The sequence below is a fragment of the Camellia sinensis genome, chromosome 4, assembly GCF_055761805.1.
Source record: "Camellia sinensis isolate YWXY chromosome 4, ASM5576180v1, whole genome shotgun sequence".
Classification (NCBI taxonomy): Eukaryota; Viridiplantae; Streptophyta; class Magnoliopsida; order Ericales; family Theaceae; genus Camellia; species Camellia sinensis.
This window is the reverse complement of record NC_138964.1, coordinates 10448382-10505014: the sequence shown is the minus strand read 5'-3', so window position 1 is coordinate 10505014 and position 56633 is coordinate 10448382. Positions and strand designations below refer to the sequence as shown.

The 56633-nt window shown below is 34.7% G+C and overlaps 1 protein-coding gene across 3 annotated transcripts; it reads right to left on the bottom strand.

Annotated features, from left to right (window-relative positions):
* Positions 1-26804: 26804 nt before the first annotated feature.
* On the bottom strand, positions 26805-49284 carry FIP1 (FRIGIDA interacting protein 1). 3 transcript variants are annotated; one of them, XR_014366015.1, is made up of 15 exons: positions 48668-49022; positions 47557-47648; positions 47323-47427; positions 45641-45690; positions 37602-37668; positions 36071-36143; positions 32838-32893; positions 31990-32086; positions 30879-30963; positions 30705-30767; positions 28919-28978; positions 28453-28545; positions 27508-27694; positions 27331-27393; positions 26805-27152 (listed from the first exon to the last, which is right to left on the bottom strand). XR_014366015.1 is itself a non-coding variant. In XM_082924228.1 (15 exons), exons 1-14 carry the CDS (start codon positions 48724-48726, stop codon positions 27369-27371), a joined length of 1116 nt encoding a protein of 371 aa, XP_082780354.1. In that variant the 5' UTR covers positions 48727-49022; the 3' UTR covers positions 26805-27152; positions 27331-27368. The 3 variants fall into 3 exon arrangements, 2 of the variants coding, with proteins under 2 accessions (XP_082780354.1, XP_082780355.1); XM_082924228.1 differs by having other exon boundaries at positions 27508-27698; XM_082924229.1 differs by lacking the exon at positions 27508-27694 and having other exon boundaries at positions 48668-49284.
* Positions 49285-56633: the final 7349 nt, after the last annotated feature.

The window sequence follows — 56633 nt, the reverse complement described above, 5'->3', positions numbered from 1 at the left end:
TTTCTCTAATCTACTCATTATACTGGTGGTCCAATTTAACTCATTATGGTCTTGTTTTGGATCCACTTTGGGTTGGTTTGGGATATGGGTGGACTTTTTAATTTTTTGATTATTTTAATATAGGGTTAAAAAGTCTCGTTTGGAATAGATTTTTTAACTTTTTTTTTTTATTTTTGTGAGAGAAAAAATGAAATGATTATGGTTTAAATGTGATATTTTATCTTATTAAGCTAAAAAACCTATTTTATCTTTTTGTGACTATTTTATCTAAAACGTTACATTTTAACTTATGCCAAATGAAGGCTTTATGGACCTGAACCGTTTAGAATTTAGTGCATCATCAATAGAGAATTAGGTTAATCCAATATAGATAGCCACATATTAGATCACATTTTAAAAATAGACTATTTATTTATTTTTATTTTTTAAATATGACCTAATTATGTGGGTACGGATATTCGGTCAACTTAATTTTTTTATATGGATGATCTACTTGAAAGATACTAAAAATTGAACAATTTGAATTTTTGGAAAGAACATTTGGACTAAAATAGTCATATAAGACAAAACAGCCTATTTTAGTCAAATAGGACAAAATGTTGCATCCAATCCATAATCATTTCATTTTTTTCGCTCACAAAAGTAAAAAAACTAAAAAGTCTATCCCAAATAAAACTTTTTAACCCCAAATTAAAATAATTAAAATATTAAAAGATTAACTCACATCCCAAACAAGCTCAAAATGAGCTTGAGGTGAACCTTGTGGGCTAAACTAGATCCTTCAATCCAAATAGTGGATGGGAGGAAAACTAAATCCATATTTGTGAGTCTTTTTAACAATTGCATTAAGAGTTTTAATTAATAAAATTTAAAAGAATTGTACATCCTTTACAAAAACATATGTTTATAAAAATATATATATACACAATTATTTTACTTAAATAAGTGTACTTTTTGTCTTTTTGAAATGACGAAAAGACAAAAAAGTGTGCAAAAAATAGGGGTGAGCATGGTCCGGATTGGATCGGATTGGGATAAACCAGGACCAATCCATTATTTACGGTTCCTGAAAAATTGGAACCAATCCAATCCGTTTAAATCATTGAACCAATCCGAACCAATCCATTTAAATACGGATTGGATCGGTTTAGGACCACGGATTCACATAATTAAATAACAAAAATATATATATATAACACTTGAATTTCATAAAAATATAAACATAACGCTATATTAGTTCCATAATAGCAATATGTTTTTCTATAATAACGACATACTGTTCTATAATTTAAACAACCGTAAGAAAACTGGTTTCACCATAAGTATTTAGACCATTGCAAATTAAAACTTAAAACTAACAAACAAAAGTAATAAAAGAATATATTATACGGTTTTAGGTTTGAGTTTAGATTTTATATAGAATAAGAGAAGATATTATGGGGGAGGTTGTATAATAAAAATATAGATTATTTGTATACGGTCCGGATCGGTTCCAATCCGGAACCGTGGGATTCAATCCAGAACCAATCCGTGAACTACGGATTTTTAATTCTTCAATTCGGAACCGAACCGCGGATTCAAAAAACCAATCCAAACCTATCGAATTGGACTGGACTGGATCGGATTACGAATTTCACGGATTCCTTACTCAGCCCTAGCAAAAAAGATATGCAAAAAAGAATGACAAAAGGACAATTATTTAAGTACACTTATAAGTATACTTAAATAAGTATATTCTACTTAAATAAGTGTACTTTTTTAATAACAAATGCTCTTATTGTCAAGGCTCCCTAAAAATTGGCTGAACAAAAAGCAGTTACATGGAAATAACAATTTCTCTAATTTGATAAAAAAATAATTAAATGTACATGCGCTCATTTATATTTTTTTAAATTGATTCATTAAATGTATTCTTGAGAATCCAAATTTTCAAGAAGACAATTAAATGTACACACTTAAGTTGTTTAGTATCATTAAAAAAATCCTAATTGACTATATTAATTTATATTTACTATATTAATTTAATTAAAGTTTCTTTAAGATAAATATTAAATTTATTCATATTCAAATCGGTGGTACTACATGCATCAATTGATATACTAACTAATATACCAACATATTTTATGTCATTTTTACTGACCCCACCTATTATACAAATTACATGCGGCATTATTCAATTATAAATATCCAAAACCTCTAAAATTATGTCACATCATCTGTTAGTACACCAATTAGTATACCAATTGGTGCATATAGCATTATTCCACTCAAATAGAGTTGATTAATCATTCTAATGTATGATTATGTTCTTGGTCAATAATTTAATTCGAGTTATTCTAGGGATCCCAAATGAATTATCAAATATTCTACCAAACCTCTCACATGGAAGTGAGACCCACACAAATCACATGTGTGTGGGTCCCACACCCATGTAAGAGGTTTGGTAAGATATTTAATAATTCATTTGGGGTCTATAGCATTTTCCATTTAATTCTATCAAGAAATATTATCATTATTATTGAGCATTGTTTCATTTATCATTAAAGATTATTTACACTCAACCATTAATGGTAAATTGTGACAATACATAGTGGGAAGATAACAATTAATATACATAAGACAATATACTTTAAAAAAATGTTGGAGTCATAAATAAATTATCAAATATTTTACGCAATAATCAAATGGGTGTGAGTCTTATGTAATGTGAATCTCATGCCTATGTGAGTATTGTATAAAATATTTAATAATTTATTTAGAATTCTTAACATTGCTCATATACTTTTCTAAAAAAAAAAATACAAAAAAAATAGAGATAATACTTAGTAATAATAATAAAACTTGGCAATATAACAGAATAACGGATGCCATGTCTTAACAAAGTATTAAATGGTTGTAAATTCGCCCCCTTATCATAATTTTATTAGAAATCTACAACCATTGTAAGAATACTTGCAAATAATGGTAAAATACTCATTTAATTGAATGTGAATGCATTTAATGTTCGTCTTATTGAAAAATGTAATACTATATGGATCAATTAATTAGTATATTAAGCTTCCGTTTGGGAAGTGGGTTGACTTTTTGACTTTTTTAACTATTTTAGCCTGGGCTTAAAAGCTTGGTTTGGGAAGGACTTTTTAGCTTTTTTGAGTTTTTTTGTGAGAGAAGAATGTAATGATTATGGATTGGATGTAATGTTTTATTTGTTATGACTAAAATAGCCTATTTTGTTTTTTGTGGCTAAAATAGCCAAAAAAGCCCAAACCATGGCTTCTCAAACGAAGCCTAACTAGTTTATTAATTAATGATGTGACACAATTTAAAATGTTTTTAGTATTTATAATTTATATAATGAGTGGCGTCAACAATAAATTCATAACCAATGTTAATACATTAATTAGTACATTAATTAATATATATAGTATCACTCTATTAAAAATTTTGTAAAATACTCATTTAATTGAATGTGAACGCATTTAATGTTCGTCGTATTGAAAATTTGAATTGTCCAAGGGGAGAAAAAAACATAAAGTCAGAAAGAATATGTTCACAAAGACAATGTCACGAGTCCGGATCCTCTCCAACCAAAGACCCCCTCCTGTCCTCCGGTCAAGGGCCACGATTTGGCCACGTGGCCCTTTGAAGATCTACGGCTCAGATAAAAAAAAAAAAAAAATTGAATTTCTTTCCTTCTTTCATTCAACACAGCAGTAGCAGCAGCAGCTCCCATGAAGATCAAAAAAAAAAATTGAATTTCTTTCCCTCTTTCATTTAACACAGCAGCAGCAGCTTAGATAAAAATTTGAATTTCGCTCAAATGAAGATCTACGGCTCAGATGCAAAATATATATATATATATATATTTGAATGTTTTCCATTTCAGATTCAACACAACAGCAGCTTCCATTGATTTAGCACCATTGAATGTTTTCTTTCATTCTTTCATTCTCAGATTTCCTTCTTCTTCAGATTCAACAAACCCACCACCAGGAATGGAGAAACCAGCCTGATCTTCCCTTTTTCAATTAGTTTTTACAAAACCCTTAACAATCAATCTCTGTTTACAAAACCCATGTCTTCTTCTTCAAATTCAACAAACCCACCACCAGGAATGGAGAAACCAGCCACCGTAACGCCACCACCACCACCATCAAAACCCATCTGGGTCCTTCCCTACAAGACCCAAAGTCTCCAAAATCTGTACACAATCGGGAAAAAGCTAGGGCAAGGACAGTTCGGAACCACCCATCTTTGCACAGAGAAGTCTACTGGGATTAACTACGCTTGCAAATCGATTCCAAAGAAGAAGCTCATCTGCAAGGAGGACTAAAAATTTGAATTTTGTGCTGGGTTGAATAAACGAAATTCAATTTTTTTTTTTTTTTTTTTTCCTGAGCCGTAGATCTTCAAAGGGCCACGTGACCAAATCGTGGCCCTTGACCGGAGGACAGGAGGGGGTCTTTGGCTGGAGAGGATCCGGACTCCAATGTCACATAATGGTTTGTGAATTAACCTTTTTACTTGGTTTGTTACTGATGTTGTAGGATTTTTGCCCTATGTATAAAAAGGTGTACAACTGAGATAACATTACAACTAAGCTCTTATTGTGAGTTGCCAATCAATGAATTGAAAAAGCTTTGCAGACAAAAAAAAATGGTGGTGACACCAGCATCAATTAGTGTATTAATGAGTGTACCAATACTAGTTATAATATTATTATTGACTACACTCATTAATCACATCATAAATATCAAAAACTTCTTAAATTATGACACATCATTAATTGATATATTAATTATTATACTAATTAATACATGTAACATTATTCGACAAAAAATTATCAAGACAATTAATGTCATGTTTCCTCCCAAGAGAATGGAATAAAATAATATTTTCTCAAAAATAATGAATGTTTTAGACAAATAATAGATATATTAAAAAAAAAATTGACAATCAAGACACACGTACACATAAAGTAACTCACTTTCCAAATAAAAGACAATGTTTGGTTCCATTTTTTTAAAAATAATTTTTAGAAAATTTTACTTTTTTATTTTTCGTTTTTTTTTTTATTTTTACTGAATTTTTTTAATATTTTATACAAATTTTTTACTTTTTAGACACATCTAACATAAATACACCTAAAAAGTAAAAAAATTGTAAAAAAAATCTTTTAAAAATTCACTAAATACCATAAATACAAAAAAAATACAAGAATTCAATATATTTTTTGTATTTTTATGTATTTCTTAATTTTTTAAAATATTTTTTCACATTTTTTTTATTTTTTAAATACATCTAAGTAAGATACATCTAAAAAAATAAAATAAAATGTTTAAAATTTTAAAAACATTCACTAAAAATAAAAAAACACGAAAACCAAAAAACTTAATTTTTAAAAAACTTAATCCACAAAACTCAAACCAAACACACTACACACAGAGCTAATCTCTAGTTGGATAAGTCTTGAAGTCAAAGAAAAATCTTATGTCCCTAACAATTCGTTTGAGATGGCTTACTCGCTTAGAGTTCATCTTCATGATAAAAATGGCATAACTTACCTTCGGAATGGAACTAAACTCTAAGGTCATGTTTGTTTGGGTGGACATGAGCTTGAGATTGGACTAATAGTCCAATAAAATTATTAATCCGATGTTTGGTTAAACAATCGAAGTACGGACTAATTATTTTAAAATTGACTATTAGTTAAGATAGGATACATAATCCAACGGATTCGTAGTCCTAAGACTATTAGTCATGTGAATGCTAATCCAGTCCACCCAAACAAACATGGCCTAATTGTCCAGTAAGTTACCAAACAAAACAAAGGCAAAAGTATCTCTCAAACTTTTGTTTGATGACTCGTTGTACAATCAGAGTTCAATTTTAGTTTTGCCACTTTCATGTAGAGAGAATTTAATTTCATCAGTGATTCAGTATAGAAATCAAAGGAAAAAGAGTTAATCTCAAAAGTACAGAATTCACCTCTGTTTTGCCTCGATAAGTTTATACTGGATTGCTTGGGTATTTATAGCTTTTCAAACTGAATCTCAACCATTGAATTAAAGTATGAATTCCTTATCATATCCATACAAATAACAACATTACGCTAATTGATACTATTTAATGCAATAATCTTATTCAGCAAATATCATCCACAAGAATCTTAAAGAAAAATGTCTCGTAACTCAAATTTTGTAGCTCAAAAGTGGCTCAAATGGCCAAAGCGACGTCGTTTTGGCCATTTTTATGTTGTTCTGTACTCAAAACGACGTCGTTTTAGCCATTTGAGCCACTTTTGAGCCACAAAATTTGAGCTACGTAGCATTGTCGAATCTTAAATTGCTTACTATATTTATTTAATCTAATAAATCTATGTTTACTTTATTAATAAATCTATATGTACAGAGACAAAATACGTAATGAGAGATAGATATCTTATAAGGAATTGGGTTCACATGATGTGGGACTCATGCCTAGAGGTAGACATCAGCCCGTTGGCCGGCCAAGCCCATCTGCCCCCACCCTATTTTTCTAGGGCTTGAAAAAATTGTTTTAGCCCATAAGATTAAGCTGGGCCAATATTTTTAACCTAAAATATTAATGGATTGATTTGAGATTCATATTTTTAACCCAATCCGGCCCGGCATGGACTGCTAATTATTTATTTATTTATTTGTTTATAATACATTAATATATATATATTTTTGGGATCTAGACTTTATCTTTATTGATTTTATTGAAACTTATATTTGTAGTGATATGCGATAAAATTTATATAAGAAATCTTTCAATTTATGCACAAAATCTTTCAATTTATAATGATGTCAATATATTTATTTAAGAAATATAATGTATGATTGAACTTAATTATGAAATGTTTTAATTTTTTTTTTTAATTTATAACCTGATGGGTGAATTTGGGATTTATAATTATTTTTTGAACCAGATTTGAACAGATATAGAGGCTTGATATTAAAACCGAACCGGATTTAGACATATACAAAATCTCTCATTATATAGTGTCGATCCAACCTGACCCAACATTTGTCCGCCGTTACTCATGCCATTTACACTTTAAAAAAAATCTTTTATCCAATCAATTTTTAAAGAAACTTTAATTAAATTAATAAAATAACAACAATACTAAGAATACTGAAATTATTCTTTAACATGCTTTCTAATTTTTAAAACTTTTAAAGCATCATACTAATGACATTGATGACGACGTGCTTCAAATTAAGACACAGCAATCTTTAGAGTACACCCTTATCACAAATTTTTGTCCTCTGAAATTTTCAGTCAGAGTTGCTAGATGCATAGAACTGATACACATAATTATTTTAAGAAAAATTATTCAGTAATTCAAATTTATTGAATCATTTTAAATGTAAACATTACAATACATGAGTTAAATTTAAATTATACAATTTTTTTTTGAGTATTTTTTTTTGCACCGGTTCTATGCACACATATATATATATATATATATATATATATATATATATATATTTATTGATTTTCAATAAGACAAATATTAAATGCATTCACATTCAATTAAATTAAAAGAGTATTTACTATTAATAATAATTTTCATTACCAAAAGTGAGATAGGTAGAGATATACAATCATTCACTAGCAAAATTTTGGCAAGTTCTATTAATGTTACTGAATATTGTTGTGTTTATCATTATTGTATTACTATAATTGTTATCCTATATTATTGTAATGGTGGTGCTACATATACCAATTAACATACACACTAGTGTATCAACTAGTGTTGTGTCATTATTACTGACTCCACCTATTATACAAATTATAAATACCTAAAACTTTTAAAATTATGCCGCATTATCTATTAGTATACTAATTAATATATTAATTGATACATATAACATTATTTTTATTGCAATTGTTATCCTCAGTAACTGTTGTCCCATTTTATCATTAATGCTTGAATGTATATTCATTAATGATAAAGAAACAATATCAATAATAGCGAAAATAGTTATAATAGATTTAGAATAATGCTATATGTATTAATTAGTGTACTAATTAGTGTACTACCAGATGATGTGATATAATTTTAGAAGTTTTAAATATTTGTAATATGTATAATAGGTGGGACCAGTAATAATAGTATAATACCAATTGATATATTAGTTGATACACTAATAAGTGCATGTAGCACCACTGATAGATTTAAGCTATTGAGCAAGAAAGTAATCTTACATTAGATAATGATAAACAACTTGAGTGTGAACACATTTAATTTTTTTTTCTTCTTGAAAATTTGGATTCTCAAGAATACATTTAATGAGTATGTATAAATTTAGATTGCGTTTAAAGCACGAATTTGGGTAAGAATTTGAAAAAAAAGAAAGAAATAAAAATAAATAAAATGTGATTGAAATATAATTAGATTTTGAGAAATGTTAGGGATCATGAAAAGTCTTTCATGAAAATGATCATGAAAGATTTGTGACCCTTAAATTACCTTGATTAGTGCGTGGTGCTTTATTTTAAGTGTAATCCAAAGGTCACAAATCTTTCATGATCATTTTCATGAAAGACTTTTCATGATACCTAACATTGCTGTTATATTTTACTTACATTGTACTTACTTTCTTTCTTTTCTCTTCAAATTCCTCACAAAATTCGTGCTCCAGCATTAATGATTTTTTCTCAAATTAGGAAAATTGTTATTTCCATGTAATAAAAAAAATTTGTCCAGCCAATTTTTTAATCAATTGGAGTTCGTAGGCACAGTACCATGGTCGGTCCCGTTTGATGTAGCTGTTAAAATAAATTATAAATTATACTTTAACAGATTATAGATTATAACTTTAATAAAAAAACTATTAATATGTTTAGTGTAACTGTTGGATTATATATTTAAATTGCTAAAAAGTGTTTGTTAAATACGCTATAAAATAGTTTTTACTTTGTAATGTCCTTTTTGCCCTTATAAGATATAAAAAAAATTATTTTTTATTTTCTTCAATTTAAATTTAAAAAAAAAAAAATTATTTCATTAATACAAGTTAATATAATTAGTATCAATTAATATAAAAATTGATACATTTCATTACAACAATTGCTATTTCATTTTTTTTTTATTTCGTTTAATAAAAGTTATTTCATTTTTTTTCATTAATATCAATAATTGTGAAATAAAAATTGTGATTTTTTTCATTAAAATACAAATTAATAATATAAAAATTGCTAAGTTTTTTTAATTTATTAATTCATTACAATAATACCAAACCCTATCCATTGCCGGAGCCCTAGCCACCATCGGCCGCCCTCTGCAAAACTGGAGACAACACAGAGAGAGCTATGGTTGATCGTGAAGAGAGAGAGAGAGAGAGGCATGTCGTTGAGAGAGAAAGACAGACAAAGAAAGAGAGGCCTGTCGTTGAGAAAGAGAGAGACCCGATGGTCGCTTGAGAGAACACGGAAGATTGATCGCATCGCGATGGTTAGGGTTTCGCATTGCGATGGCTTCAGATCGCCAGGGTTTCGGATCGCATCGTGATGGTTCACAACGTCAAAGAGAGAGAGAGAGAGATCTGGTTCACAAAGTCAAAAATCGCTGATCGTCATGCCAGAAATCACCTCTCTCATGCTAGAAATCGCCACTCTCTCTTTCTCTCTTTTAGAGTGAACAGTGACCTTTTGTGGTTTATATAATGGCAATTTGGTAATACTTCAAATTGGCGAAAGGCATTTAAGTAATTTTGCCCCTCAAAATTGGCCCTCCTCTTAATCTGAGAATCAGAAGCACCCCTGGGGCTACTTCTCAAATTCTGATTATTTGCCTTCAAAAAAAAGCTGTTAGAAGTTGAAGTTGGTATGATAAAGTTGAAACAAACAGCTAATTTTAACTTTTTTTAAGCTAAAAGTTATAAGTTGGGTGAAAAAAACTGGACCAAACGGCTCCCATGCTGTGAGACTCCATGAGGGCGTGTTTTAAGTCTTTTTTAATGATTTAAATCGTATATATTATAAGGTTTATCAAGTATATTATTCATAACAAAATTCAGTACTAAATATTTTTAAGAAAATTATCAAAATTATACCAACTATGATTTTGTTTTTAAAACAAATGTTGTTTTGTTATATGGTCACAGATGTCCAATTGATTAGATTTTTTTAATGTATGATCTAATGAATTTTATAATATAAACAATTCAGACTATGAAATAAATTTGAAACACGCCTTGACGAGCCTCACAACAAGGGTGTTGGCACAACACCTACTCCAAGTTCATTTTTTAAGGAGCGTTCACAATAAGAGCATTTGTTAATAAATAAAATAATTGTATATTTTTTTTATGAAAATGTGTAACATAAGGAATGTACGACTGTTCTAAATTTTATTAATCAAAACTCTTTAAAGCACTGTTAATGAGACTCATAAATATGGATTTAGTTTTCCTCTAATCCATTATTTGGATTGCAGGATCTAGTTTAGCCCATTATGGGCCACCACAAGTTCACTTTGTTGATTCGAACATTTCAATTATTAATGCATTTTGAGTAGATTATCACACAAAAATTAGATCGATTGGATATCAGTAGTCACATGTTTAGGTCACATTTGTCTTTAGAAAAAAGAAAAAAAAAAGAAGAGAGAGTCTATTTTTGAAATGTAATCCAAACATGTGACTATCTATATTTGTTCAACTTGATTTTGTTTCATTAATAATCTATTCGGGAGGCACTAAATAAAATTAAAAAAGAAAAAAAATCACTTCTATTGTACCCAAAAAAGAAAAAGAAAAAAGGGAGACACCTTAAACGATTAAGTCAACAAATATAATGAGTTAAATTAAACCGGCCAGTCTAAAGACTGGATTAGACATAAACCATATCTCATAAATATGGATAAGTATATGACTCCCACATTTAGATTACAAGAATCTAGACAACTTAAAACTTATACACACAGATGTATTGTTAAATTAACATTATTGCTTTAAATAGTATTAAATATATTGCTGCTATTATCTAAATGGACATGGTTACATGTTTATAATACAATCCAAAGGTTGAGATTCAACATGAAATGCCATAAATACCTATACATTCATTGTAGTGTTTAAGAAAGAGATAAAATTAGAAGCTAATTCAAAATTGTTTAGTGATTTACCAAACAATGATATGTGAAATAACTTTTTTACTTGGTTTAGTTGGTTTTGTAGGAGCAATTTGTCCTTTAAAAATGTGTATAATTGCGATAAAATTAGAATTAAACTCTTATGTGATATTAATGAACATAACGCAGCATTATATATATAATAGTAAAAAAAGTAATTACCAGAATCAGTAGTGGCACAAGGGGTTAGTAGCTTAGGTGCTCGCCTAGGGTCTCGAGTTGATGAGTCCCATATATTATATCTTCACTATATATTGTATATATACAGATAAATGTAACTATTTATCAAAATAGTTATTGGAAAATAAAAAAAGTAATCAAAAAAAATCTCCTTAGGTGAATACAAAATGGTTAAATCTCAAATTATCAAAACGAATAATGGTAATAATAATAATACCTTGTCAATTATTTTTTACTGAATATAAAAAAGATTTCATCATTACATTTACATTTCTTTCATTTTCTCGGTGTAAGAGGAGCTAATTTAAGCCCACTAAATTATTTAGGCCCAATAGTCCAAGATTAGTGGGCCCGAATTTATCGCAAGTCCAAGATTGGTGGGCTTGGATTTATCGCCGTCAAACGGGCTGAATGGCTCTAAGCCTCGAAAGGGTTCAGATCCACGAACCTAGAGACTTACTCGGGCCCAGACTCGAAAGGGTATTAAGCAAGCCTAGAGATCCGAGGCACTCGGACTCGAAAGGATTCGGATCCACGAATCTAGAGATCTGAAGTACTTGGCTTCGAACGGATTTAGACGCAATCTAGAAGTCGCTCCGTTAATGAGTCCCAGAACACTTGCGGGCTCGGAGCTTTCCAGGATCTACGCACCAGAACCATGGGCGTAATGGAGTTCGAACAAAGGACTCGATCCCGAGGACGGTGAGTGGAGATAAATTCACTCTTCGGTTAAACTAGCCTATACCCGGGTCGAGGTGGCACGACCCCGGGGGGTCCATGAGACTCGGCAATATTTTGCGGCAGGACGTCCTCTGGGACTACCCCTGACCCTTTGGGATGATTGGGGATCATTGGTTAGGTGTGGCTAAGAAGAAGGGTTCGCCGAGGGAGTGAGCTCCTCTTCGGGGTTTTCTCATCCTCGGAGAAGTCACCTCCTCGGAGAAGTCACCTCCTCGGAGAGGTCACCTCCTCGGACAAGGTGGTTAGAGAGAATATCCCCCATGTGCCTTGCACATGGGCTCCATCCTACATCATGAGGTGCCTATAAATAGCACCCACCCATAGCTTTACAAGGGATGGATTTTGGAGATTTTTAACTTTTGGGAAAGAACTAATTTCCCTTCTCCATTATCAACCTTGAGAGTGAAAGTGGGAGATCCATGGGAGAGCCTTGCCATTATTCTATTCTCTAGCCATTTTGCCTTCTTCTTCACCCAATCTCTTATCTCCATCATCTCCTTTGTTGCCGTGTTCCTAAGTTGAGATTATTGAAGAATCTAAGCCTCTCATCATATTCTAGAGAATTCGAAATTGTTCTTCAAGGATCTTCGAAGATCTTCGAATTTTCCAACTCCTTTCTTGAACCCTCTCCTACACTCGGTAAAAAAAATAAAATAAAATAAATCTCTTTATCAAAATTGTAGTACCCATCAAAATAATCAAAATTGTATGGGGAAATTACAAATCAGGGGCAGTTTGAAAAAATAATTACCAAGTCATAAAAAAATTTATAATTTTAATTATTAATATTTATATGATTTATCACTGATTGGTATTAATTTTTTGCAAATATCACTGATGTGATATTTTGACAAACTGTATTATACTTTTTTTTCCCAGTGTTTATACGGGTTTTTCTCATGTTGCTTCGAGTTAACTAGAAGTCTAATGGAGAATCAAATTGAGTTGGTCGGTTTTGGAAATCTTGGACCCAAAACTGAATTGAGCCCATGCAAAACCCAAACCAAATCAGCCCAACCCATAAGGGTTGGATTTTGTTTTAATATGCAAGTGTATCAATTCTTTTGTGCAAACCTTAGTTTTTTTTTTTTTTTTTTTTTTTTTTTTTTTTTTTTTTTGTCATATGGAAATTCATATTAGGGTAAAAGAATATGTGTTACTCACGACTCGTTTGGAAATAGCTTTCATAGTGTTTTTTTTTTTGGATTGTTGGGCTTCACACCAGTGTTGATTTGGATTTGAGAGGCCTTGTCAAAGACCGGTGGAACTCGTCATAAATCTTATTTTAATTATTTAAATTGTTCATTTTTAAGGCCTTTTATGCATATCATCCAAAAATAAATAAATTGATTCAATAATTTATAAAATATTTTTATTTTATCATATTTGTTTTAAAAAATTAAAAATAATTATTTTAAAAAATAAATCACACATAAGTATGAGAATGAAAAATGATGCAGACCACTAATTAGTGGTTGCTCCTACCCCTGCCACATGTATTTTGTGCCTTAGTTTTGTTTTTTTTTTTTTTTTTGCTGTCCACATCATTAGTGATGGTGTTAATGGTAGGAATTTAGTGATATGTAACATTGTTGGTATGAGAATTTACTAACCTTTCCGTATCATCATTATAGATGTAATCCAAAGTACAGCCACACCTAGTTCCAACCCTTGGCGAAGATTTTTGAATAAATTATCAATAGATCTTAATAGTTGGACTTAATTTCTATCAAGTCTTATTGAAAATAAACCTTGATAAAATTATCGCTAAAAATAATTTTTTATATATGTCGCTAAAAATTGACAATTAATGATTTTTTTTATCATAATTTTTATAAATTATCGCTAAAACCTATAATTAATAACTTTTTTTATGACAAATTTTTTATATAAGACTTGTTAGACAATAAGTCCACTAATTAATTCCTACACGTAAATACCCCAGATTTCTTTACGTTGTGTTAAAAAGTGAGATAAAAGTGAATAAAATATAAATTAAATTTTCCCTCAATTTTCATTTTCTCTATCCAAATCCATGATTTAAAGACAATTATAGCAAGTTAGATTTGAATCATAGAATTTGATATAGATTTAAAAAGAGTAGAAAAGTAAGAGAAATGAATGAAAATTTTAACTTTCATTTTTTTTCACTTTTTGTAAATTTATTATCCAAGCACAACCTTAAAAACCCTACAATAAGAATACAAATCAATCAATCATCTCCAAACAAAACAATTAAAATATGAAAAATGATTGAGACACCTAATTTATCACTTTTAAAATCACTTCTAATGATGTGCCTAACAAATGTCAAATTTTGATTAATCAAATATTTCATCATTTGAGATATAACCTCCATACTACATCATTAAGGGTGGTCTAGGGATGGTAAATTAAGGGAGGTAGCATTGTTGTTAAAAGAGATTGAACTGTCTCCGGTCTATAATTAGACTTGACCATCCAACCTAGCCCAATAGATTCCCTTTTAAGTTTTGTTTCGATAATCCAAATCGTTCACATTTTAGAATTCGTTGAATACATCATCTTTACAAAAATATGAACAGTTTAAATTATCAAAACTGAATATAAAGATGGGTCTACAAAATCTAACAACACCTCATCAATATGATGGAGGACAAGAGAAGCCCACCTTATTAAAATATAGAAAAAGATCGCCATAATAGTTTTGAATACCGAGTTAAGAAAGGAAATAATATAATTTTGATCATCAATCCCAACAATAAAGTTGTTGAGTTCTCAAATCTAATATATTTATTTCTTTTTGTATAGGTCAATATTCTTGAAATATTACGTGCCTGTACTTCTTGATCAATTATTAGTCAATAGGTCCTCTTATGTTTCTTAATCATCTAACACAATACCTCACTTACCTACCTTCTCCAACAATCATACTACTATAGAATATTATGTGTTCATATTTCAAAATTACTGAATAATTACCCGTATAGATTTATATATAAAATGTGTGAGAGTGAATATAATCTATGCTAACATGAAGTAGGGAAAAAAAATATAGAAGAATGAGATTTAGTACAAAAATTAACAAATCAGTTAGACGGAGACGGAATCTACCCTTAAAATTAGGGGTGGGCGCGGGTCGGTTGCGGCCACGGAACCTCCAATTCGCCATCCGTCCGCCAAATTGGTGGATTAAAGAAAATCAATCCGCATCCGTCCGCCAATCCAGCGGATGCGGATTGAGCGGTTTGGCGGTTTGGCGGATTGGTGCAAATCGGTTTGGCAATTTGAAATTTTATAAATTTTCAACATAGTTCAACTCGTGCACTTCCTAAAAAAAAAAAAAAGAGTATTACAGTCAGTGACTTAAAAAAGTATTACAATTACTACACGCCTCATCCAAAGAAAGAAAGTTTGAAACTTTAGAATATCACAATCACTGCATGCCTCATTCACATATTATAAAGTATTACCATATGTTACTCTTAAAATATAAAAACAATTCAAACCACCAAAACCATGAACAGAGCAATAGTAGAGATTGTATGTCTCTATATTTACATTTATGTATGTTTTTGAAAACAAAAACTAACCACCATATATCATATTTTCTATTTATTACTTTTAGAGTTATATTTAAAAATAAAAAAATATAAATAAATAATACATTTATTTTTTTCAATTCAAAAAATATATTCAAGTTAAAAAAAATTTTTCAATAGAATATTTGAACTTTTTTTCAATTGAAAACACAAACAAAATATTTAAACAAGTTGAAAATACAAAGTCTTATAAATTACTAAGGATGCTCGCGGTTTGGCGGTTCGGTTGCGGCCAAAAAAATCTCAAATCCGCCATCAGTCCATCAAATTTGCGGATTGGAAAAAATCAATCCGTAACCATCCGCTCATCATCACGCATCCGTCCAAAATGTGACGCGGTTCGATCGGTTTTGACGGATCGGTATATCCGCTGCTCGTCTCTACTTAAAATTACGAAAATATCCATCACTTTTCTTCCTCGCTCTTTCTTCTGCGATCTCAGTGTCACTAACCACCCCTCACCCTTTCTAGCTCCTTCTCCACACCTCGCTCACTTCAGTTGCCCACACTCTCAACCTTTTTCCCACCCCAATTGACCATCCTAACCCCTCTAAATGACCACTGCGGACGTATGCGAAACATAAAGAAAGATTGAGAAAGAAAGAGAGAGATTGCCAGTGAAAGAGGAAGAAAGATCTAATATTTATAGGGAAATTTGCACGGGTAGTTGTGGTTAGTAAATGAAAAAAAAAATATATATATATATATTATAAAAATTGACGCATTTAAATAATTTACATAGAAGGTACGGCAAATCACGTATATACTTCATTTGGTCACGCTGTCCACAGATTACGTTATATTTTCTACTTTTGAATGAATTGTTTGGTGCAATTTTTTTTATAAGTATAAAATTAATAAATAGAAACTAAAAGTTAAAAGTATCATTTCTTTTATTTGTTTTTGAGAAAAAAAAAAATTCAATATTTTTTTTGAAAAAATGGAAACCAATTTTATAAAAATAAGGATAAATTACAAATATACCCTCTGAGATTTGCTTAAAGTACAGATTGTTTCCTGTAATTTAAAAAATTACAAATACTCATTTTTAAAAAAAATTATTTAACAGAATTAACTAAAAAAAGAAATTCATAATTGTTCTCCGATATAATAATAAAATTACCTATATTATTAATTGAAACATATTTATAATATTATTAAAAATTGTTAATTGACTTAATGATTTATTAATAAAATGAACAATTTGTTATAAAATTAGAAATCTCAGGGGATGGAATGTAATTTCTAAAATCAAAGGGGGTGATTTGTATTTTAATCAAAACTCAGGAGATGTATTTGTAATTTACCTTAAAAATAAATATCAAAAAATACTATTAAATTTTAAAAAATTATTTATGACCTCCCAAAAAATAAAATTATGTAAAAATAATAAATATTTTTTCCATTTTTTAATTTCTTTCACCAAATTAAAATTTAATTTTTTAAGAAAATTTTTTAAAATAAATTTCTGAAAATCAAACCAAACCCAACATAGTTTTATAGGAGATTTGCGGAGAGTAGTTGTGGTTAAACATTATAAAAATTGACACATTTAAGTAATTTACAAATATTATGGAAGGTACAGCAAAGCAAGTATATCTTTCACTTGGTCATACTGTCAACTAGGGTAGATAAAGGCGGTTGGCTCGCCCAGTCCACCTGATCCAGTCCTATTTTTTTAGAACTTGGACAGGTTGTTTTAGAGTCGAGATGGACTAATATTTTTAATTCGAAATATTAATAGGTTAGATTTGAGATTTATATTGTCAACCTAGCCTACTCAGTTCAGTCTGTTATTAAATTAATTAATTAATTATTTTATTTCTAATATATTAAAATATATATATTTTTGGATCTAGACTTTATTTTTGGTGATTTTATTGAAATTCACATTTATGGTGACATGTGATTGAATTTATTTAAAAAATCTTTCAATTTATAATAATGTCAATATATTTATTTAAGAAATATAATATATTATTGAATTTAATTATGGAATGATTTAATTTTCTTTTAACATATAGCCATTAGGTGAGTTTATAATTTATAATTATTTTTTGGACGGGACTTGGGTAAACATAGAGGCCTGATTTAGAGCCGGGCCGAGTTTGGACAGATACAAAATCCTTTATTATGTAGTGTTAGTCCGACCCAAACCCAGTCCGGCTCGATGATTGTCCACCCATTGTCAATAGATTACATTATATTTTCTACTTTTGAAAAGAGTTGTTTGGTATAATTTTTTTTATGAGTAAAAAATTAATAAATACAAAGTAAAAGTTAAAAGTACCATTTTTTTTAATTTTTCAATTATCAATTTCTTAGCATATTTAAATTACTTTTATTTAATAAATTATAAACAGAAATTGTACTAAACACACTAATACAAAATTTTATTGAGCTTTTCTTATGTTAAGATCTCAATAGGAGAACACTTGAGGGACTTATAAGGTTCACCACAAGTCCTGTTTTGATGATCTGAATCCTTCATTTTGTAGGCCCTCAAAATGTGTAATATCTATAATAAAAAATTAGCTCAATCTAATAACCATAACTTTTATTGCATTTATCTCTGAAAAAATGGACAAGAAACATTTTTTTTAAATAGATCATTCAGCTTTTTAGAAACAAATGTTATAAAATAAAAGATTCCTATTATCGAAACGGAACTCATAATAAGCCATGTAAATCCCCCAAATTCTCTCATATTGAGAGAAGCCCAACCCCATTTTATAATTAAAAAAAAGTTACTTAACCCTAAAAAATTGCACCAACTAACCAATCCTTACTAAAGTTTAGCGCTTTCTCATTGGATTAGAGCAAGTTGGCCAATACAAACTACATTCACCTCCTATAAAATTTTAAGAAAGTGGAAAATTTTACTATACACACTTTATATGTATTCTTAAGTTATATTATTTTTTTCTTTACTTATGACTAATTTTTTTATTTAATTATGATCTTATTTTAATTATGACTTGTAAAATCTTTGGTTATACCTCATATGTTATTTAGTTATAACTTTTTTATTTTTAGTTATAACTTTGAAAGTATAAAATTATGACTTTTTTTAGTTATAAGGTACATATAACAAACCCTTTGAGTGGTGTGCACCATAGTCTTTAGCTTAAAAATATAGTATAATAATTTTAACATAATTGTATTAGTTTTATTTATAATTTTAATTCACACTATGCTTAATTCATTTTGCATTAGTAATTGTCAGTCGTATTACACTATGGGCATGTTTGATTGGATGGATTAGAGCATCGGATTGAGATTATTAATCCGTGGGCCCAATTATCCTATGTTTGTTTTAACATTTGGGTTTAGGATTAATCTAATGGATAATTAATCCAACAAATTTGTAGGATTATTAGTAATAGGGTAGGGGTGAGATTATTAATCTAATTGGATAGTGAATACCACACTAATTTGATAGGATTATTAATACCTCACTATTAGCCTTGTGAATCAAACATGGCCTATATGTATTACTATTAATCTCTTTAAGCTTATTAAAAAGAAAATCAATGTAATTATACAAGACTATGAGATTTATTTATATTTCTACAATTTTTTTGCAAGTCCACCAGAGTTGGTTATGTTTTTCTACCCGTCAACCTACAATTCGTAAGTTTAAGACTAGGAAACTACATATCAACTTATTTGAACCAAAAATAATTACCAACACATAGGGGGTGATTTTTTTTTTTAATTAAAAAAAAAACAAAAAATGTAGTTCAAAAAAATTCAAAAATGATAGAGACATCAAATTTTTTACCACAATTTCTACTGAACACTCCCATGTGAATCCCACATGTGTGTGTCTTACATTTGTGAGTATTTGATAAAAAAAATTTAGGATAAATTATAAACACAACTCCTGAGATTTACTTAAATTACAAATTACCCCCTATAGTTTTAGAAATTACCTTATGTCCCCTAAGGTTTCTAATTTCATAACAAATAGGTTCTTTTATTAATAAATCATCAAGTTTATTAAATTTTTTTAGTAATGTTAAAATTTTATTTCAATTAATAATTCAGATAATTTTATTATTGTGTAGGTGAAAAGTTAGAAATTTCACTTTTTTAATTAATTCTGTTAAATAAAAAATTTTGATAATAAGGTATTTGTAATTTTTCAAACCATATGGGATAATTCATGTTTTAAGCAAACCTCAAGAGGTGTATTTGTAATTTACCCAAAAATTTATATCATTAACATTGCTCCAAAAAAAAAAAAAAAATTCACTCTATTAAATATTTGCTCCACGTCTCACTAATTGGTAATTTCCCCTTGCACTTTCCAAGGTAGGTTAGGGAGGATAAGGTTTAGGGCAAGTTGGCCATTTGCAATTTTCATTTAAGCTTTGAACTTGCTCAAAATCATATTTCAACTTGTTTAATGGCCATATCCATAATTGTGTTGGATACAATACAACTCAATAATAAATTTAAAATTCAACTCTATTTCTCACTAATTAAACCGTTTAAAACTTTAATATAAATTATTAAACCATCAAAAATTTTAATATAAATTATAAACACATCACATTTACACTTATTATTTATGTGTGTGCCTATGATTATATGTCAACATTCATATATACAGAATAATATTTGCTAAATTCACTTTTTCAAGAAGAGGGTGAAGTAAGAGCGTCAAACCATTTTTCGTGTAGAGAATAAACAATGGTTAGTAATGACAAGAACTTCTCTTGCATTTTTGCAGTAAGAAGCTATACACTTGCAATGAGGATTTGTAAATCTTGTAACATTGAGATTCATAGAATCATGTCAAAACCATGGTTAGCCAAACAAACTATGGTTACTCTGCCTTAGCCTTCGATTCGAACTAGATTGTCTTATTAATTTTTTTAGCTTATTTTATCTTTTTACCACTAAAATAGCCAAAAAAACCTATACCAAAGTCTTTAGTTTGACCAACATCCTAATGTTATTCAGCCAAGGCCGAATAAAACTAATTTCCTTGACCAACTAAGGTCAAATATTTGTCCTGTCTCATTTGCCTGACAAATCAATTATGTTTGGGCTTGATTGACGAAACAAAACTCAAACCTAGACCCCAAAAAGAGTAATAAAATAACCAATTGGGTTGAAATAAACAAGCTTTTTCGTAACTAAAATCCTCTCATTACTCAAATAAACGTAAATAACATTTTGATTACTGTGTGAGTATTTTTCTGATCACACTGCCCGTTTAATAATCAGCTAGAAAGTACTGGCAGAATAGATGGTCTCTGTAACCTGTAACAGAAAGAAAAGGCTCTGGCGGTGGCTCTTCCACCCGGGGGCACTCCGACGATCAAGTCAGTATATCTCTCAAAGATAATCAACTGCTAAACTCACTACTTAAAGCATAAATTGCATAACTTAGACCCACGGGGGTGCCTCTCTTTTATAGTTCACTTAATCCTAGTCCCAATAGAAGCTTGACTTCTATGAATTCCAACTCAATACTTACTTTGGACTCTTTAAGAGATAAAGATAAACTCCCTAAGAGTTTTATCCTCATCTTGACTAAGTCTCTTCTTCATTCTAGGACTCTTGTCCTTTATCCGTTTATCTCGGACTCCGATATCTTCAGAGATAACCTTGGCCTTGCCGAGATCACATCGGCGTAATGACCAGGACACGTGGCACCTCGGCTGACACATCGGCGTCACCTTGTCACGTGTTGGTACTCAGAAATATATCCCCACAACTGCCCCCTAGGTTCTATTATCTTGGCATTCTGAGGTGATGGAACCTATATCGGTACTTCCTCCTGTATATCGGCTTAAGAACTGCTCAGCCGAGATCATTCATTTCAGGCCGACATGTTCTTTTTAGAGAACAAGAATTCCAGTGAACTCTTTCACGTGTATAAGTTGTCACGCATCATTTACTTAACCGTTTCATTCACGCGTCTTTACCTCATTGGACCGTGTTCATGACGCGCTTGCAAGCCGTCTCTCCCTCACGTGCGTCGTCTGACGCATACGTTCTTCTAGGCGTATTGATTACTTTTTGCCGCCGTTTTCATTTTTGACAAAAACTTTTCCCCCTTTCTTCATTTTTCACCTTTGCATTCGACTTCTCTTCGCTTTTTCTCTCTCTAGCTCCTGGATACGCCATTGTTCCAGTATTTAAGCTCTGCAACTGTCTTCCGTTCTCCCTTCCTGTGAAACTTTCGTCATCCTCGTTACATCTGTAACTGTCATCTGACTTCGGCAATCTTCATACCGGCTTTATATTTTCTGGTAAGCAACTGTTTTCTTCTTATTCCAGTTCTTGATCTTTTCTGGAATTTCTTGTTTACTACTGTCGTGCTCAAATAATCAACTTGTGAATCATACATCTAAATATGTTGATTTCGCTTTTTGCCTGTGCCTTGAATACATGCATTGTTCATAGTTCTTCTTGCACGCCTTGCCACTGTTCTTGGCCTTCAACCCTTTGTATTCTGCCTCATTGTTCGAGGCCTTGAACCCTAATCGAATAAATTGTTCTAATATCTCTCCATCAGGAGATATTAACACTACTCCTGCCCCTGCTCCTTGGCGGTTTGAGCTCCCATCGACAAACAGGCGAAAGGAATCGCCGATGTAAATGCTGCAGGGTCTGAGTTTTTCCTTTCCTTGTTCTTTTGCCTTTGGCTAGGGTTCTCCTTGTTTGCTTGGACATCGTTCATCTTGGCTCAACGGAGCCCAATGTTTGATGGATTCTGGCGTGAATTCAGCCACGAAGTCGGCCAAAACTTGGCCCTTAATTGCTGTTCTCGACCTGAACTCCAGGTCGTACTGGCCTAAGGCCACTGCCCATCTTGCTATCTTTCCTGTTAAGTCTCCTTGTTGTAACAAGGATTTCAGTGGGTGCTCTGTTAGCACTATAATCTTATGCGCTTGAAAGTAATGGTTCAGCTTTTTTGAAACCATTACTAAGGACAGCATTAATTTCTCTAGTGGTAGGCACCTTGTTTCTGCATCGGCCAAGGTTTTACTTACATAACAAACAGCCTTTTGCTTCCTTTTTTCCTCTCGGATTAGTACTGCACTAACTGCGTGTTCTGAAACTGCTAAATACAAAAACAGTTCTTCCTCAGGTTCAAGTGTTGAGAGGACTAGAGCCGTGGTCAGATATTTCTTCAGGTTGGACAAAGCGGCCTCACATTCCTCAGTCCATAGAAAGTCCGTGGCCTTCTTCACCAGGTTGAAGAAGGGTTTATATTTGTTTGAGCTTCTGCTAATGAACCTGTTTAGGGCTGTGGCCCTTCCAGTTAACATCTGCACCTGTTTTGCCGATGTCGGGCTCTTCAACTCTAGGATGGCCTTGATTTGATCTGGGCTGGCCTCAATGCCCTTTCTTGTTACCAGGTACCCCAGAAACTTACCTGATCCAACTCCAAACGCGCACTTCGATGCGTTGAGTCGAAACCAGTATGTTTTGAGTATATCAAAGACCTCTTTAGGTCGGCAAGATGACCCTTAGGTTCCTTGGTCTTCACGACCATGTCATCGATGTAGACTTCTACCGTTCGGCCAATCAGGTGTTTGAACATTTTTGTTACCAACTTTTGATAAGTTGCTCCTGCGTTTTTCAACCCGAAAGGCATTACCCTATAACAGTACAGGCCTTTTGGGGTGATGAATGCGATTTTTTCTTCGTCTAGGGGATACATGGCGATCTGGTGGTATCCCCTATAGGCGTCTAGAAAACTCATTCTTCCATGCCCTGAAGTGGCATCTACTAGCTGGTCAATTTTGGGCAGAGGAAAGCTATCTTTGGGACAGGCTTTGTTGAGGCAGGTAAAGTCTACACAGACCCTCCATTTACCGTTCTTCTTTACCACCACTGTATTGGATAACCATGTTGGGTAGTGTACTTCTCTAATGGCCCTGGCCTCCAGAAGTTTGTCTACTTCTTCTACTGCTTCGACGTGTATCAACGTCGGTCTTCTGGCTCGCTGAATTATAAGTTTGGCCGACCTGTCAACATTCAGTTTGTGGTAAGTGACCTCGAGGTCAATGCCAGGCATTTCGTAAGGTGTTCAAGCGAACACCTCAATATTTGCTCTTAAAAAAGTTTCTAACTCTTTTTCCTCTTCTTCGGCTAAGCCCGAGCCGAGAAGAAAAAAGCGTTCTTCATCCCCATCCTGGACGAGGATTTTCTTTAGCACCTCTTCGCTCTTCTCGGCTGGTTCTTTGCCGACATCTTCTAGGACTTCCAAGTCCTCATCTTCAATTTCTGCCTTCTCTGGCTCTTGCACGCTGCAGGTAGATTTCATTGCTGCCATGGAGCAACTCTTTTCCTGTAGCTGATCGCCTCTAACTTCCTCTATCCCATGCTCTGTTGGGAATCGCAGTAGTTGATGTAATGCTGAGGGAACTACCCCCATTGCATGCAACCATGGCCTTCCCGAGATGATGTTGTATGGCAAAGGCGTGTCAATCACCATGAATTCTGTCCTGACCTTCTTAGTGCCGGCTTGTACTTCCAAGCTTGTTGCGCCCAGTGGCCACGTCGGCGTTCCATTGAAACCGACCATCGGGCCATTGGATTGCTCCAAGTCATCAGGATGAAGGCCCAGCTCCTTGTAACATCTAACATACATGATGTCGCAAAAGCTGCCTTGATCTATCAGGATACGTTTCACTTAGCACTCCCCAACCTGGAGAGATACTACCAAGGCATCATTATGTGGATGCTGGACCATCTCTAGGTCGGCTTCAGTAAAGGCTATCATTGGTCCTTGGCATTCTTCAAGCCGAAGTCTTTTATGTCCGACCTGGTTTACGTGCTGTAGGTGTTTTACCTTCTGGGTCTCCCCTCGTATGTCGTTTTCGTTCACTTTTGAGTGAATTACATTAACCACCCGTGGTCCTCCTGCTTGTGGTTGCTGTGCTGGGGGAGGCGGAGCTGCTGGTGCTTGAGGCAATCTTGCCTGTTCTTCTCTTGTCCTGGCCTCATCGACAAGGTCCCTCAGATGGCCTTGCCTCACCAAGTCTTCTAGGTGTGCTTTTAGGGCTCTACAACCCTGAGTTGGGTGCCCTTCTTCATTGTGGTAAGCACAACCCCTTCCGACGTTTCTTCCCATAAATTCCCCTGGTGTTCTTGTCGGTCCTCTGAAATAAGGTTGGTTTCGTATTTGATCTAGGACTTTGTGGACTGAGATTCGGAACACAGTCGTCACTGCCTGTTTAGCCCTCAATTCCATTTCTTGTTTAGTTGATCCATTGTTACCTCGGCCTCGCTTCGGCGAGCCGTTTCCTTTGTCCTGCTTTGTCTCTTTGTTTCCCGACGTATCCTCTTCGGCTCTAGCGTACTTCTCGATTCTCGCCATGAGTTCTTCCATGTTTTTTGACAATGTCTTTGCCACAGACTTCTGAAGTGGGCAGTCATCTTTCAGGCCGTTCTTGAAAGACACGACTGCCACCTCTTGGTTGCATTCGGGTATTCGATTGAACACCTCGTAGTACCTTTTTGCGTAGGTCCTAAGGCCTTCATCCTTGGTGATTTTTAAAGCCATCAGTGCGTCGACCCTCAAGGGCTGTAGTTTATTTGTCACAAACCTGGCTGCAAACATCTTGGTCAGGCCTTCCCAAGTCTTTACGCTTCCCTTCGGTGGTTTATGAAACCAATCTGATGCAATTTCCCCAAAGGATGAGGGGAATACTTTGCAGAGCAACGGCTCGTTCCCACTATATAATGCCATTGAATTCAGGTATAGTCCAACGTGAAAGTTGGGATCTGACTTACCATCATATATTTGGAACCTCGGCATACTGAATCTCTTTGGTGCTTCAAATTTGTCCAGTTCCACCGAGAATGGTGTCATCGGCTTATCCGGGGAAGTTACCTCGGCTTCAGCATTCTGTTGCTTCCTCTTGAGGTAATCTCTCAAGTCTTTTTTACTCCTCCCTGGAGCTCGGCTATCTTTGGACTTCAATCTTTTCAGCACACTACTTTCGACCTCGTGGTGAGCCCGTTTTGATCTTTCTCCATGGGTTGTGTCAAAGCAGAGTGTCTGCCCTTGAACATGTCGATGTTCTTTGGGCTCTGGGTCCTTTGTGTGATACGTCCTTCGGGACTCCTCTCGTCTGACTTCCCTAGAATGTCGGTGAGAGTGCCTTCCGCTCCTAGTGTGCTGAGGAGTTTCGGGGATTGTTTTCCTTCCTCCCTTCTGGGTGTTAGTTGCTGGAATCGGCGTGTCGTGTAGCGGATACGATGGCTACATGACATTGCTTTGCATCATGAAGTTAACGACCGACTGCAGGTCTGCCAACTTGTTTGCCAATTCTTTTACTTCTTCATCCCTCCGCAGGCACCTGTCCCTCCATACCTGGAGGTTATCTTCGTTATAGTACTTGCTTTGGTTTGTCTTCTTTGAAGTGTCGCCCTCCTGGCCGACGTCGTTCTCTCCGTGGCCCTAGTCACAGGTTTCTGCATTGTGGTTGTCTCCTTCAATATCAAGGTCGATTGGTCTGTCACTTGTGCGTTACTGGCCATCTATTCTTCCTTCTTCCCACAGACGGCGCCAAATTGTGTGAGTATTTTTCTGATCACACTGCCCGTTTAGTAATCAGCTAGAGAGTACTGGCAGAATAGATGGCTTCTGTAACCTGTAACAGAAAGAAAAGGCTCCGGCGGTGGCTCTTCCACCCGGAGGCACTCTGACGATCAAGTCAGTATATCTCCCAAAAATAATCAACTGCTAAACTCACTACTTAAAGCATAAATTGCATACCTTAGACCCACGGAAATGCCTCTCTTTTATAGTTCACTTAATCCTAGTCCCAATAGAAGCCTGACTTCTATGGATTCCAACTCAATACTTACTTTAGACTCTTCAAGAGATAAAGATAAACTCCCTAAGAGCTTTATCCTCATCTTGACTAAGTCTCCTCTTCATTCTAGGACTCTTGTCCCTTATCCGTTTATCTCAGACTCCGATATCTTCGGAGATAACCTCGGCCTTGCCGAGATCACATCGGCGTAATGACCAGGACACGTGGCACCTCAGCTGACACATCAGCGTCACCTTGCCACGTGTTGGTACTCAGAAATATATCCCCACAATTACTATAGTTTAACATTGAATGATCACGCAAACATGAAAACTAGCAACACAAAAGGAATCACAGTTGTAATTTAACTCCAACATATGAACAGAGAAGTGCATGGTCTGATTTGATTTGTACACTGGACCATATGCTCATGTCATAGTGTTACTATGACATCTTTAGGATCTTTCAACCATAAGTGAAAAAAAAAAAAAAAAAATTAAAAAGAACAAAAAAATAAAAAGACAATGATACATTGGGTGGCTGGAGACATTTGTTTACAGAAGTGATCGACTCTGCTCACTAAGTTGGTTCAGCTGATTCTGATGATTCCTGTGTCGGTTGATTTCTCACTATCAATACCTTCTTTTGTAATTCCAAGTTTGACATCCGCTCATCCTCCAATGCTCGCTCAAGCTTTTAACCAACCGACCAAAGGTATTAGCGTAGTGTTATTCAAAGATAGATGACCAAAATTAGAAGTGTTTCTAATAAATCTATATATCATTGACAAAATTGCTAATACTATCATACAAATGAAGAGTGAAAAACATATAGAACCCAAAAACAAAACAAAACAAAAAAACGATATTACCTTTGCTGCTCTAGTACTCCATTCCCCTAGTATAGCTCTCAGCCTTTCATTCTCCTCAACATACTGTTCCAACAATGACACGTGAAATTTAACAATATGATTTTAAAAAAAAAAATTTAAAAAAAGAAGGAAAAGAAAGAGAGAAAAAGAAAGACGGTCTAACTGATGCAAAGATACCATTTACAATAATATATTGACTTCACAAATGATATTTTGATGCTGAAAATGTTTTTAGGGGAAATTTTAAGGGTCCTATCAGTCCTGACAGTTAACAAACTGATTATCCTCCCCACTGGGAAGCCAAAGGCCGACAAAATGAGTTGTGAGTCCATCTCCAAATGCCATCTTGAGGAAAACAGAACGCCTAGCTGAAGCAAATTTTAAGGGAAGGAAATCATTGTGCAAATAAGAATATACATGATAAGAGGATAAATTCATTCAACAGTTTTTCAGTTCACTCCAGTTCTCACCAAAAACAAGAATTATGGAAAACAAATCTGTTCGGATTTTTAAAAACTTGTTTTCTAATTTTATTTATTTATTTGAAAAAATTAGAAACTATTTTGACAAAATAAATACTAAAAAATATTTTTTTTTTATTTGCAAAAGTTTTCACTTCAAAAAGGAGAAAACCCATATAAAAATATGTTTTAATTTTTTATTTTTTCACTTTTTTCACCAAACTAGTTTTTGAAATTTTCTTAGAAAACAAATTCTAAAAACTTAACCAAACTGCATTCGATTAGTAAGGCTTGATGCCCCCAATAGGTACCTTCCTTAGCAATGAGAAAGTCAAAATTTTCTATAAATGCAGAACTCTGTCCAAAAGAATAGAGAAAAAGAAAAAGAGAAAAAAAAGAAAAGAAGATGATACAGACTGACAGACACTGTTTTCCTTCTAAGGATTTGCTAGTGTTTCTGGTTCTTTTTTCCAAAGATAAGGATTTTCAATTCTTTTGTTCTTATTTTATCAAATCCCATTGTTTGAGTTTTTGTTTTCCATATCTTTTATTTGTGCCTCACAACAAGAACAATAACAAACTAGGTATCTATATAAGCATATAAGATGGGACAGAGATTAAAGACACTACATAGACTAAATCCATAATGCTAGTAAAATACCTGATTATTGGTAGTGCGAACACGCTGGATCTCAGAGTCTCTCTCAGCAATCAAAGATCGAGCAAGGCTCAACTCAGATTGCAATTGATTCATCTGAACATAACAATCATTCTCAACATCACAAAAAAGAAACAATATCACTCAGATTGAAATGCTTGATGAGGTTCATAGTTCACATGATTCTAGGTTGGGAGTTCTGTAACTTAGAGAGATAAGAGAGCTTTCTGTTGAGCAAAAGAAGTAGGCTAGAGGTTCAGAATCATGACAATTGAGTAAATTCTAATTGTGAATTGCAGGTTAATTACATCATTCAAGCGTAGAGCCAAAAGTAAGGAGCATAATGAAAACTGGAAAAGCAAGAGGAAAGGAAACACAAAAGAGAACCACTAGGGAAGCATTATAAATATTCTACTCAGATGAAACAGCATTAAATTTTAACCTTTGGGTTGAGAAAACAATGTATTACCTCAGCTGAAAGTGTTCGTAATTCCTGATCACGAGCTGCCAAAAGATGAGCAAGATCAACCTGCAATAGGAGCCAGAAAAATATTACTATTAACTATTCAATCAGTCCAGTTCTGCCTCAAGAGAAGGAATTAAAAAGTAGATGAAGAAAAAACACACCCATGTAAGTTCATTATTTAAGAAATCATACAAGAAACAAAACATTTATAATCTACATTTTAGACTCTTTTAAGTTTGGTACCAAAGAAGAGGACCCTTCCACCAAACTGTCAAGTGAAAAGGGATTATGGGTTCGTATAGCTTGTGGTTGATATCCTTCCATATCTCAACAATTTCCCAATTTCTCAATCTGAAGCCAGCCATTGTCGGCTGGCTACTATAAGGATAAATTTCTCATCCCACTTCCAGATTCCATTATAGTCTCACTACCAGAAGGGAATTTAACTACTACTTCAATCTCCTTTAGATCAAAAGAGAAAAAAAAGAAAAAGAGCATGTGGCCATATACATATTCAAATAATATTTCTGGAACAAAATTTACACGGTAACATATTTTTTTAAAAAATATTATTTTTACCCAGAATGATAATTAATTATGTTAGACTTATTTATTTTGATGATTTATTTAATTATGTTTTAATTTATTTGAAAGAGAAAAATAGAATCCAAAATTTATTTTAATGATTTATTTAATTATATTTTAATTTATTTGAAAAAAAAAATAGAATCAAAATTTATTTTGATGATTTATTTGAAAGAGAAAAATAGAATCAAAATTTATTTTGTCCCATTATTTCTCACTTAAACCTTTATCCTAAATGTTGTTAGAATGTATTTAATATTTGATTAAATCAGGAATTCAAACAACCCAAAACAAAGGTTCAAACAGCCCAACACAGCAGCAGGCCAAAAGGTTCAAAAGGTTCAAGTAGAAGACATTCAAATTTGTAATGATGGAGTGGAAGATATTCAAATTAGTAATGATGGAGTACAACGGCTACAAATGGCTATAAATTCAAATAAATACAACGGCTATAAGTTTCATTATATATATCAAAACCTCTAATGTAAACAAGTTACAAAAAAAAAAAAAAAAAAAAAAAAAAAACCTAGAAAATATTCTTTGATCTATAATCACTCACATCTATTCTCCGAAAAATTCTCTGAGAAGTGTTCTTCAATTTTTGTTTACATCCTCTCTCAAAAATAATACACTAAGCCTTATAGCATTAAGCTCATCTTTCCTATGTGAGGTTTACAGAAAAATCAGAACTTCATTTTTATATCTATCTTTGAAAGATAATTATTGTAATTTTCTGTGAGAGCAAAAACACATTCTTTTCAACCTTATAAGAGTGTAGTACACTAAGTGTTCTTGACTTAGAAAGTTTGTGTAAAATCTGTGGAGGATTACTCCATCTGTGAAAAGGTTACTAGCACCCTGTGAAGCAAGAAGATAGTAAAAAATCTCAACTGAAGCTTGAGGAGTGGATGTAGGCTTGGTTGAAGCCGAACCACTATAAATCTGTTTGTCTCCTCTTCCCTAATCTCTTTACTTTCCTATTACTGCTATATCAATCTAATATTCATGTACTAATCATTTGATTTACCCTGTATGTTAGTTATACTTCATTGTTATTTTGCTTAATCATTTACTGCTAAGTTCATCATTGTGCTTGTTAATAATTTGTTGTACTAGTAGTTAATTTTATTGGGGTATTATTAATTTTAATTTATAGAAATCTAATTCACCCCCCTCTTAGATTGCTTTTTGGATAACAAATTACCTGAGGGGTGCTCCCATCATTGGATCGCTCATATTTGCTTAAACATTCTTGCAACCGAAGGATCTGAAAGGATACACAAGGTACGGAAATTATGAGAATCACATTATCACTTTTTACCACTAATGAACTAATTGTGCATATCAGAGCATCTCATTGCCCACTATCAATCAATACCTCCTCACTTAGAAAGTGAAGATTTTCCCGTTGATATTGCAACAAAGCCATTTGCTGATCAGCAAGCCGACCACCATCATGGTACCTGCCATGTTAAGCAAATATCACTACATGAATATTGCTGTTTAAAGGTTTGTTTTGGTTTATATAATGGTGAAATAATTTAGGTATTACAGTTACAACTCCCTCAACTTACGTGGGGGGGGGGGGGGGGGGGGGGGGGGGGGGGGTGTGGTTGGGGCTAAGAGTTGCATCATTCCTTTGGCATACTTAAAATATATTTGGTTGGGTGAACCCTTCCAATTTTCAGAAAAAGTATGTGCTGCCTTTGAAACCCCAATCCAAGGAACCATACAAAGATTCCAACGGAAAACCAAAAAAAGAATAATATTCTGAAGAATATTCGATTTCAAGTCGGCACATGGAACACATGCACCTAGTAGTACATTAAGCCTTTTGTAACCATTTCCTATGATTCAGATTAGTAACTAAATTTTCAAAAAATCAGATTACTAACCCAACAACAAAAAATAATAAAAATGATCTTTAATTTAACTTATTGAACCTTTACAAGGGGATGTCAAAAACAATTTCATCATGCAAACTTCCATGATCCAACCAAGGAGTAAGAAGTAGTGCCTCTTAGGTGTGGTGGAATCCGAGTAGCTAATTGCACTAATGTAAAGTATCAGCCAAAAATAAAAAAATAATTGAATAATTACTCCCTCCATCCTATAGTGTTACTCCTTATTTCTAATTTAGGATGTCCAAAATATTAGTCCTCTTTGAAAAGTCAACATAAAATTTTATAATTTTCCAAATAATAAATATTTAAAAGTAGGAATGAAGGGGAAGTTTTTTCTTTTGGAAATCAATTCCTTCTTAATTTGAATTTGAACTACAAGTCCCCTTAAAAGTTGGAATTCCCAAAGGGGACTAACATTGTGAAATGAACAAAATAGAATACGTTCATGACGTGTTCAACTAAAATATAAATTTATAACATTGACGTCAATCTTTACAGAAAAACAAGGAAATTAGAAGTAGACACTCACAAAGCTAAAATTGTTTCACAAAAATTGAGAATATAGGTTCAATAATATATCACTACCTCAACCCTTCCAAAGAACTTGATGGCTGAAGGGGAGAATATAATGACTTCAAAACATCAGGATGAGAATCCAACGAATTATACTGGTGTATGTAACCTGCAAGCAAAAAAATGAGAAAATTTTATTTCATTCTGAAGAGAGAGAGAGAGAGAGAGAGAGGGAGAGAGAGAGAGAGAGAGAGAGAGAGTGAATGGCATTCAAATTATCAAATGTGAACACATTGGAAAAGAAACTTTCACTGGAAAAAAGAAAAAAAAAATTCCCCAAATTAAGTTTTGCAAGAAGTAAACCTAAGTTGGCAGTAGGCTGGTAGCCATGAACACCCAGAAGGTGGGTTGGCTCTTGTACTCTTTTTTTTTTGGTTCAAATAGCTGGTAAAAATTGTCTCATTGGAGCAGTTGTGAGATTTATTTTGATCTATGTTATACAGACTTTCTATTTTCCCCAATGTTGGGATATGCATCCAATACCTGTACCCAATTTAGAAACCTGGATCCTCTAATTTTACAGGATGTTTAAAGAAGAAGACATTCACATTTGCTAGTAAATAAGATCTAGCTTCTCACACGGCTAGGAGATACAAATTCCATATTTTGTAACTAAGGTTCAAATGTGTGTCAGCAACTCTGTAGGAACTTCAATTAGGGGCAAAAAAGAAGTAAGTTAGGAACTTTTGATGCAGCATAATCTGTCCCTAAAGTAAACAAGGGGAAGTAAGTATAAGCCACTTTACATGCATCAAAATAAACTGCAAGACATATACACCACTCCATTACCAAAGATATATTTAGGAGTTGCATGGATTCAACTCCTGAATATGTCCAAGTATGCATGCATGTAAACTCACCAACGTATACACTCATGAAAAACCCAGCACATACTACTTCAATCAGCATAATGATCCTGTGAATTTGGCACGTAAGCAAAAATATTGTCAGCAAAACATACTTCTGAAAAGTAACAAGGAAGATCAGTTCTGAACTTGAAACTGGCAGAATAGATAACTAGCTTTAGTTTCAGTACTGATTCATCCAGGACGACTGGGATCAACTTAACAGATTTGGCCTCGTTTGGGAACAGGCTAATTTAGTAACTTTTTGGCTATTTGGTTAAAAAGGTAGGTAAAAAAAACTTGTATGTTTGGGATGACTTTTTGGCTAATTACGAAAAGATGTGCAAAAAGTAGAGAGAAAAGAGAATCTTTGACTTTTTGGTATGGGTTGTTGGCTTTTTGGCTAATTTAGTAACTTTTTGGCTAATTGGCTAAAATAGCCTCTTGCCAAACGAGGCCTAAGATAATTCATACCGCAGTGTTAGATTAAAAAATACAGAAAGATAAGTGAAATTCATCAACAACACATGCTTGAACTCAAATATATATATATATTAAAAAAGAAAAAAACAAATTACAAGAAAAAAGATGTACAAGGTATTGAAATGTTCTATCTACTGGCATATTACCACCATCAAAAATGCAATCATGGATCTGAAAAAAAGACAATTAAGAGAGCAGTGAAGTATTTTTCCATAAGGCGGGTTACAAGTTCTGGAGTTGCTACCGACTATGCTTCGCGGGCAGTCTCTACTTCATTAACTGAACTTCCTCGTTACTTCATATAAACAAGCATGGCTACCATCCATCAGACATTGAACGAAATGACAAATTAAACATGGCATCATAGGGCTACTACCACAACTATCAACCATAACTTTCTTTCTATTATTTTTGACAAGTAAAACAAATATCAATGAAGAGCATCCAAAGGGGATGCTACACATAAAAAAGGAATCAAAGGTTACACTTAATAACCTCGACATGCAATGTGTCGTATATCTCTATCTCTCAGCAAATCCCATTCTATATCCCCTTTTTATGATGAAAAGGAATCTTATAGAATCAACATTGTTCACTACTAGATGTGGAAGCACACATGTATGCATGTGATCACCACCCATACTTGATACTTGTATGTGAAGCTTACCATGTACAAAAGTTAGTGCCTAGAGGGGGGTGAATGGGCCAAACACTGACTAGTTACCACTTTTAAAAATATCGGCCACTTAACAATACCAATTCAATCTTAGATCAGGTATGATAAGGCAAATCATCATAGAATAATAAAACAAGAAAGTGCACATAGTGATTTAATGTGGAAACCTTATGGGAAAACTCTCCCACGAGATATAAAAAAACAAAAATCCCAACACTGCCAACAATCCGCTAAAAATCAAAGGCTTACAAGACAGGTTTACAAGAGTCAGATGAAAGAACTATTTACCTAGTTAACCTAACTTCAAAATCTCTCTACACTCCATGAGCTCAGCCTGAAATAATCAACCTCTTTTGATTTGTCATACCACCATGAAGATCCTCACCTTGATCTCTGTCTGTGACAATTCCATTGACCTAAATGGCTATGGGATGTCAAGATACTAAAGCGCAATGCGTAGTGTGAAGATAATTATTTGAAACTCGAGAGAGAAAAAAAAAATTCTTAAGATGCTAAGGTTGAAAAACACTCAAAACTCTCTCAAGACTATTCAAATAAGTGGCTTAAACCCTAAAAATGGGTTAGGGTCTAATATCTATCAAAAGAGCAATCAAAAACTTAAAACAAAAAAATTGGTCATTTTCCCGCATGGGTGATCAAGGCCTTATAGAAAGCAGTCTCTGAAATTTTTATGAGCAAAAATAAGGACGCCATGGCTCAAGCCTAAGGTGACTCTCAAAGAGCGCACATGAGCAATTGAGCACTGGTAAGGCGCACGGGGGATCGAGTGCTTATCAAGTACGCATGAGGACTCACAGACTTACCAAACCCTCAACTCTAGAAATGTGTGGACTCACTAATTTTGTTAAAAATGGGTTCTATAGCCAATGCAATACTCATCTAATGGAAAAAACAAAAACAAAAAAAATATCAAAATCAGTATAATTTGAAAACACACAAGTGTCCTACGAAATATTCAACATGCAATGCAAATATATCACTGAGTGATGTTTGCAACTGCTGATTTGAATCTCCAGCTTGAACATCAACAACTAAGATTCATGTTTTGTCATACAATAATCGCAGACACTATCTATCCTAAATCCTCTCTCACTATGTTTACTCTTAACACAACTCTTGAATTAATTGGTGATTGGAGCCTTGGAGGCGATTGTTGGAATATTAAAATATGACAGCTTCAAACACCAAATGGTGGGTTGCCTTCATAACATAGTAAGGATTTCATAGACCAAAAAAAACAGGAACCACAAAATCCTTGTCATAGCCTTTAATTGGAACTGCTTGAATAAACTCCACAAAAGTTCAATATCAAAAGCCATGTGGATTGCAATAATAGACTAAGATAACAAACATTTTCAGGTTGCCCTAATGAATCATTCATAAGGACACTTATGCCTGCATTGATGCAAAAACTCAAGACACAATTAAAATAAAAAAATTAATAAAAAAAATGCTCAATTAATACACATTAATGTGTGTTTGGGAGGGGAAAAATTGGACACACACCTAACTTCTGGCATAGTGCACAAAGTGGTTGCCCCGAGACTTGAACCTATAACCTCAAGGTTATTAGGCCAAGGTTTTACCATTGAATCAATGGTCACCTCTTCAAGACACAATTAATCATTTGTAAAAAAAATTATGCCTGCATTGATGCAAAACTCAGACACAATCAACATAAAAGTACATCGGCCTTTCTCCCTTTCAAACTGACATAAAACAATTATCTTCCAAGTTGAAAATTATAAAAAGAATCACTTTCTGATGCTTGCACAAACTTAAATACTCATTGAATAATCACATATCTATATTTATTTTTAAAAAATTCACTTGTATATATATACAATATGAAATTTATGAATCTAATGTAGTCATTATTAAATTATGTAAAACAGAATCCAAAAAGCTTTGTACTAACATCATAAGATAGAAAAACGGGTTATTGGGAAAAACATTAAAAAAAAAAAGAAGTAAAACCATAAAACATAACAAATTGAATATGCACATAACTCAAGAAAGCCAAATAATTAAATCTTCAGCTATTTAGGTATGGGGTGTGTGTGCATACCTGAGTAAGACTGTGATAGAAAGAATACTAATATGGGGCCTCCACACCATGACAAGCAGCATTGCAGCAGTTCCTGGCAATGAACCAATATATTTGAAATAAATAATTACACAAAGACAAAGTTCACAGATCAATTAGTTAGTCGTATGTCAGATGCAAACCTGAGAATAAAAGTAAGACCATGTGCAATAACCTTGTATGACAAAACTACCCTAACTTGAGAGTATAAAAAAATAAAAAATAAATAAAAACTTACAAACAAAACAGCCATTTTGTTAATTAAATTAAACACCATCTCTCATTTGAACTGCCTAACATTTCATGTGAAGTTGTGACCAAGTTGATGGAATTGAAAACCATGATTAAAATTACAAAAATAGTTTAAGTAGAACCAAAACTGTCATAAGTGAATCAATGATATTTCTCATTTTGAAACACATAATATTTCCCATGAAACTTTGGTGAGGGCCGGGGGAGGGAAGCCAATGGAATTTAATGAAGAGACATGAAAAACCATTAGAACATTGGGTTAACCAGAAAGAAAAATGACATTGGTGAAGTGCCATATCTGCCCTAACGAGTGAAAGTAAAATAAAAATTGATACAATGTGGGTGTTTGGGAAGTGGCTACTTTTTAGGCTTTTTGACTATTTGGCTATTAGTAGGCTATTTTAGTTTTTGTGTTTGGAAAGATGGGTTGAATTTTTTGTTAGATTGGTGTATTAAAAAATGTATTTGAAATGATGTGGGGTAGTAAATGACCAAAATGCCCGTGTATATTGTTGCTGCTGCTGTGGGTTCTCAAAAATTAAAAGGGCAAAAGCGTCATTTTACCCTCTGTCCGTTACAGCTGTGCATCATGTGGGAAGTCCTCTGCAACAGTACTTCTTTTTGGATTTTTTTTCTGAAGAGGCTAAAATAGCCTATAAATTTCGTTCCCAAACACCGCCAATACAACAGAAGCCAGTTGCAAAAGAATCAACCCTCACTTAATAAAAGAAAAGAAGAAGAATGAAAAGGAAAGAAACTGCCCTCTAGTCCAAGAAGATGAAAATAAACTTGGGTCTCATAATTTTTTTTACACTAACTACTGATCAATAAATTTTTTAAGAATACCACGTGCTAACACAAATAAATGAGCAACAAATGATTTTGGTGCAAAGAGATCCCTAAATTGTATGCTACGCCAACGAAAATTTTAAACCATTTATCAATCAGAGTATAATTCCATTTCACCATCAAAGTACAACCTTCATAATCCACTAAAGCAATTTTTCCCATATTTCCTAAAGCAAAGTATGCAATTCTGTTGCAGTATTTTATCATCATCAAATAGATCTTCAAAATTGTAAAGATCAAACAAGTAATATGGAGTACAGAATTTGATACCTAATAACATGAATATAATTTCCTACAACAATTGATTGTGCTATATTTTCAACTATATAGCATTAAAAAAAGATCTCTTACCGCCATCATAGTTGAGAAAATGAAACCTGTGGGAACAATAATGAAGAACTAAAATACATACCGTATGCAGTGGTGGCAAATGGAAGGCGAACAACATGCTTCAACTTCTGGCTGAAAACATAGTAACCCTGCAAAATGGATGAGCATTTCACATCTAACCTAAGTAAGCAAACAAAAGTATTAGAGATCCCAACACCAATACACAATAAGAGAAACAAATCTGGTTCCTTGTTCCAGCTATAAATTACCCCTCTCCTCCCCAAAAAATAATTGATTGTGGGTCAGGAGTAGTTTCATCCCTTAATATAACATAAGCCATTCATTCATGATTAGAAGAAAAATGATTTTATTTTATCCAATCCATGCTGCATTAATGACAACTTCCCAACATCCCAAAACCAGAGAACTAACAGAACAATATCACCCTTCCCACTTTCTTTACTGCCCATAAATTTTCACATACGCATGCATACATACATGTGGTTTATACATACACCTGCATGCACAAAGACAATTTCGTGAACTTATGTGCGTAGAACCCACCCCAGCGACAAAAAAATCAACCTAATACCTGTCTTTCTCCTCATACCCTTCCAAATAGGGTGGTTGGATGAAGTTGTACAAGTCCACAATCATCAATGGTAGTATTTAACCTGTCATAAGGATGAGAGGTATAACATGATTGGTATATCTTTCACAAGTCGCTTTTGTTGGCTCGCTGAGAGTTTGGTCCTTTCCTTGAAGATTGTTTTGATTTTGTAGAAATTGAAGTCGTGATTTGTTGTATATGATTTCTTTTCTTTTGTTTTCTTTATTTATTTTCATGTACAGTGTGTACATGGATTCATCCACACCATGCTCATCGAAAACAGAGAGGTATAGCTCTTTCTAACAACACCTATTTCTACTTGGTTTCCTGATTTTTGGATCTTTTCCCTATCTTCAACTTACTTTCTCCTTATATATAGAGAAGCAACTTTCTTTTTCTCTCATTCTATGTCCTCTCTTTTTTTCATATGATCCATCTTTCCAAGCCTAAAGGTTAGGTTTAATGTCAATCCCATTTTTGTCATTCATGCCAAAAAATCATGTTCATAACTATCTCACACTCAACAAAATCCATATAGAGTTCCAATTACTATTGGGGTCAATTACACTATGATCCCTCAACTATTAGCGAATATCACTTTACCCCCTCATCTATAAACTCGCACATATTGACCCCCCTAAACTATTGTATACATCCCTTTTAGAGGTGGTCTAAAAGGGGTCTGCAGTAGGTGAAAATGATACATTTTTATAGTTAAGGGAGTCAAAATGTACAGGTTCATAAACGAGGGGAGTAAAGTGATACTCGTTAATAGTTGAGGGGGTCTTGGTGTAAATAACCTTTACTATTTTATCAAGAGAAATGTGTCCATATGGATCATATACCCACACTTATTTGATCAATTTCTTATTATAGGAAAGGAAAATCAAGCTCCTAATATTCAGGTCCATCGAGCCCCTAATGTGTCTATATGGACAACGTGGCCCTACTAGGCCATGGTCCATAATCAATGTAATTGGTACTCTACATGTGAGGCAAGCAAAGAGGTATCCAACCCATTTGTGAACTTAGCCAAAAAGGAAGAAAAAAATAAATAAATGAACCCAGAAAGTGATATTCAGGAATGTAAAGAGCTATTTTACAACAATTCCAAATTCCTTCTAACTTAACCGCGTATACACCATTTTAGCCTATATTTCCTCAAAATACTAATTTTAGCATCAATTACCAAAATCATCAAAATAGACCAAAGGATTCAGTAAATTAAGAAACTTATAATGCCCTCATATCAACAACTTTTAAAGTTAATCTAGGTAGCAATTAGCAAAAGACCATATTATAAGTACCATCATCATCTGAAGAACAATAAAGCATGAAGTAGGTACAAGTGTCCAACTTTGCCATGTAGCATGAAACGTCACCTCTATGATGGCCTTAGGATGCCACATGTCAACCTTGTAAGGCAACGACACATGGTCCAATGGAGCATCACCGCATTCGCACCTTCAAATGAAGCAAGACCAAGGACAAAAGCATAAGGGACCCACCAGTCTTCCCTTGATTGGTATCATCGACTAGCCGCCAAAAAGGGCACTTGCCCCCTCAACTGGTAAGGTAACCTGATTAGCCCTCAAAGGAGAGCTCACCACCCTGGCTCCCTTGATCAATAACATGGATCAGCTGCCAAAAGGGCACGCAGTTTATTTGAGTAGTCCATGTCAATGATCTCTAGGACAACAATAGGGTGTTCAAGCAACCGAATTATCCGACAAATCCGACCCGAACCGTCTGACCCGAAGACATCACGGACGATTTCGAGCTTAAATTCGGTTTTCAGTTGGTTTTCGGTTCCACATAATTAAAATTAACTAAACCCAAACCGACCGTATATTACTAATAATGATGCAAAATTCTGATGATGGTGCCACATGTATTTATCTAATTGGTTTGACAGATTACACACAACTTCCAACACCCTTATCTCTTCCCCTTCTTCACATTTACAGACATCTCTCTCTATCTCAAAGAACTCAAAAGACAGAACATGATGATGATCTCACCAACCCCCCTTTCTTCTCTCTCTCTCTCTCTCTGAGTCATAGATTTCAAACCATCTTGTATCTCAAAAAACTCAAATGGCAGATAGATGATGATGGTCTCTCTCACAGTCACAGATTTCAAACCATCTTGTATCTCAAAAAACTCAAACAGCAGGTAGATGATGATGAGCACCCACCTACCCTTTTCCTCTCTCTCTCTATATATCTCTCAGGCTCTCATTTTCTTCATAAATTTCCCAAGTTCTCTCTCTCTCTCTCTCTCTCTCTCTCTGAAACCCTAATGCATCCATAGTTTCTCTAATGGTCTCACCCCTAAATCTAAACTCAATCTTTAATTTCAAACCCTAAATACTCGATATATTGAAGATCAACTATGAAAACCCTCTTTGATTCAAGGCTATTGATGAAGAAAATCCTATAACTTCGAAGTATTGAAGTTTCAAAGTTCTCGACTCAACGATCAACCAAACCCTTGGTACAATTTTATGAAAATTTTGTAATTTTTTTGTTAATGGTTCATCACTGTTTTAATAATTTTTACTCAAACCTTCCAACCCATTCACAAATTATTCTCTCTCTCTCTCTCTCTCTCTCTCTCTCTCTCTCAAAAGTAAAAACACACACATGTATTACATACATACACCTATGCACTCTCTGTTTTTCTCTCCTCACTGTCTCTGTACATGAACTCGGATTTTCTCCGGAAAATTGAAGAGTGATTTGGGAAAAACTTTTTTTCCAAATATAGAAACAGAAAGATTTTTCAAATAGATTAGTACCAATTTTTTTTTCATTTTTTTTTTTTCTCAAGATTTTGGTTTTTTTTTAGTGCTAAAATATGGTAGATATCATATATGTATTTGATAATTGTTTCATAAGAACTGAATATGATGGTGCTAAATTTTTCAGTTTCCAATAACAATTTATTTATTTCTGGTTTGTAAGTAATTGGATGTTGCCACATTGGAAGTTGAATCTGCTAAGCCCTTAATCTGAACATCACTATTTCTAATACCATGGCCACTTGGCAAGAAAACCTGTTTTGGATGTAAAAGGCTGATTTTTTGTTTTTTTGTATTTTCGATCTACTCACTTAAGTTGATTTGTATTTTTTTAGATGGTTAGATATTAAGTACAGGTTCTAAATGTTTCTGTTCATATTGATTGTTCTGTTTAATGTGTTCTTTATTCAAATTAAAGGTATTGAAAGTATAATCTTTGCTGATTTGTTCAAGTTCTGTTTGAAAATACATTGAGCTACAAGTTATGATTACATTGAACTTCATTTATTTTTTGTAATTGGTTTAGACAAATCAAATATATTTATTTGTTGGGTTATAAGTTTTGAAAAAATAATCTTTGAGTTTTTTGTTTTTTCAATTTTCAAGAATTAGTTTGAAAAAAAAAAAAAAATCAAAATGTGTATTATTTTTTAAATGCTGTTATGATTTTTGTTTAAGTTTGTCATGTTTTTGTATCATTGCTTTTAAATTATTCATGCAATCTTTGTAATAGATAATGGATCATCCAAATCAACCAGCTGCCCAGGATGCTACTGTTATTCCCCCTTCTACTATCTAAGACCCTATTGATAATCCTTTAAAACCACCTAAGGTGCGTGCAAAAGGTACTGGGAGAAAACCTTCAAGGGCATGGGATCATTTTGATAAAATCAAGTCTGAAGATGAGGTAACTAGGGTTGTTTGTAAATATTGTCAAAAGGAATATTTGGCTTATTCGAAGGGGCATGGGACAAGCAACTTGTTGAGTCACTTGACTATATTCTCACAGAGATGAGGATAATAATGGAAAACAAACTTTGCAAAAGGTATTGGGAGAAAACCTTCAAGGGCATGGGATCATTTTGATAAAATCAAGTCTGAAGATGGGGTAACTAAGGCTGTTTGTAAATATTGTCAAAAGGAGTACTTGGCTGATTCGAAGGGGAGTGAGACAAGCAACTTGTTGAGTCACTTGACTATATTCTCGCAGAGATGTGGATAATAATGGAAAACAAACTTTGTCTTTTCAGTCCAAAAAAGATGGAGATGAGGGTGTTAATCTTGTAGCAACGAGCTTTAGTGTAGAAGCTGCAAGAAGAGCTCTTGCTGAGATGATAGTGCTTGACGAATTACCTTTTAGGTTTGTAGAAGGTGAAGGGTTTAAGAGATTTTGCGCCGTTTTGCAACCAAAGTTTAAGAACATTCCATCTTGTGTTACCATTGCTAGAGACATTGTAGGGATTTTCTACGATGAGAGGGATAGGTTAAGGAAAGTATTGAAAGGGTGTAGGATTTGCCTCACCATGGACACGTGGACCTCAATTCAGAACTTAAACTATATGTGTCCAACAGCCCACTTTATAGATGATGACTAGAAATTGCAAAAAAGAATCATAAACTTTGGTCAAGTGGAGGATCATAAAGGAGAGACAATTGGTAAAAAACTTGAAATGTGCTTACTCGAATGGAACATTGGTAGCATAGTTACATTGACTGTAGACAATGCTAGTTCCAACAACACCACAATTAAGTTTTTAAAGCGGAAAACAAGGGACTGGAAAGGGACTGTTTTGGGGCATGAATTCTTACACGTGTTGTTGTGCGCTTATTCTGAACCCTATAGTGGGAGATGGTTTGAAAGAGCTTCATTTTGTGAAGCAGTGAGGTATGTGAAGTCCCCTCCCAATAGATATGAAGTTTTTAAGAAGTGTGTTGAGAAACAAAAAATGGTGTCGAAAAGTCTTGTGTGTCTTGATATGCCAACTAGGTGCAACTCCTCCTACCTAATGTTGGAAGCTGCTGAAAAGTTTGAAAAGGCTTTTGAGAGATTAGAGGACGAGGACTCTAATTACCGAGCTCACTTCAAGGGTTGCGAGGGTGAGGGTGAGGATGGAGATGGGCAAGTGTTTGGGGATGAAGTTGAGAATGAGGATGGGGATGGGGATGGGGATGGGGAAGGGGTAAATGGGAGGAAGAAGTCAAGGAGATCTCCAACAACAAGAGATTGGAATAATTGCAGAATTTTTTTAAAGTTCTTAAAACTTTTTTACAATGCAACTAAACGATTTTCAGGTTATCTTTTTGTTACTTCCAATTACTTCTTTGATGAGATGTTTGTCATCCAAACCAAGATAGAGCAATTAATCAAAAAGGATGACACACTTTCGTCCACAATGGCACAAAAAATGAAAGAAAATTTTGAAAAGTATTGGGGTAATGGGGAGAAAATCAACTTACTTGTTTATGCTGTGGTTTTACTTGATCCTAGGAAGAAACTGAGGTATCTGAAATTCTGCTTTGCACAATTGCTTGTTGAAAGAGTGGTGAATGAGATGACAGGTCGGGTAAAGGATTGTCTGTCTCGTTTGTACGAGCATTATGCTTCTCATGATTCGGTAACTGTCGAAATGTCTAATGTGTGTGAAGGATCAGCGATGAAGGTTGATGATGATTGTGATGATCCACATCTATTAATTGCTTCTCAATTTAATACTTTATTTGGAAGAAGAATGCTCTAGTCTGTGTAAATTTGAGGTTGATAAGTACTTGGCAGAAAGGTGTGAAGCTTCCAATGAAGAAAAGTTTGATATATTGGGATATTGGAAGGTGGTAGCACTTGGAATTTTTTTGGCAATACTGCTTATTGCATTTGATGTATTTCGGACAGATTCTATTCCTAGTGCTTCAGATTAGTATGCAATTTATTTGATGTTTTTGGATGAATAAAACTTTTGAGCTTTGGTTGTTTGTTTTTGGATTGATTTTACACAGGTTATTCATTTAGTATGCCAAATTATTTTTTATTTTTGGATGAATGAAATATTTTAGTTTGGGATGTTTATGCTTGGATTTATTTTACAAGTTATTTATTTTATTCATAATGGGCTGTTTGGACTGATTTTAAATAAATTATTTTGGTTTTTTTTAATGGGCTTATCTGTAGAAAGGGCTGTTTGGGCCATTTTTCAAAGTAAAACATAACTAAATTATAAAATTGGGTTGTTTGAATGTTAAATGGGCTAAAAATACTATTAATTCATAAAGGCCCAAAATTGAAGGCCCAACCCGCCCAACCGATCTGAACCCGACCATTAAGCCGAAAATCATCTACGAGCAGTTTCGACAACAAATCCAGTTGGCAATGGTTGATTTTTCAATCCACCTGCATTATTCCGGTTCAGTAGTGGATGTCTAACCCGACCCGAACCGACTCGTGTACACCCCTAGACAACAGTTCACTCCTCGATTGGCCTCAATGAGCAACCTACCACAAGAAGATATCCAACCTATACCTAGTTTTGTTGTGTTAAACCTAAGACGAAAGTAAGGCCTAGGACATCTGCTCAGGATCACTGGACAAGCTATGGCTTGGAGGCTAGAGTCAATGGATTGTTACGATTGCTTGGTCACCCCCTTGGGCAGCCCCACCTTGACAAATTTGGAGAGAGATAGGGACTTTGACCAAGACATGTTATATCTCAAATGATGTATCTTACCTACCTCTTTCGACAGTAATGCTAGGCTTCATGAAAATTCTCCACCATTAGATTAGTTTGTGGTGTTTTATTATATGTTATGCAATCACATACACTAAGGCTATTTTAGTAACTTTTTGGCTTTTTACGAAAAGATGTGCAGAAAAGTAGAGAGGTGATGTGACTAGTTTTAGTTGGCTTTTTGACTTTTTGGCTAAAATAGTCACTCCCCAAACGAGGCCTAAGTTACAACTTATCCATCATAGAGCACTATAAGACATAACTAAGTATATACTATTTGCAAAACTAAGACTTAAAAATTAAAACAAACTTACATTAAAGTAAGTTGCTTTTCTTGTTTTGCTACCTACCACACTAGATTTTTTCTTAAAGCTTCATGAAGCTTTTCATGATATCACTTTCATGAAGCTGCATTACTCTTCAACTTATGACACATTCCCCGATGTTTATCATACCTACCTACTACAACCTCCATGATACATATCCCAAGACCTAACAGCGCTAGTGGATAGTTGAAACCACTGGATCATCGAACCAAGAGCAATGAGCCACATGGCCGGAGTGAGATGTCCTCCATGGTTCAACCATCCTATAAAAGGGGACCTTTCCCCATGCATGCAGACACAAGCAGGCTTCAAGCCCCCTCTAGCAAGCTTAAGAGCTCTCTCCCCACTACCACCCTCTTTCTATCCAAAGCTACCTTGCCTCTCTCCTCCACATTTGTTGTTCCCTTGCCAGCTCAGTGCCTATCACCTTCCCAAATCCACCTCAAGTGCTCATAATAACAATAAAGAAATAGTTCCCACAATAAGAAAAAGTCGAGTGATGTTCTTGAGCTTCTCCAATTTGTCTTCCAAGTAATGGCGATAGTACCATTACATATACAAAGGAAAAGACAGTAAGTTGTGAATGTCACCAGCACTTCAATTCAACTACTAAGCATGTGGTAGATTACACCAAGAAAATAATGAATAAAAAAAAGAAGAAAAAACCTGCAATCGTATTTTCTGGACTTGGTACACCAGATACTGCTGAAAGATGCCTGAAATTGCAGTAAATGTGATTATTAATGAATTATCTGTAATCTAAAATGTCAAACATACTTAATAACCATAAAATACTGAGCAAAAACATACGAGACATCAGAACCATAAAATACTGAGCAAAAACATACAAGACATCAGAACCAAAAAGTAGGACCAATGAAGTTAGATTAAAGGGAAATCAGTCAAGGAAGAACTAAACTGCACTGATAAGCTATGCTTTCAGAATTTAAATTAAAGGGAAATCAGCAACAAGATCCTTATTATATAATTTTTGTATGATAAACTATACTTTCAGAATTTGGTTACCAAATGAAGATAACTATCAATCCAATAAACTACAAACATTATAAAATAAAGAGCCAATGAGAGATGGTATTCATACTAAGTTCTTTTAAAGTTGTGAGTTTTATCATTAATCACGTACAACTTTTATCTTTGTTTAATCCATTTACAAATATATTTTTAAAATTTAAATAGTGGCAATACATGCCCTTGATAGAGTAGAATGGCGAAACAAGACTCATGTAGTCGACCCCACTTGATTGGGACACAAGGCTTAGTTGGTTTGGTTTAGTACATGCATGCAGTATTTAAGGAATATAAGGTGAAAATTTGTTATCAAGGCCCGAATTTAGAATCCATGTTTTTTAAAACATTAAGATCTTGAGAGTGACAAATCTGGAAGAACAACTCAAAAGATAAAAAAAAGTATTGTTAACTTCTTCATTCTCGATCCAATTTCGAACTTTGAAGTAAAATTAGTACAAATAAGAATCCCCTTCGTTACATGATTTCTTCTTCATATATAGATATAGGATATATGGAGCAATCACTTAGAAGTACATAAGGTGCAACAACATCAAATAAATAAGTCACTGCAATTAAAATTTGTGCTCCTAAGATATTATATCATGAAAATGAAATATGGCATAACTTATCTTCAAGGAAACATATGGCATTTAAAAACTTGGAAAATGTAACACCTAAAGAAGCCCATTGGTGTCACACTGTTGGAAAGAAAGAAAAAAGGAAGGAAAGAAGGACGGCATCAAAAACTGGAAGAAGAAGACAAGGAAAGGAGGGGAGGCGGGTGCTAGAGAGAGAGAGAGAGAGGTTAAAAACTTCTGTAGAAGCCTATATTTGTAGACAATCCACTTGAGGAAGCAAAAGAAAATAATAATAATTAACCTCTAAGTTAGAGCCTAAAAATAAGACAAAAATTAGCATTATAGCCTAAACTTAAGATAGACAAAAAAAAAAAAAAAACAAAACAAAACAAAACAAAGCACGCCCTAATCAATCCTAAAAATGTCTGCCTCTGTCTATGCCCAAAATATGTATGTAGCTCCTCTCCACAATCATTATTAATTAATTAAAATGGTTTTCTTCAAAATAAAATTCATAGATGAGATGGATGGATTTAGCTGCACAAATTGCCAAGATGTTGAGAAACTATAATCCAAATGTGTAAGGTGTGGATTAAGACATATATTATGTCCTCATAAAAGACAAATAACTTAGTCTCCTGCAAATCAAATCGAACAAGCTATTAAATCTGATGAAGACATTTATCAAAGAAAAAAACTAACATAATTATGAATGAATATGGAGGATCCTGAGGAAAGAACCTGTGACAATCAAAAGAACAACATCACAACTGCAAAGTAATTGAGAAACTATTGCTTTTATTGGATGAAAAATCCATGGGGATCCCGCAGCCAAAATAGCATAACCTGCCTAGATTAAAGAAGAACAGAAACCAAACTTAATTTATGCAATCAATATCAATACAAAAATAACAAAACAGGCAACGAAAAGAATATCATATGCCCATTTAAAGTCCAAAAAAGAATAATATACACTTGCCAATAAAACACAGTAAAGAATACTCCCGGCAAGGCTTGTTGGTTTCCGATGACCAAATAAAGGAGCCTCATGCAGTATATCAAGGAACCTATATTAGAAAACATAGAGATCAATAAAAGTCAAAATCCAGTTTAAAGCGTGTGTAGTCGAGAAGCCGCGCCTTGTTCATGCTAAAAACCAAGGTGCTCAAAGATTAGGTTCAGCAATTGAACACAATTACATGACCAGCATAACTACATTGCAAGCAAACGTCAAATGTAATACATACCCAAACAAATGCACAAACACAAAGGAAAAGCAAGCACATTTGGTGTTATGCTGACATTACAAGTAAAATAAATAAATAAATAGAAGTCCCCCTCTCTAAACCCACCATTTCATTCTCTGCTAAGATGTGGAAATTTCTTAAAAAACTACTACAAATCAAACAAAACAATGATCCTAGATAAAGTACACAAGATTGTTACCGAGAAACATGAGTTCCTACAGCCTATTATGTTTTTTAATATAAATTAGAATAAATTCTATCCCTAATTTTATTACAGGAGCATAATGAATTAGCCACAAGCTCCATTACAACAATCACCCAATAACATGTATCTTCCCCATAAATTTTTCGCAACTGTTTTATATCAAAACACAGCCATTAGACATGCCTACAGAGTCTCGAAGCCAGAAAAATTAGCAAAAATCCAAACTTGTTAACTGAAATCGAAAGAAAAGGAAAAGATCAAAATCAACCAAGAATTGCTTACTACTCCAAAGCCATAAACACCAGAAATTAGAAACTAGTTTTGACAAAAAAAATAAATACCAAAAATATATTTTTAAATTTTCAAAAATTATTTCCAACCCATTGGAACATAAAATAATATGAACATAATGAGTTTTTATGATTTTTTTCACCAAAATAATTCTTCAAAAAATTTCACTCTCGTTCTCGTGTCTTTGCTCAAAAACCTACCATCTACATAACAATTGAATGCGAATCATGACACCAAATAATTCACATCAAAAAATGTCAATGCGCAACATAGAATGAGTATTATCAAAACATATACATACAAATACATATATGTATATGCACATAGAGTGTAGAAGTCTTACATGGCGTTTTCTTCAGCAGATGGTGTGGGATTGCTAGAAGCGTGTCTGTCGGTCGACATCTTCTTCTTCTTCTTCTTCTTTCTAGGGTTTCTAATTCTCCGAATTGATTACAGTTTTCGAATGATGATTCGATTGAGAGCTTTCGGATTTGGAAATTTGGAAATGGTTTTTGGTAGTTTCGCTGAAACGGTGGTGGTGGTAGTGGTGGTGGGGTCAGTGGAAGAGTCTCTTCTCTGGTACTGAAACGCGAGCCGTGATGGATGAGCTGATCTTGTGGCTCCAAACCGGCTCCAACCCAGCTGACTTCTTCTGTCGCGTTGCCATTGTGTGAGAGAGCGGGTGAGGTGTATGTTTTAAGAGCCGTGGTACATGCCTCCATTATGTAGACGCGAATTTGTCTTGAATTTGTTTAATTGGTCGTTCAGTCATTTATCTAATTAGTTGTTTGGTAAAGAGATTGATAGTTACGATCGATAAAGTGACAATTACGATAGACAAGTATTTCATTCGGTTGTCTGAGTGATCGTCCAATCGGTCGTCTGGTGACCACAAATTCGAGCTTGAAACTGTCGAGACCTGAAACATTAGTGATGTTTTAAATCGTGTAAATCTATCAATAAAATTTCACTTTTATTCTTAATTTACCGTTGTTTCTATAATTTTATTTTTTTAAAAAAAAATTATTTACAAGTACACACTTAGTTCACATTATTTATAAATTAATATATATATATTATTTTCATACGTACCACCAATTTTCAAATGATATGAAATTATCCTCATCTTCTCCACTAATCTCTAACTCTAGCCCTTCTGATTGTCACCCCTTACCATCGTTGCCCCATTACCATTGTAGCCCTTACCACCATTACCCTACCATCATCCCAGCCTCCCAGCGCAACAACATACAATCGCCACAACCCCTACTCCGTTGCTAGAGCTGTGCAAAATACCGTCAAATTCACTAAAATCGCATCGATCCGCATCAATTTGCACCAAACTAACCGCTAACCGCGATTTAAACTTTAAAATTTATAATCCGCCTTCCAAACCGCTCCGCTCCACTATAATTAATACATATATATTTTTTAACCTCTAATGAAATATCAATGTAAAAATAAGTGTGAGAGATATTTAAAATATGAAATATATTACAAATTAGTAGTTATATAGATATGAAACATATTATGTAAAACTACTTTGTATTATATATATATAATATTATACAAATTACTGTCATATATTATGCGACTGTATGATAATTAGTTCGAATATTCTTCAATCCGCCAATCCGTCAAATACCGTGCAACCGCAATTTGTCAATCCGCTAATCCACAAATCCACCATTTAGTTTGTAATTTTACTCTCAAACCATCTGAACCGCACTGCGCACACCTCTACCCGTTGTTATCTCGTTGTCCCCTCTCGACGCTACCATCATCCATTTTTCTCTCTCTTCAAACAAAAATATCTTTCTCTCTCTCTTTTCAAACACATATCTGTCTACACTCTGCGTGTGGTAGGTCACCGACTAAAGGTGAGTTGCGATGGTGGTAGTTTCTAGGTGATAAGAGGCACGATGGTGGTAGTTCATTGGGGTTTGAAAGCGCAATGGTAGTGGTTGCGAAGTAGTGGGTCATTGAGGATAGTCGCTATAATGATGGTGGTTACAGGGTGGTGAAGGAAGTAATCAAACTAGTAAGGTAGCAAAGCGACAGGGTTAGAAAGAGGGAGGGGTTCACCAATGGCTGGTGTTGATAGTAGTAGCGGCTTGTGTGTATTGAGGGATTTAAGGTTTTTTCCCAAAAGGCAACCTAGTTGAGGGGCATGCTGCTAATAAAAATATACAACGTAATGGTTTGAACTGAGAGTAAGAGTGGTATGCAGATAGAATTTATGGAGAAGTATTTTGTGAATGACAACACATGGCTAAGGTGATACCGAAGTATCAGTTGAGGTGCTACGTGGCCTAGTCACGTTGCCAAGATGATTTCGATTAGGCCGAGGTTATCTGCAAGGCTACCGGAATCTAAGATAAGCAAATAAGGAACAAGAGTCCTAGAACATGGGGGGTCTCAATCTAGATAAAAATAAGTCTCAAGAAGAGTTTATCTCTATCTAGCTGAAGGACCTGGATAAGCATTGAACCTGAGTCCACTGAAGCTAGGCTTTTAAAGGGATCAGGTCAGTATTGACTATAAAAACAGGGCATTCCCGTAGGTCTCAGGTATGTGTAACATACTGTGAGCGGTAAATTGTGAGTTTAAGTACTTATTTGATATATTTAAGAGATTACTGACTTGATCATCGGAGTGCCCCCAGATGGACGAACCACCGCCAGATTCTCATCTTCTTGTGCATGTTGTTGAGCTTAATCTATTCTGCCGGTGCTCTCCAGCTAAATTCCCCGTTTGGTTGTGTGGTCAGAAATCTACACCCATAATTTGGTGTCGTTTGTGAGAACTTAAGGAGAATAGATGGCCAATAACAGACAGAGAGTGAGAGTGGTGAGCATGCAGATCCCAACTTCGAGGAAGAAAACCGTAATGAAAGAGCGCAGGATCCGAATCCTAGGGAGAACGACGTCGGCAAAGAGAGTAACGCCTCAAAGAAAGCTGGCCGAGATGAGTATTACAACGAAAGCGACCTCCAGGTATGGAAGGATAGATGCTTGAGGAGGGACAGCAAGATAAAAGGGATGGCAAACAAGTTGGCAGACCTATAAATCGGTTGTCAACTTCATGATGCAAAACAACGTAATGCAACCACCATTCCCGTTGTAGGACACGCCGGTATCAGTTACCAAGAATGATGCCCAGAAACGGGAGCAAAAAACAATCCCAGTAGTCCCACAGCATGGCAAGGAAAAGGAGTCTCACGTCGGCATATCGGGTGAGCAAAGTAAGTGAGAAGCAAGTTGCAAAAGACACCCTGAACCAAGGGGACCTATGCCAAAGAACCTCGGCATATCCAGGGAAAGAGCCTTTACTTTGATACAGTGAACGAAGAGAAGTCTAAGAGGACGCACAATGACGCCGGGAGCAGCGCGCCAAAAAGGCTTAAATCTGTCGATAGGCAAGCTACTGGCTGAATGAATGAGGACTTGAGAGACTACCTGTAGAGGAAGCGACACAACGCCGAGATCACATCTCCCATCATGCCGAGGACGCCATTTTCGGTGGAGTTGGATGCATTTGAGGCCCTAAAGAGGTTCCACATGCCGAGGTTCCAAATATACGACGGTAAATCCGATCCGAACTTTCATGTTGGTTTATATTTGAATTCAATGGCTCTGTAGAGTGGGAACAAGCAGTTGTTGTGCAAGGTATTCCCCTCATCCTTTAGGGAGATAGTATCTAATTGGTTTCATAAGTTACCGAAAGGAACTATGAAGAGGTAGGAAGGTCTGGCCGAGATGTTTGTGGCCAGGTTTGTTACAAACAAGTTGCAACCACTAAGGATAGACTCCTTACTGGCTTTGAACATTAGCGAAGGTGAAAGTCTTAGGAATTACGCCAAGAGGTATTATGAGATGTTCAACCGAATTCCTACTTGCAACTAGGAGTTGGCGGTCGTGTCTTTTAAGAACAGTCTGGATGACGAATGCCCTCTTCGGAAATCGCTGACAAAAACTCTCCCAAAAAGTATAGAGGAGCTCTTGGCACGAATCGAGAAATATGCCAAGGCAGAAAAGGACACGCAAGGAACGAAGACACCAAAGTAAGAGAAGAAAAACGGCTCGCCAAAGCGAGGCCGAGATAATTCTAGTTAAACGGGCAGGAGACAGGGTTGAGGGCTGCACAGGCAGTCACCACTCTATTCAGAATCCCAATCTACAAAGTTCTTGAAAGGATCAGGAACCAGCCGTGTTACAAAACGCTGGAGAAGATCCCTCGCGAGTTTATGGGAAGGAACCTTGGGAAGCATTGTGTTTACTATAATGAGGAGGGACACTTGACTTAAGGTTATAGGGCTCTAAAGACTTACTTGGAGGATCTAGCCAGACACGGTCACCTAAGAGACCTAATAGATGAGGCCAGGACAAGGGAAGAGCATGCAAGGCTTTCCCAAGCACCAGCAGCACCTCCTCCACCACCGCCACTGCAGCAAATACATGGACCTGGGGTGATCAATGTGATTCATTCGAAGGTCAATGAAAGTGATGTACGTAAGGAGACTCAGAGAGTGAGGCACCTGCAGCACGTGTATCAGGTCTAGCAGAAGAAGCCTAAGTCAAGTGAGTACCAAGGACCAATGGTTTCTTTTATTGAGTTAGACCTAAATATGGTGCAACATCTACACAACGATGCCCTGGTAATAACACTGAAGATTAGAGATTGTCAAGTGAGATGCATACTGGTTGATCAAGGCAGTTCTTGTGACATCATGTATATTAGATGTTACAAGGAGCTTGGCCTTTATCCAAATGATTTGGAACAATCCAACAGCCCGATGGTTAGATTCAATGGAACACAGACATGGCCTCTTGGAGCCACGAATTTAGAGTTGCAGGCAGGCACCAAGAAGGTAAACATGGAGTTTACAGTAATTGATACCCCCTCCTCTTACAATGTTATTTTGGGTAGACTGTGGTTACACGCAATAAGGGTTGTTCCCTCAACGCTGTACTAGCATCCATATAACGATGCCCTGGTAATAACATTGAAGATTGGAGAGTGTGAGGTGAGACACATACTGGTTGATCAATGCAATTCTTGTGACATCATGTATGTTAGATGTTACAAGGAGCTTGGCCTTCACCCAGATGATCTGGGACAATCCAATAGCCCGATGGTTGGATTCAATGGAATGCCGGCGTGGCCTTTAGGAGCTACGAATTTAGAGATGCATGCAGGCACCAAGAAGGTAAACACGGAGTTTATAGTAATTGACACTCTCTCCCCTTATAATGTTATTTTGGAAAGACCGTGATTGTACGCAATGAGGGTTGTTCCCTCAACGCTACACTAACTGTTGCGATTCCCAACTGAACATAGGATTGAGAAGGTCAGAGAGGATCAAGTGTAGGCAAAAAATTGCACCATGGTAGCAATGAAGTCCACCTACAATGTGCAAGAAGCAGAGACAATAGAACTTGAAGACAAAGACATAGAGGTCCTAGATGATGTCGGCAAGGAACAAGCCGACAAGAGTAAGGAAGCTTTGAAGAAGATTTTGGTCCAAGAAGATAATATAGAGCGCTTCTTTCTCCTCGGCTCAGGCTTGGCCGAGGAGAAGGAAAGAGAATTAGAGACTTTCTTGCGAGCAAACATAGAAGTGTTTGCTTGGACGCTCTATGAGATGCTAAGCATCGACCCCAAGGTCACTTGCTATAGGCTCAATGTAGACAGGTTGGCAAAACCTGTTATCCAGCGAGTGAGGAGCCTGACATTAGTATATGTGGAAGTAGTTGAGAAAGAAGTGGACAAGCTGTTGGAAACCAAGCCCATTCGGGAGGTGAATTACCCAACCTGGCTATTGTAGACACTCCATTTTTGATGGTCCTTATGTATTGGACGTCATCTCTTGCACACCCAATGATGATTTTATATGCTTGTCAAGTGCTCGAAGTCCTCAGTGGAATGTCACAGCTTTAAGCCTTTCAAACCCTACACCCCTGTTGCCTTTGTTTTGGACTCAAACCCAGTGATCTTCAAGCCCGCAACCCCTGGTGCCCTGCCGGCCATTGCTTTGGGCTACCGGCCATCATTTCTGGTTGTCGGCCAATGATATGGCTTGCCGGCCACCAGTGATAGTCTGCCGGCCACCAATGCTTTTGTAGATATTTTGTGACAGCTGTGCCACCTATTTGCACAGATACTTACATCTGCTCCCACGTGTATGGTTGGATATTTATGAGGGAAATTCAGGTTTTCTATATATAGATGACCTCCCTCTCATTTTTGAAGGTTAGAAAAATTTTGGAGCAAAATTTTTCCTCTCTCTCTTTCAAATTTCTCAACCCTTACTTACATATCCTTCATATTTGCCTACACACTCTTGACCAAACCTTTTTATCTTTGAGCTGAGGTATCTTTGAGTCTTGCTTGAGCTCTTGAGGGTATGTTTGCCTTGGTTTATTGGTTGGAAGTGATCTCATCTTCAAGAGATATAAGGCTTTGCCTCTTTACTTATTGTATCTACTCTTTCCCTTACTGTTTTCCAACTATTTTTGGGCTATAAAAACTCAGTATTTTTTGGCTGAAACTTGGGTTGGTTCACCCTTCTTTACACGTTGCTCGCAAAGCCTTTACCCTTGTGTTTCCCACCTTTGCACTATCTTTTTTTGAGCTTTTAAACACTGATTTTTAGAGTTATTTTAGTGGCTAAAATCATGGTTTGAAGTCCAAAATTGAAGGGGATAGCCTCCCCTCCTTTTGTTTTTCTTACTAGCCTAGCATGATCCATGTTTTAGTTTATTAATCTAGCTATTTTTGTCTTAATTCCAGCATGTGTTTAGAACTGTTTTAGGACTGTCTTTAAGTGTTTGTTGCATTTGAGCTTTGCTTTGCATGCTTGTAGTGTAATTGCCCTAATGAGTTTGGTGTTTTAGGCCTTAGACATTATCTTGTTTGAGTTGATTGCATTTATTTATGTCCATACTTGTGATCACTCTTAATCACCTTTGCAACCTCCCTCCTTTCTTGGCTTTTGTTTTGATTTGAAAGTAGTTTCAAATTACTTGTGTGTTTAAGCATGAGATTGAAATGTCATGTTTAATGGTTTAATCCCTTTGTGAGTTCATTACTAACGGTATGATGTCTCTTTCATGCCTAAAGCAACTCTTGGTTTAAGCCCTCTTTCCATTAGAGGACTTAACTTCACCTTTTGGACTCAACTGATTAAAGAATGGATGGTAATCTAAAATGGAGTAATAAAATTGAGGCTAGAAATTATGCAAGATAATAACTTGTTTGAGTTCAATCGAACGTTAATTGAACCCTTGAGTCTTGAGTCGTTTCATACTCATTAGTGACGAAAATGGTTCAAGATTCATTGTCAACTACTTCCCTTGATCTTTCATGATAAGGAAGTGGTTTTGAGAGTCTTGTTTTATTGCATTTATTGAACTTGCACACTTTGGTTCATGGGCCATCATGCAATGAAATTATATAGATTGATAGTTTGTGAACCAAGTTTACTATTCCTTTGAGCTGCTTGATGATAATGAGGGGTAAACTGTGTAAACAAACCCTTTAGAATGCACTATCTCTGCTCTATTTGCTCTCTGTTGCAATAGAGAAGTTCTGGGATCAATGGCCAACAGGCCCTCTGCCGGTCACCAGTGCAAAATCAAGCAGTGTTCTTCTGAAGCAGAACAGAGTTAGTCTAGAGTTGGAAATCAGTGCATGTGTTATACTATGCAACAAAAGCATTCAGCAACAGAAACGGTGACATTTTCGAATGGAAACCGTATTTATGCATGAGCCTTCCATTGAGCCTTGGGATCCGTGTTGTAACAATATTAGCATTGTGCTTAAAATAGTGATTTTGTAAGTAATTAGTTAGAATGGCCAATTTGTCTCGTGTTGTAATTATTTAAATTAGCTAGATTAGTTAATTAATTTGATAATAATTAGTTAAACAGTTTAGCTAATTTAATTTGTTTTGTAATAATTAGCTTAGCTTTAATTAGTTAGCTAATTAGTTAGTTCATTCGTGCCTTCTTGTGTGAGGGCGCAATGTTGCAATAATGTGTATGTCTTCCAACCCCACATTTTCTCCTTTTTATTTACTATCTTATGATAGTTAGTTTAGGGTATCATGTTTTGTTTAACATATTTCATGATTTGCATCTACTTGTATTGCATGCACCAAAGCTCGACGCATCATTCTAACTTGCATTGTTAGTTAAACATTATTTGAATACGTGCGACTGTATGCTATCAAATTACTTCATTTGCCATATTATTAGCCGATCCTAGTAAATTGCATATCGCATGTGTTGCATTAATCATATTGCATA

Bases quoted from the DNA above. Each gene is read 5' to 3' on its own strand.
- FIP1 (XM_082924228.1), bottom strand. From the start codon at position 48,726: ATGTCGACCGACAGACACGCTTCTAGCAATCCCACACCATCTGCTGAA. The intron at 30,964-31,989 runs GTAGTGATATAT...TTAACATGGCAG, and splicing joins AGTTCTTTGGAAGGGTTGAG to GTACCATGATGGTGGTCGGC. The intron at 30,768-30,878 runs GTATTGATTGAT...GTATCCTTTCAG, and splicing joins TTCACTTTCTAAGTGAGGAG to ATCCTTCGGTTGCAAGAATG.